We start from the raw sequence: 72,089 nt of genomic DNA on the forward strand, positions 1-72,089 counted from the left end.
TTTTTCCTTTCTTCTTTTTCCATCTTTCTCTGCCCACCACCATTTATTAAATGACCACCACAATAATTTAGAAAAATCTTGTAAAAACATAGCAATGCTCTGATTTTGAATAAAATAAAAGAAATCACTGCACTGATTTTAAAATTTCTTACAAGAATGTAAAAGAATAAAACACGAATAAACTTCACCGAAAAATTACTATCGATAAGTACTATTTCAAATCAAATCTACAACACGGCGAAAAAAGATGGAGATCCACCATTGTTGTCACTCTCTTTATCTCTTCCTTCCTCTCTTCCATCAAAACACATTTTATCTAAAATTAAAATTATTAACTCTGAAAATAAATATAAAAAGTCATTGGAGAAAAATCAGATTTAATCTCATAATTTTATTCGGTGAAACTTCATTTTTTCTAGTAAGGAGGAGTTCTTGTTGATTGAGATGAATTCTCTAGAAAATGTTTTTTTTTTATTACTGAAATATTTTTTAAAAATAAGTTTAAATAGTTTTTCAATCTTCTTCTTATAATTTTTTTTTTGTGAACCAAACTGACATGTCCTCCTTTTATTAGTCAGCATGTCATGTCACCTGCGAGTGGATCACACGTATTTTATAATTTTAGCTGATTTGCAAAAATGTGTCAAAATGACACAGTGGAACATGACATAAGGTGTCTAAAATGAACAAAACTTAATTGGGGTGTCTAAATGAAAGTTGATGCCAACTTTAGGGGCCCACAGATGGATTCACCATTTTCTAATTTTCTAGCGAATTGCCTTTCTCCTCGATTTTTTCCAGCTCTTATTCTTTTTCTTTTTCGGGTTTTCTTTGAAAGTTATGTTGATCGATCAAGGTTGATCGTGTTATCAATAATCAATTGCAATCAAAGTCAGATGAATAAGTTGGAAATCAGATTTGTATACTTATTTTCAAAAGTCGATGAGTATGGTATTGCTGTTGTTGTCCCGATTTTGTTATGGAATTCACTGATATTGTTGTAGTGAATCTAGGTGATTCAGTGTATCTTCTTCTTCTAAGTATGTATATAGGCACAAATACACTTGATACATTAGTGCATATTTAATGTTGGCTTATTTGATGAATGTATCAGGGCATATTTAATACTACTAGATTTGTGTATTTATGAAAGAATCCATTGGATACATCAATGCATATTTGATATTGGATATATGAAATTGTATATGATACATTATATATTTAATATTGGATATACTTGGTGGAATTGATATCAGATACACTAGATGAAAATTGATGCTATATATATGGATGAAATTGATATTGAATATATTAGATGAAATTGATACTGAACTTAGATATACTAAATACATCATTGCATTTTAATATCGAATAAACAGATATATAAAGTTCTGAAACACAAATATAGAGAAGGAGAAGAATGAGAAAGAGATAAAAGAGAGAGACAATTTTAAGAAAGAGATATTCATCGAATACAATATATTCGATAATAAATTAGAATAAGATTATAGATGCATTGAATACTTAACATCCATAATGGTGTACATTATGAAAATTTCTCTTTTAATAACAAGACTAATTAGCATTGCATGTGCAACAATTAGCATAACATAACCCATTATTCAACACTTTGGCACTTGATAACCAAATTCAATAATAATTGTCAATTCACTAACAAAAAATTACTTCAAATATTTATTCGATCCTTCATAGATATACTGAAGAAAGGACAAGAAGTACCATTAAAGACTAATAAAGAATAGTTCAAATTTTATTCAAATTATATATTCGTGATTTATAGATTAGGTGATATTGAGCTTCGTTCGGAACATCTTAAGAAACTTAAATATCAAATCGATTAATATATATCTAAAACTATATATATACATAAACTATATATATATATATATATATATATATATATATATATATATATATATATATATATATATATATATATATATATTATTAATATGTATTTTCAAACCTCACGTAGAGCTGAGATGTGACATTTATCCAATCATACATTTCTTTATTCATATTTTTATCATACTTTTACACATTCACCTTAAAAAATGAACAAGCATTTACAATGTTTATTACTATTCACAATATGTTCAAGGAATTGACTACAACCATTTATATGTGATCCATAAGTTTTCATTATAAAATCATGAATTAAAAAAAATAATATAAAATCATCGTCACGCTTTGGCATTTAACAAATTTATTTGACTCACCTCAACATCATTTTAAAAGGTCAAGTGCACTACCACTTTGTATTCCTTTATTTTGATGGAGGATTTACAAAACTTTTTAAATTGAATTGCACTAATAATAACATGCCCAATAACCTTTTATACCACTTTGATGACAAAAATTACCTTCACATTTTGAAGGATTATCTTAGGAACCCATAATGTTCCTCCTTTTAATTACCATAGTGATGACCATTAACATTTTATCACACCTACTTTCATACATTCGACCGCTTGTCATCTTTCAGACATATTATACAATGCTACCACATTCACATAAGAGAAAGGAGCAAATTAATTGGGCGGACTTCATGACTTTTAGTCAAAAGTATATTATTTTTGTGTTAGTTGTTATCATATCATTACTCTCGTGCATTAAGACTTAAACTCAATGTCTTACCCATATAAAGAAGGCGTTTTAAATCATTATTTTTTGGGACCCAACCTAATATTTTATTATCATGATGCATCAGCATGACTCTAACCCGATGTCTTACCCTCTTGGTATGATAGGACTTGAATCCATCATCTTACCCTCAATTAATGGCATAATAAGCCAAATGCAATAGGGCTCACCATTGAGCCTGAAAACAAATATTACCACTTTGTGATTAACATGCACAAATAAATATAGAACAAACCTCGAATGTATCAAATCAAATCAATACCACAATCATCTCAACAACTCAACGTCAAATCAATATGAAATGCAATATAAATAAAATGTAATATAATGCACTAGCCAAAAATCGATAGACACATACTTCCTCTGTCGAATAGGTAATGAAAATTATTATTAACGACTAAAAAAACATAGAAAGCAGCTTGACAACATATATATACACATAACATAGTATTGAATTAAAGTACAAGTAAAGGTTACAATCAATATCAACATTAATAATTTATTGATCGTGGTTTATGAAATATATAAAGCATTAAATGATACTAAATAGCTTGAAATAGAGAAAGATTAACAATAATGTGTAGATGTGTGACTGTTCAAATTTTATTAAAGAGTATACTAATGGCAAAAAGTGATTTCCCCCCCCCTATTCTATTGTAATGATGTTAGGAGTATGTGAGGGCATTTTTTTTTTATCTCTTGATAATTTTAATTAATTACATGCCTATTTGGATATTTCTAGAGGTGTTTAGGGTTTGTTTATTCTAATTGTTGCGAGTTTTTCTTTAGATATAGTGTCTATCGTCTTATCTTTACTTAATTAAATTATCTTAAATTTTTAAAAATTTTCAAAGTTACCATCTTGATTATATTTTCGAATTTGATAAATCTCATGCCATAGTCGTTTTGGACCATATCTGAAATTGATCTCGGTAATGAACAATGATAAGTTGATAAATCTCATGCCATAGTCGTTTTGGACCATATCTGAACTTGTTCTCGGTAATGAACAATGATAAGTTGATAAATCTCCAACTTAATTATTCACGTCCTTTCTTATATTTTATGCTTTCGAAATAATAATTGGAATTTGAAGGAACCTAAAAAATAAATAAATTGTTAAGTGTTCGTGGCCATAAACTTGAAGGAAGATCAAGTAAAAAAAATGTTTAAAGTTTATGGATATGAACTATATTGATAGTCACAAACTCGAACGAGATAGAGATATTTGAAAAAATGACACGTAAGCTTGGTCAATGATCAAAAGATTTTTTAAATAAAATGTTTTAATAATTTTAAGTGTTTACTTAGCAAAGTCATAGGTAGAAGAATCTAAATAACAATGCAAGTCAATTATAAGGTCTCTAATGTTATTTGTCTTATTTTTATTATATAACATACACTAATTATATTTATTAAGTCTATAATTTTATGAATAAACTAAACCTAAATTTAAGATTGCAAAACTAACCAATATTGTGTTGTGATGCAGTAATAAAGCTGTTTCATCCTTAATCAGAGATCTTGAATTTAAATCTTGTGTATAAAAAAAAATTTATTAAAAATACCACCTTCAAATAAATCTTATATTGCATGATCTGAATTTAATCAGAATTTTAAAAAGGTCTTGGAATATCAAATAAAAAAAAAAAGGAGATTGCAAAACTAAACCACACAAGGGGATCAAAAGAGAGAAACAAATAAAAAAAATCAAACTAAAAAGAGGATATTTAATCTAGTAAAATGACCAAACTAACCCTACACGCACGATCCACGTATCACATTCCAACTTTATCAATATCTCTTAAATTTCACAACAGCCCCTTTACTTCTCCCTCTTTACACAATAAGGCTAAAACGGTCTTTTCACCTCAAAGCCACTACCCAACGCTCCTCAAATTACATAAACAACCCTAACTCCCCAGATCTTATCACGTGTCCTCACTCCACAATCCAACGGTCAATATCCTTCCTCAAACAAACACAGCGAAAACACAAACCCAAAGAAAAGCTAACAGCCAATAGAATTGTAACATTTCATTCACGAGGATCGATGACGTGTCATTATATATTTATTTGAAATCCCGCCTAAACTAAATTCGGACTTCAAATTTTTATTTTTTGGTTTATATTCAATTTTTTTTAACACTTGGATGAAAAATTTCTTTTGAGTCCCTCACCAAAGCCCTTCTTATCCTCTCTTCACAACACACACACACAACGCAACACACAATTTTATCAAAGGACAGAAAATATCTCTCTTTGTTTTTCTCTCTCAACCCTAGAAGGTAACCCTACGGCGGCGACTCGACTGAGGCGTACTAGTTTTTTCCCGATTTTGAACGGATTCTGACCGGTTTTTGTTGTTTTGTTGCAGGTTTTTATCATGAAAGGAGGTAAATCGAAAGGGAAAGCTGATAACAAGTACGTATGTCTATTGCTTTTTTTGTTGTTTTGTTTTTGTTGTAAATCAATCTGCAAAGCTGATAACAAGTACCTACATCTCTGTTTTTTTTGTTTCATTTTTGTTGTAAATCAATCAGGAAATCTGATAAAAGTATGTATACCTCTTCTTTTTTATATCCTCTTTTCATGATGAAAAGAGGTAAATCTGAGGGTGAAGCTGATAGCACGTGCGTTTATTAGTTTTTTTTCTGAAGATTTTTTGGTGTTTTGAGCTCTAGATCTTTGATTGAGGTGTGTGAGCATGATTTGTTTGGTGCATGTTTTGAATCTATGATTTTTTTGAAGATTCTTCAAAATGATTTTGGCTATTTATACAGTCAAAATCTACGATTGAGGTGTGTGAGCATGCTGTGTGTAGAATCTATGAATTTTTTTAATTATTTTTGGCTATCTATGCAGATAAAAGTTTCGATTGAGGTGTGAGCACGATATGTTTTGAATCTATGACTTTTAATAATGATTTTGGCCATATATAGAGTCAAAATCTACGATTGAGGTGTGTGAGCATGCTATGCTTTGAATCTACGTTTTTTTTTAAAAAAATAATGATGTGATTTTTTGAGCGAACCGTCGCGGTCTATTGAATAAAAATGCAGTGTTATGTTTTTATTGAATCGATGTTTTTGATTTTCTATTCATTTTTGGCGAACTGTTATAATTTTAGTACAGTTGTGATTTTACTCGATTCATGAAACATAGGTTTGGGTATGATTTCTGTTGGATTTTTTTTATTTTGATGGTTTTTTCTCTGAGTACAAACAAATAGACCTAATTTCTAGGTTTTATGAGTATATGATGTGGTATTATTGAGATTTTTTAGTATAAAAAGTCTGTTGGCGTGTATGTTTAATATACTCAGGCGTTTTCAGCGTGTTTTTATGCTGGATTTGTTTTTGGATTTTGATGTGATTTTTACTGGATTATTACAGGCTCGGAGTGAAAAAGAACGCTGCCCAGACTAAGAAGGAGAAGAATGCTGCCAAGGATCCAAACAAGCCTAAGAGGCCAGCAAGTGCTTTCTTCGTTTTCATGTACACACCTGAACTTTGTCCATAATTTTTTGCTCAGGAATCCCCATTTTAATTGTATATTTTTGTGATTTGGTGTATAAAGGGAGGACTTCAGGAAGCAGTACAAGGAAAAACATCCAGGAAACAAATCCGTTGCTGCTGTGAGTGTTTTTTCCCTTGCAGATCCATAGTTGTGGTGCTTTTTGTGCTTGACACAGTATTTGACTGAGCTTTTTCTCTGATTAATCAATTTCTAGGTTGGCAAAGCTGGTGGAGACAAGTGGAAACACTTGACTGATGCTGTAAGTATCTATTTTTCAGCTAATAAGTAAATTCTGCTTGAAATTTTTGCTGTTGCAGAATGCATTTAGTCATTGAATTATTATCATTGTTTTTGAAATTTGCGCTGTTTGAAACCATGAATATAGGAGAAAGCACCTTACATTGCTAAGGCTGAGAAACGAAAGGCCGAGTATGAGAAGCTTATGGATGCTTACAACAGGAAACAGGTAAGAAATGAACTCAGCGGTTCAATTTTGCCCATCTTTTTTTTTTGATGGGTTATTTTTGCTAAATATTTTTTTTCTATATTCTGCTGTATAGGCCGGTGAGGCTGAGGAAGATGAGGAATCTGACAAGTCAAAGTCCGAGGTTGATGAGGAAGATGGAAGTGATGAGGTTTGTAATGATGAATGATCAATGCCATTTTTGATCTGAATAACTTTTAGCTTATGTATTGCTTATGAAATTTTGTTTTCTTGATTATTACAGGAAGAGGAGGATGATGACTGAAGTGCTAATGAAGAAGTAAATTGGTGGGGAAGCTGTGTAATACCTTAGATATTTCTCTATATGTTGACATCTTACTTTTCCCCGTTCAATACTTGCTCTTTTTTGAGTTTATTTTGGGGTTTCTTAGGTATGGGAAAAAAATGAATTAGAACAGAGCTATCTTTAAAGCTCAATGGCTTATGTACCTTTTATTTTGATGCTGGTGTTTCTTAATGATAATGCAGTTTTTTTTAGGCAATTTGTCTTTTCTTTTGATTAGTCTACTGCTGCTATAGTTGTGTAGCTTGATTGTATAAATACCTTTCGTGGGATAGCTCTCTATTTTTCTATGGGATGTGATGCTTGGATCAGCTATCATCATCATCATCCCCTTCTAGATTGTGAAAAATATCTGACCATCTATATTTTGTTGATTCAGTTGGATAAAAATGGTTTAGCATTCCAAGTCGTCTTTTGTTATTGAATGTTATAAATAATGTTCAGTGGCTGTTGTTGGACCTACATGTTCGGCTAGTGTGTAAAACGATGTGTATTTCTTTCGTCTGTGTGAAGTCGTCCATTTTTGTTGTCATGTTATGTGTTTGGACAATTGGAAATTTCAAAATTGTAGTCATCCATCTTAGATGAGGTTTATATCTTTATTGATTGATGTACTAATGATAGTAATATTTTGGTACTAATTAACGTGGGACCTATATAATAATGTTTTGATTATCAATTGCTAACAGATCCATTTTTTTAAAATCGTTTTGGTGGCGTTGAGAATTCCAGGTCCAGCTCATTTGGTCTGCCATTAAGTTCCTTTTTCTTATAGATTTTGAATTATTAAAAATTTGAGCTTTAAAAGTTGTTTGGAATATTTATTTCATTCGAAAAAAAATTGTGGGTTGTAATTCAAAAACCTAAAAGCTGGTTTGAGTTTGATTTGAGAATTTAATAATATTTGAAAATTAGAATTTAAAAATCTAATAAACTTCTTTGCCAATTTTTTAATAAAAATTTCATTCAAAATTTACTAAACACTATTTGTTCAACATACAAAAGCTGTTTTAGGTTTCATTTTCATGGTCTTTACACTGTTAATAATTAAGTGATCTGTACTTAAAATATAAGTGGTCAGCTTTGAAAAGAATCTACTGACCATGAAATTGAAGAGTTAATTATTATCTTTGAACTTTGCTATATGATATTGTTGTGATAAATGGTCGTCATTATAAAAATTATAACTATTGGGAGAGTTTTTTCACTGGGATAGTTGGTTCCTGTTATGTCCCATGATTATTGTTATTATTATTCTTAATTACTGCTATTTCTATGACTGAACTCATCGGTGATTTCTTAAAGTTGACGCCAACTTTCATTTAAACACCTCAACTAGACTTTGTTCATTTTAACCACCTCATTTCATGCTCTGTTGTGTTATTTTGATACTTTTTGTTGATGTGGCAAAGTGAGTCTGATGCACTCATTAATGGCGCGTGTGAAGCATATTTAACCTATTTTATTTTATTTTTTCTCTCTTCTTCCTCATTTTTCAGCCAGTACTCTTCTTATATTTTCTCCCTCGAGAATTTTTGGACTTCATTCCAATTTTCAGACTTTTTCTATTATTTGGATGGGAAAACATAATGTTAAAATTGTTGAGCACAATACATTATAAATATTTGACCTCACGTTGAGAAAGAAATTGTAAAAAGAAAGATAGAAATAATAATCTTAACTCCTTTTTTTTTAAGCAACGGAGAGTAAAATTAAGTATAAAAACAAAAGAAAAAAATAATCTGCATAATAACTTCTCAAATTTCATATTTACATGTCTAAATACCAAATTAAATGAAGAAATGAGAGAAAGATGCGGTGAAGAAGACGATGAAATCGAATGGGTTTTGCGGAAAAGACCATGAAAATAGAAGAATATGTCGGAGAAGATAACTATGTGAATGAAAATGGAGAAATTTGTAAAAGAAGATGATTGTGTTGTAGTGAGAAGTTTAATTTGATAGAGAAGATGACAGGGGAGGGGGATGAGGGGTTCGAGGGGAAATCTTTTTTTAATTGGTCAAAACCATTTAATTTGTATGAACGTTAATTTTCTCTTTAATAAAATGAAATGACATGACCTAATTGGACCTTTAATCCATGTGGACACGTTTGGTCAACAGAAAATTGTGAAAAAAGTGTCAAAATGACACATCGAGGCGTGACATGGAATATCTAAAATAAACAAAGCCTAGTTAAAATATCTAAGTAAAAATTGACGCTAACTTTAAAAAGCCACCGATGAATTATTTCTATTTCTATCATACCTGTTTGGTAGATGGGTTCATTTCCTGTTGGCCGTTAGTTCAACATCGCATCATTAGATAATGTCATAACATACCAAATATAATCTTAAAATATAATTTTATAATTTAATAAGTAGAGTTTCAAGTAATGAATTCCAAAGTAGAATCTAGAGCATCGAGAATAGTGTATTGTAGATTTTCTTCATGTGTTATCTTGTTAAATAACAACCTTTTTTTTTAATTACATTTCATGAGCTAAAGTTATTAAGAAGTTTTGACCTGTTTTGATCTGCTTGAATTTGACCTAACTCACCCATTTACTATCTCTATCTGAAAATTCACCTTTTATTAATAGATTGTATTCTGTTTTTTTTCCATGGCAATTGGATATAGCTCTGACTTAATTTAATTAATTTCTAAATTATTTGTTGGAGAAATCAGTCATTTTGATTAACACTAAAATTTATTAAGATGGAATAAAGGCAAGTGTTTTAAGATTAGTCAAATTCATTTCATTCAAGTTATTCATTTATTATTTCTCATATAATTTATACGACGTTTAGTAGGTAGTTTATCTATAAAATTTATATGAAATTTAATTGATAATTTAAAAAATCCGCATAATAAATATATGTATAAGTTATAAGTTATTTATGTAGTATTTTTTCATATAACTTATGCGACGTTTAGTAGGTGGTTTAAAAATAATTATTCATGTATAAAATTAATACGACATTTGATTGACAATTTAAAAAATCCACATAATAAATACATGTATAAATTATAAAGAAATTTATATATTATTTTATTCTGAATAATAACTAATTCCGAAAATACCAATCATTTATTTGGGGGGTCTGGCTCGGCTTTTCCCGGTTCGAAATGTGGAGACTTTGAACCGTCGTCTGTAAACTATTAAATTTCCGGTGAGAAAAAAGAACTCCGGCGAGAAAATGGCAGCTGCCGGAAAATGCTTCCTTGCCACTGGCCCTGCTGTATGCTCTCTTTCTTATCCTCTTTCGATCACCATTTTTTGCTCACTTCCAATGCACTAAACTCTCAGACCCATCTCTTCTTTGTGTAAAAAAAAAATCTGACATTGATTTGGTCTTTTTTTTTTCCAGGGTATTGGTAAGACAACTTTGATAGTCAGAGTACTTGAAGGTCTCAGAAATTCAAATCCCAATTTGAAAGTTCAAGGTTTCTACACTCGTATGTGTAAAATTTCTCTGTATCCCTTCTATTTTATTCCGGTATATTTGGGGCATGGACGGAACTAGGTAAGGTCGAGGATTTCATCTAACGGGAAATTACACTGTTTATACATCGTTAAAATTACTTTTTGTTGAATCCTTTTGGCCTTTCTGTGTTTTTACTTCATATTTTGAACCCCTTGTTGGAAATTCTGATTTCGCCATTGATTTGGGGTGGCGGAGGAGCTAGCCCTTTGATTAGACGTTCTGTAGTAGCTTTGATTTATTGAATATATGCAAATTATTAATTTTGAAAGAATCCCAGAACTCATAAACTTCAAATGCTGATTTGGCTTTGTGGGAAATTCTTATTTCTTTATCTGATTTTGGTGAAGGTGAGATTAGAGAAGGAACTGAGAGGATTGGATTTGAGGTTGTGACACTTGATGGACGTAAAGGGCTTCTTGCTTCTAACAAAATCTCGAGGTGAAGTTTTCTTCTTTTCCTCTATTTTTTTTGTAATTTAACTTTTGAATGGATTGGTAAACAACCATTTGAGCTCAATAGAGGATAGATTGTTTCTTGAGTTAAAACATTTGCAAGAGAAGTGTCTGACACAAGGTAGAGGTAAGAAATGCTTACTGTTGAACCAAGTCAGGAATTTATGTGAACTGTGAAGAGGGGTGGAGGGTTGGACCTTTTATCTTCAATTAACATAGCTGAAACAGGAATTCGTCGATTGAAAAAAAGAAAGAAAGATATAGAAGTGTTTGTGGAGACAATTGGAGAAGGTTGCTGTTGCTGTTCATGACTCGAGATGAACTGCTGTAATGAGAGGTAGATGATGAGAAAATTGGGTTATTAGCTAAATGAGGATTGGAATTTGTGGGTAACAAACAGGTTGTTGAACCTCCTCTAAAATCATGACTTCAATAAGACTTGGTCTAGAGAGTGGACATAAAAAGTATGATTAAACATATTCCGACATTCAAAGCAATATGGTTAAAATGGAAAGAGATTGGTGCTGTTTTCTGAGGTTGGAAGTATGAACGGCCAAGAACACCATCACTTGAAGGTGAACTGTTCTTGCATAACAAACCGATGTCAAAAAAGGGTATAAGAAGGATTAGGAGAATATTGTCAATGATTCCTGCCATTATAACCCTTGTTATTCTTTCTTTGACCCTTCCACCATTTGAACCTTGTATAATGGATTGTTAGAAGAAAAGTTGTGAGAGACTATAGAAAGTCCATTTTGTGTAAGAGTATATGCTAATAAGCAGTTTGAGGAGATAAGTAATCCAAGGTAGTTGCACTGATATGTGCTTAGTCAGTTAGCAGTAGAGGCTTCCAGATTACGAATGATGGCCATTAAGCCCAGAAACAGAAGTGTTATGAGAGGGGTGATCCTTTTATGGTTTGGAGTCACAACATTTTTTGTGACTGGTTTTTCAATCCTTTGAAGGTTTCACAGAGAAGTCAAGAACAAGGGTCGAGAGACTAGTATTAATCCAGTCAAGGGTGATAATGCTATTCTGGGTCCAGAAATACTCATCATGAGTGGGCGATGGGCAGGAATGGAACCATCCATCAAGAAGATGAGGTATTGACTTTTTATAGTGAACAAAATTCTGTGAGGTTGTTTGGGTCTAAGTTGTGCGGACTCTTCAATTTTGATGCCACACCCGTGTCAGATTCTCCAAAAATCCACTACTTTTGGAGAATCCGACACGCACCCGTTGATACTTTTGAAGGGTCCGAGCAACATAGGTTTGGGTAGGTAAATTCAATTGGTTCAAGCCTTTAATGTTGGAAAGATATGCAGAATACAAGGGAAGATTGTGGGGAGTGAACTCAGTTGAGGAAGAAATAAAGAAACTTTGATTTTGATATCAAGTTGAGACTTTGAAATATAGTGTGTCTGTAGCATTTTCTTCTGACGAATTAATAATTTAGTGATGTGGGGAAAAACCATATAAAAAAACTAAAGAGTAGAAAAAGAAATGGAGAACCTAGACAAGAGTATGGTGTCTTAAGGACACCTACTAGCTTGAATCTCATTGGTTTCCAAAAGTTAATAAAAAATAAAAGGCATACTCTAATTTGTAACTAGTAGTCAATGAAGTGAGTGCAAAACTCACATATTCCATCTGCCTAAGCCTTGATGGATAAGTTATTCGGTATTTGTGCTAGTGGGAGGTAGTAGGTATTCGATGGAGTAGTCGAGGTCTTCGCAAATTGGTCCGAACAGCACCACTATAAGAAAAATAAATAAGCCCTCATGGCTGACCAACCTTAATACTTATGTGAGCAACAGGCAGAGATCATCAACCAGCTGTTTCTACACTTTAAAGTGGTTGGTCAGCCATGGAACCTGTTTACTAGCTTCAGGGGCATAAGGTGGACTATGCTTGAAAGAGTAGGTCAGGCTCTAGTAAGCTGAAATAATGAGGGTAGTGGCAGTACAGACAAAAACATATGGAGAATTGTCCCAGCAGTGATATGGTGGACCGTTTGGAAGGAGAGAAACTCAAGATGTTTTGAAAGTATCACTAGCCCTTTACATAGGATTAAAATGAACTGCATCTTCACTTTTTGCTATTGGGGTGTAGTTCTGAGTATATAGATGATCCTATAGCCATTATAGACATCTTAGGATCCTTGTAAGATGACATAGGACCTCTAGATAAATTTTCCTGTCTAGGGTTGCTGAGTCTACTCAGTTGTATGCAGCTCTGTGATGTAAATTTTTGGGATCCCTGCCTTAGTGCTGAAGATTTATATACAAACTTGGTACCTTTGTCAAAAAAGACTTCCTTAACCACTTTGGTCAAATACCTTTTCTTACCCCTCTCATCTCGTCTCATTCTTTTAATCACAATATTCTAGACTGTAGGGACCCTGTTTGATGCTCCTAGTGCTACCCGTAGATAAGTTGTTAGAAGTGCTCTTATCCTGTGGTTGAACACATGTGCTAACTGCTTAATGTTGTCCACTTCTCTCATTCATACAATCTCACACATCTTTAGGTTGATTTTTCAGCCTTGAAACTACTAGGAACCACATTAGGACCTGTCTCAGGTAGGATAAATAGAGTGCCTCAGCATTACAGTTACAAAATATCAGGGTATCATCTGCGAACAAGAGATGGACGCCAACTTATCATTACTCCTAACACTTGCCGTGTAGAACTTCAAAGAACCTTCTGCCACCACTCTGTCCATTATCTTGCTCAATGTCTCCATCACCAAAATGAATGACGAGAGTTACTGAGTCCCCGCCTCGACCTTTTGCAGCTGTCAAAAAACCACATGGGATGCTCAACAGGACTGAGAACCTTACCTTCAATATACAAAAATTTATCCACTATTCTCCAAAGCCGTCTTCAACATGACAAAGTCCCAGAAATTCTAGTTCATGTGATTGTTGACCTTGTGAAGATGTTATTTGCCTAGGAAATGCGGTTCCCCCTATTTTCTTTTGGTAGTTGTTCTAGAAGGTTTTTTTCCATCAAGTTATCTGGAAATGCATTTCTCTGGGAAAATGGTATTGGATCCTCATTAATTATGTCTCAACATATTTCTTATTGTTTCTGCTGGTGAAAGAGATCCAGCTTTTGATATTATTTTTTGAGAATACAGCTCTTTGATAAGAAATATGTCTATTGTTTCTGCTGGTGAAAGAGATCCAGCTTTTGATATTATTTTTTGAAATACAGCTCTTTGATATCGACAATTTGCATATAGTGCAAGAAGAAGAAATTCTTGCCTGTTATTGCATTATTCCACGAGAATTTTATGAATGGAGAGTACTAATGTGATGGGTGTTCAGCCTATTTTCTCTATTGTTGTATCTGTTGTTTTTAGTTGTGGGAGAAATGAGTAGACTGAATAATTCGTTGTTTATTTACCAGTTCAATTTCTCTCTGATGAATGATGTCAAATTTGATTCAAGTCGCTAGTTCCTGATAGCATCATCCTCAAGATCCTCTTTGAATCATAATATGCAGCACGGGTGATACAAAAATAGTTATTTACTATGAAGTGATACAAAAATGTCAAAAGTTATAGCCTTATATATTTAGGTTGGTTTTAGTTTAGTCAAGCTATATGTTTAAATTATCTGACTATGTTCCCATCAATAATTGCATGATTTTGGTGTTATGGTTTCATTTTTGCTGAAGCACTTTTAGCCATGCAGCCCGCAGTCTCTTAGATGGCCCACCGTGGGAAGATACAGGGTAGATGTTGCATCATTTGAGTCGTTGGCGTTGCCAGAGTTGCAGGTTGGTTTGTATTCTTTCAGAAGGATTTTAGTGCCTCTTATCCTGACATTGTTGTACTTCGCTTTGAGCGATAACTTTTGTTCATGTCTCTTCTTTAATAAACTAAATCGTGATTGCAAATTATACAACATTCAATTTGTCTCATCTTTACTTCATCACATAAATAAAGAATTTCTGATCTGTAGTACGTTGTATATTTCCATTTTGATGGTTCATAATTTTGTTAGGTAAGGGAAGATACTGATCTCTTCATCATCGATGAAATTGGGAAGATGGAGCTCTATAGTTCCTCATTCTTTCCAGCTGTACTAAAGGTCCTTCAATCTGATATCCCACTCTTGGCTACTATCCCCATTACAAAAGTAGGCCGAGATATACCTGGAGGTATTTTCCTATATATATGTATTTGTTGCAAATGATTACTTAGAGATGAGGTAAGCTTGCAAGTTGATCTATATTCTTTTGTTGAAAAAGGAAGATAATAGTGTGACATGTCTTCATCACTGTAGACAAAAGCCCCTCTATCTGTATGTTTTGCCTTTGTGCAAGTCTGGACCTTAATTTTGTTGTGATCACCCTGGTGATCGTACACGCCAAATCCAAATTAATCACATTGGTAGCCAATTATCTATGTACTAGGGATTTGTCGAAGAAATATCTTCTAATGTAGAATGGTATATGGGCCTCATAGATTTTATACAAGGGTTTAGAGTAATATTCCCTCGTTTCCAATTTATGTGGCACCGTTTGGCTTGGCACAATGCTTAAAAAAAAGGAAGACTTTTGAAATATGTGGTCTAAAACACTCCTTGATCATTCGTGTGGGTATAAATCATTTCATTAAGGGTAAAATGAAAGTTTTAAACTTAAATTGTTTATAATTATAGAAAGGTGACATTCTTTTTGGGACGGACTAAAAAGGAAAGTGTGCCACATAAATTGGGACAGAGGGAGTATTAAATTGCTCGGACTCGGAGCGGGTTTTCTATATGGGTACGGGTCCTTCATGATCTAAGTTTTAACATTCGGAGGTAGGGATCCAAGTATCAATTCCGGGTGTGGGAACTCACTATTTCTAAAAATAGAGCTATAAAAATATGCCTAAATTGTGAGACATTATGTGGAAAGAGTGCAGTAACTTTTATCTTCAAGTTGTAGGTAGCCATCAAGAAATCTACTGTAGCTTTTGTCTTGAAAAATTTAAATGCCAAATCATGACTCTAAATTTTCCGTAGTTTGTGCCTTTCTGGTCAAAGTACCTAATGTTGATTGACCAGATCTGGTACGTATCCCACACCCATACTAGTGTCGGTGTCGTGTCGATATGGGTGCGACACCACAAATGAAGAGTCTGCGCAGCTTAGTAGTAAGGTTTTGCAGGAAATGCTAATTGTTCTTTTACTATTTATCTTCGTTAAAGCCGGAAGCAAAGGATGAAAACTCCAAATCTATGTTTGCTATTTTATATACCAATATAAGCTATCCTGACCACTCTGCATAAGCTACGTATTACGCCTTTTTTCTTGGTCATTTTTCACAAATCTTCTATATTGTTTTTTTTCTTGTCATTTATTTGCTGCTTTTGACCTCCGAACTTTCTCTGTTTAGTTGAGTGTTGGACTTATAAGCCAACATTCTTGTACTTGTCGAAGGAAAAATAAGCCAACATGATTTTGGATTTTTGCAGTTGCGAGGATGAAAAATCATCCAGGAGCTAGAGTTTTTACACTCGATGCAAATAACAGGGATGCTATGAGAGAACAGATATGTTCCATCTTAGCAGATGTGCTGCAAAAGCCTTAGAATCTGATAGGTGAATCTTCCAGTAACTTACCTTCATTATTTTGTCCTTCGGAGATGCACTATTTAAGAAGACAAGCATGCCAGAAGTGGCATATTTCACCGATTCCCTTAAAATCTCCAACACTTTGAAGGCCACTTTGAACACTGTAGCGTAGAATGCTCAGAACAGCTGCTGAGAGAGGAATTTTGAAGACGAGAGAGAAAAAATGGGACGATCTTTTATATAACACGTTGCTGGCTAATTCTAACTAGTCACAATCTAACTATTTTGAAGCTTCCTTTAATTTCTTCTGTATTAGCATTGTACAGAAAGATGCTAACTTGATGGCTAATTTTTTGTGGATTGGGTGTTTTGTATCACACATAAGGTAGCGATCCAACTAAAGATTTTGATTCCAATGGGACGGCTATGATCATGGTAGTTGTGATGAAGTTGGGACTTGTATCGTCTAAGTCCACAGTAAACATATGATGAGCTCAAACAAGAAATTCAAGAACACCTATACTGATTATGTAATCCTGTGGTCGAAACACTTTTATCTTTTTAGGGACATTTTGTTTCTAAAGTCAAAACTTGAAGCCATTGGTCTAAGGTTTGAATGCAGTTCAAACTTAGATATCATGTCTAAATTTAGGTTTTTGGCTGAAAAAAGAAGAAACAAGAAAGTATAACAACATGAGCAGTTTGATATATGCCAAAATTGGTTAAATTTTAAATAACATTTTTTGATGTTTTAAATATGGATGCTCAAAGAGGGTACCTAGCTAATGTCATTTTGTGTGTTAAGCAGATCTCTTTAATGGGTTAATTTGGATAACAAATAGTAAATGCTCTTTGTAAATTGTAGTTATTAAATCTTAATTTTGCATGCCACTCTAGATTGAAAAGAAAGCTAATTATAGGAGTACAAAATAGCCATGGAATATAAATAGAAATAAGTTGCATGGTTAGGTTGATAGAAGTAGAACTTGGGAACCAAAATAAGTTGTGGTGGGATGGTTGAGATCGCGTCATTCTTAATTGGAGGTCTCGGGTTTGAGCCGTTGGAAATGAAAAAAATCCCGTCGAGAGTGTCACCCCTAAAAATGAGCCATGCAATATTACGCCAGTGAATTTAGTTGAGCCCCAATGTGTAGAGCTTGGTGCAATGATGTAACTGTGATTTTTATTAAGGCGATTTAATATTCAAAGAAGTACTAAACACACAGATGAGACAAAGAAATTCAACTTTTGATATAGAGGCCGTTTGAATTGACTTATAAGCTGTTTTCAGCTTTTTTTGAGTGTTTGACTGACCAAATTAAAGTCATTTTGTATTTAAAATAAGCCCCAATAAATAGTTGGGTTTATTTGGATGAATTTATTTTAAGCAGTTTATAAGTTGAAAATAGCTTATAAGTCAAAAAAAAAGGTGGTCTGCACCTATTTTTTTTTTAACTTATAAGCAGTTTTCAACTTATAAGCTACTTAAAAATAAGTCAATCCAAACAGGCTAATATACATGAAATAATTTTGACATGTAAATACAATATAGTTTTTAAGCGGAAAAATATTCAAATAAACCCCTTATGCCCCTAACTTCGCCCGGATATACGTGGATACAAAGGTGGTCCAAATTAATAGTCTAACCAAATCATGTACTACTAATATTTTTTTTTTTTAATTAGCCTTCATTATTAAGGTCACTAAAATTCTCATGTCTTTAGGATTTGCATGAACGTGATACAATCCTTCAACATCATTTCTAATAAAGGTTTAACTCACTTTGCTTAAGTTTCTAGTCAGAATAATTAAGCCCCACTGAAAAGCTAGGTGAAGTTAGGTAGGTTCGAGGGGTTCATCTGAATCCTCGTTAACGGAAAATTACTTTGTTTATATATGATTAAAATTATTTTTATGTATATATAATAGACGTTGAACCCCCTTTGAGTTCTTCGTATGTTTACTTTTTCATATTTTGAACCTCATCCCCTTAATAAAAATTCTGACTCTGCCACTGACTATATATCATGTGTATCTTCACGAGTTGTAATTGATAAAGTGAGTGACGAAATCAGAAATTTTATTAAGATCAATACTCAAAATTTAATATACATATAAAATAATTTGACTTATATACTTAGAGTTATTTTGTATATATATATATATAATATTTTTCAATAAAAAATGTTTAACTTACCACCCTTCAATTTGTGTCCTAATTCTTTAACTTCCCTATCATTTTTATACTTTCCCTCTAATAATGCTAACATGTGCTCTAGTTCTTGAACTCATTGGAACCTTATTTCTAGCTAGTGATTGTGTATTCCTTTTTTTTTTGCCACATAATTATTATAAGGTTGTACCTTGCTTTTTTAGTTGTAATTTCTTTTCATGAGAGGTGAATTCAAAATTTAAAGTTTATGTGTAAATAATAATAATAGAGTTTCAGTCAAATATGCATAGATATTTCAGTTTTTTTTTCTTTCCTATGTGTGTTTGTTTAGCTCTAAATATTTTATCAATAAGAGTTACAAATACATGGTTCAAATATTTGATCCTAAACTCATATTTCCATATGTGAATAGCCAGGGACGGTTTTAGGATTTGAATTTTATGAGTTCTTACGATAACCTCTAGTTAATATGTAATAATAAATGATTTCACATTAGAATATTTGTATATTTTAATACATACACAAGATTTGAACAAAAGCTATTGGGTTAGTAGCCTTATCTAGATCCGCCACTATGAATAGCATGACTTGCCAGCAGTACCGGCAGAGCCAGAATTTTCACTAAGAAAATTCTAACATATAGTATATATACCTAAAAGAAAACAAATTGACCTATCTACACAATGTAATTTTCCGATGACTTGTAATTATAATCAGTTTCTTCATATTGCTTCCTTTTTCTGTTTTTGTATGACTTATGTTAGAAATATGGAAAACTCTCAAGTATATAATTAGTTGGCATTGAATTGGATTTGTTTGCTTTTTCTTCACAAGTGTGAGACTATTTGCTGCCTTCTACTTTTGTGTATGGCCTTTTTTTCTCTATAAATGTAAAGAGAATTCTCAAGAATATGTGTGTGTGAGACTACATATTAATTTGCTATAAATAACAATAAGTTCTTCGTTTCGTGATCATGGTTGTATTTAGCCAGAGGCGGATCTAGGATTATTAGTTTATGGATTTAGGACCACAACTCTTCGTTCATTCTTATTTGATAACTTGTTGATGCAGAGTTGCCTCTCCAAAGTTGTTGCAATTTTCACATTATGGTAAGATTGTCGGATCTTATTGACCTTGATGCAGGAGAGACGATGAGGAAATCTCTTTTGCATAAGATACGCAGGGGTAAGTGCTTTCGTTTCTCTAGTTGCATCGATTATGGACAATGTTGTAGTTGTAAAGATTTCAAGGTGTCATTTTTCTACTAAGTGCTTTATGATTTGTCTATATACATTGCTCGAGCTCTTCAAATCGTTGTCATGAGGTGTGTATCAGATCCTCCAAAAGGCTACTTTTGGAGGATCTGACACAGTTGTGACAACATTTTAAGCAACATAGGTTATAAGAGTGTTGAGGATTCTTTACCAACACTTCTGAAGAATGATTGCACCATTAAAGGAAACTACGTCTTTCTTAACTCGATTGATTCAATCTTTAGGTTCCTAGCACTAAATTTACTCTATCTTTGAAATTATGGGTTCGGAGTTTAACATTTATTGATAGTAATTTTTCACTATATATATACGTGAATCGTGTACAAAAAACTGGATTCAGTTGAACTGATAGAAAAATAGGCTGCATCGGCCTCTGGTGGTTACAATTCTTTAAGTCACAATAAAAAGTCCACTTGGGGCTGCATCCCTTTTGATTGATTTCGAAAACAACATAGGTTTTCGAGACAAAGGGGCTATCAGAGGCGGAGCTAGGTAGGGCCAAGGGGTTTATTCAAACCCTCTTTGACAAAAAATTACACTGTTTATACATGGTTAAATCATTTTTATTATGTATATATAGTAGATGTTGAATCCTCTTGGCTTCTTCGTATTTTGAACCGCCTTAGTGAAAATCCTGGCTCCGCCTCTAGGGGCTATATTAGTACATTTCCTTCATTTTCATTTTCTTCTCTGCTTACTAATTAGAAGTATAATGATACATTCATCTATTATGCAGGCCTGGAGGCTCCTCGAAATAGACCGGAGCAGCCAACAGAGGCTTCATGTAGCTTCTGCGTTGGAGGGGACGATATCCTGGTAATAATTCATTATGTTATTCTGGATTATCGCGATTCTGGTTGTGTTGTCTTCTCTTAGTTGATGTGAGGTTAAATCTTACTATATGGAGCCTTGAAAGTGAAATGAGAAACTTAATATCTTCTATAAAATTTATGCATTTTGCAAGTACAGGATAAAAAAATTCCTCGATTTTGCTAACGTACTCGTGAGGTTAACATTTGGGACTTCTTGAGCATTTGATTCTTCTCTTCGATCATCATTTTGTCAACTTCACAAAAAGTTTCACTTTAGATGCATTAGGTGCTGTAGAGTTGCAATTTTCATGGTTATTTTGAACTTAAAATGATTCAAATTCGACATATCTGTCAAACTTTCATGTATCATTTGGTTTCCTTCCTTCTAGTGTTCTTGAGCATTTGATTCTTCTCTTCGATCATCGTTTTGTAAACTTTTCAAAAAGTTTTTACTTTAGATGCATTAGATTCTGTAGAGTTGCAATTTCCATTGTCATTTTGAACTTAAAATGATTCACATTTGACATGTCTGTCAACTTTTACGAATCATTTGTTTTCCTTCGTTGTGTTGTTACTTCTGTTCGTTTTCAACAGAGTCTGTTGTTTCTTTCACACGTCGTGAGAGTGAAATCTGTCTCTGAATGAAAATTTCATACATTTGATTCTCATTTTGGTTGCGTTTTCGCAATTTAACTCATGAATTGCTTAAATACAGTGCACTTATCACATGACAAATGACTGGCCAGTGAAGAACTGTTATGTGAATGAGGTTCCAATGAAGAAACTGATCAGTGAAGAATTAGCTAAAAGACCAAACACAGGACAGAATGCGCCTAGAGTTGTGGCACGTCTGATGGGCCTGGATACGTTATCCGTAGATGAGGAAAGATTGAGAAAGGTTTCCTTGAGACAAACAGTTTGCGATTCCTTTGAAAGACGGAGTAGTAATAACCTAAAGTTCAACGAGCCTAAACCTCGAGAACATCCACTGGAAGAGGAACTACAAAAGTTTAAGAAAGAGTTTGAAGCATACCAATCAGCAAGGTTCAAGGAATGCTCAGAGTTTGTTGAACTTAGCACCAACAAGGATGGATGGATGGCACAACGACACTTGAACAAAGAAAAATTGGTTCTTTATGCGAACTCAATTAGAAAGACGGTTACTGAGAGATCTGTAGAGCTTAAAGGACATGCTGTAACAGAAAATATACACGAAAATGGTATTTCAAAGGTTCAGAAAGATAAAAATGAACTTCTTGCAGCTGCACGAAATAAGACTAATCGTGCATTGAACTTTAAGTCGGGTTCTGCTCCTGCAAAGATTGTAATTTTGAGGCCTGTTTGTGACAGGACAGGGGAAAATGAAGAATCATGGGCTAATTCTCCTAGAATATCCGAAGACGGGGGTAGCATGGAAGAATTTCTTCAGGAGGTTAAGGTAAGACTAAAATTTGAATTGCAAGAGAAGAGTTTCCAAAAAACCATTGAGAAGCCATCAGATGCAAAGATAATGGCTCAATGTATTGCAAAACAGGCGCGAGAGAGTGTTACTAGGGACGTTGGAACGACTCTACACCGATCAGAATCAATGCAGTCTTATAGAAGTGAAATTCAATGTGACGAGGCTGGCTCTCCTGAGTTCATTCATAGAGATACAAGAAGAATTTTGACTGAAAGGTTGAGGAATGTCCCGAGGGATGAAACATCTCATGATATCGACAAACATGGCCGTGTAAACTCCACATCAGTAACACAGAATAGGGAAAAGAGCAGAGCTGAAGAAATCAGATATGCTTCAAATGAAGTGTGCCACGGGGAGGATTTGAAAGACGAATCAGACATGCAGAGCAGATATTCCAGGCAGGAGCTCGGTAATGATGTTATGCAAGACCAGAAACTATTTCATAAGAACCTGGTTAGATCTTTGTCAGCTCCTGTGTCAAGATCATCATTCGGAAAGCTTCTCCTAGAGGATCAACATACATTGACGGGGGCTCATATTAGGAGAAAACATGAAGCTATTGAGGAGGTCACAATGAACGTTAAGAAATGGCGAAAAGAGAAGTTCAACCTTAAGGAAAAAGTTTCCAGCTTTAAGTATAGTTTTATACTTAGAGGAAAGCTCTTTGGTAGAAAAATTCAATCTTTGGAGGAATCACAAGGAGACAAACAAATTCACATGAAAAATTTTCAAAGCACACAAACTGTTGCATCCAAATTTTATGTGAGACAAGTAAGAAACTTCAAGTGTCCTTCTCTTTTCGACTATTGAAAATATTGAGATAATGGTCAAAAACACACCTGAAGTATCAAGTTTTTACGAGTTTACTACTTGAACTATTAGGTGTTCACTTTTTCTACCTGAATTATCACCAACTATTTATCAAAACACACCTCAACTATCAGCTGTTACCTTTTTCTACCTGAACGATGGTGACATTTCAAGTAGGAAAAGTGACTAAAAACTTCTAGTATGTTTTTGATCATTAACTCGAAAATATTAGATCTTAAATATGCAGGTTAATTTCATCGATGGTCAATAAAAACTTACTCATTGTAACACTAAAGTCACAACTTTTTTTGTAACAGAACAAGTTTTGATGTTGATATGTTATTGATATATAACTTTAGTATCTTATTTGGTCCTAGGAGAATTCTACTGAAGTGCCACCAAGTCCTGCATCTGTGTGTAGCACAAGCAATGAAGAATTTTGGAGGCAAACAGATTATTTCAGTCCATCATCATCATCAATTTCAGATGTAAATCCACTCGATGATAGTGAGATACCTCATGTTTTCAAAGAGATCAGCTCTAATCTGAACGGTACGAGTAAAAACTTATGTTAAATTCATTACATTTGTAGTTTAGGCGTGGTTACAATGTGATGTGAGATGGACTTAACAGTTCGAATCTTGTCATAACGAGAAACTTCAACTACTCCCTTCATTTTGATTTGTTTGTCTGATTTTGACTTGACACAAAGTTTAAGAAAGTAAAGAAGGCTTTTGAATCTTGTGGTTTTAAACTAAAAATATGTAGAATGTAACAAAATGTCTTTTGATCTTGTGGTCTTGAACATACTATGTGGAAAGTTAGAATCAAAGAGTTGCCAAAAAAGAAAAGAGACAGTCTTTTTGAAACAGACTAAAAAGGAAAGTAAGACAAACAATTGAAATGGAGAGAGTATGATCTTGTAACATTCATCCAAATGGATTTTTTCCGTACGTTCAATTAGTGTGAAATAGGGAAATTAGAAGTAAGGAACAATAAGGAAACTCGACTTGAACAACACATTCTTTGCTGCTACTGATAAAAGTCATCGTTCTAGATGCAGATGCATATGTAGAAAGCCTATTTGGTTCTACTAGTTGTTTTTGATAGCTACCAATTCAAATACTATATCAGAATTTTAAAACTTTCCATGACACAGAAATAAGGAGGCAATTGAATCAGCTAGAAACTTATGACTCTGAGGAGACAATGATCGACGAGCAGCCTATTGAAGAGGAGATCGTAATGGATATTGACGATCCAGCTGAAGCATTCGTTAAAGATGTGCTTGTTGCTTCTGGTTTATACGATGGTTCATGCGATAAATATCTATTGAAATGGGATCCACTAGGAAAGCCCATCAGCAACCAAGTCTTTGAAGAAGTGGAAGAGTCTTACAAGAGGCAAAAGATAAACAACTATGAAGAAGGATCAAGCACTGATCATCATGAATTCAAGAAGTTACATCACAAGTTATTGTGTGATTTCTTGAATGAAGTGCTTCCAGGTGTACTCGGAAGCACTTTTATGGAAAGGACTATTAGTCCTACTCCACGAGCTTCGTGGGGAAAGAAGTTATTAGAATGTGTATGGGAAATTGCCCGAGTTTCCTCAGATATGTCATCTCAATCCCTCGAAACTATACTAGCCCGAGAATTGCTATGCACCCGTTGGGACGGATTAGTTGATGAAGATGTTAATGCTCTAGGAAAAGATGTTGAATATCAGATTGTTGGTGATCTTATTCATGAAATGATCAATGATATGCAACCATAAATATGTTCCATCTTCCTATTGTATATATGATCAATTATATGCAACCATAGCTTATAACTTATTTTCCGATTCACTTTTCACTCTTGAAGTTGTCTTTTAAGTATATTTAAGCATGAACATTATTTCAAATATGCAAAATATAAAACTTTGATAGGCCTGATTTAGAATAATACATAAACGTGTCCTTTAACTTGGTTCAAATGGTATCTATGCCCTCAAACTTTGGGTATACATAAGTTGAAACTTAAACTTATATAAAATTGAACAAGTAGATCGACACACATGTATTACATGGCATAATACAAGTGTGATTTAGAATAATACATAAACGCGTCCTTTAACTTGGTTCAACTGGTATCTATGCCCTCAAACTTTTGGTGTACATAAGTTGACACTTAAATTTATATAAAGTTGAATAAGTAGATCGACACACATATCTTACGTGGCATAATATAAGTCAGATCGAATGTATCTCATGCAAATCGTCTTAGTTTTGATGCAATATTATTTCCTTGTGCAAGCTTAATCAACAATGATTTAGTATAGTAATCCCCTAATAACATCAGCTGGACACACAATCAATTTATCACACAAATTTTACACTCCATTACTTATAGTTAAGAGATTATAAGAATTTGAAAATTTAAATAGCAAAATAAATTTAAACTGCCGTATTTTGAAAAAAGATTTTTTTACCCTTCCTCAAGAACTATCACCCTTTTCACTTTTTGGTGACTCAAACTACGAGCCCCTATATCAAATTTGGAAATTTCTTTCAAAATTGATTTAATCATAACTATGATTTTATTTCTTTTTACAAATAAGAGTGGGTGGTTTTGTTAATTCTATATAAAGTTTGGGATAATGTTTATCCAGTATAAGTATTAGCTAATATAAAAAAAGTACCTTTCTACTAGACGAAATATCTCAACATTATCTAAACTAAGTGGGGACCAATGACCTCTTGAACTTATTTTTTAAAAAATATATTATTTACCCCCTTCACTAATTAACTAGTAAAGAAAATGAATTAAAATACAACATATGCAAACATGCACATATTCAAAACTAAAAAAAAGGGTTTTATGTCTTCTTTCATTTGATTATTTCAAACTCAAACGACTGGATTATCATCCTCTGTCAAATAGGAAAAGACACCAAAGCCCTCTTCTTTTTTTTTTTTTTTAAGTTTTGAATAAGCACATGTTTACACTTGTATTTTCACTTAATTTCTTTATCATGTAATTAGTAAAAAAGAATACCAAAAATTGGACTCATACAATTTAAATACGCATAATACATAAATGTACTCTTTAACTTAATCTAATCTGACATTTATGTCTTTCAATTTTGAGAGTGTACAAGTATATACTTAAATTTGTATAACATTGAATAAGTAGATGCACATGTTCTACTTGATGTTCTATGTGACAATTCACGTCCTACACGACATCATATGTAACGACTTTATACAAGTTTAATTAGGGGTGGGCATGGTATGATATATACCAAATTACCATATCATATCAAAATTTTTGATACCGTGGTTTTGGTATTATGGTATTTGGTATGATATATGGTATACTTTTTAAAAAAAAATTGGTATTAGGTACGGTATTTGGTATTTAGAATTAATATATCGAAATATCGAAGTATATAATTATATAAATAATATTTATATATTATTAAAATACTAACAAATATGCAAGCTCATATTAGTATAAACTATATGTTTAAAAGTTGAAACTTTGACTACTCTATTTTGTTGAAATGTATATTAAATGTAATTGATTAAGAAAATGAGTTGTTTATACTTTCTTTTGAATATATATATTTCTACGTATGTAATATGTTAGTATGATACAATTGCGATCATTTTTTGAATTGTCGAAGTCTTAATACTTTATTATACGGATATATATTAGTCAAAGTTGAACAAACTATGATTACCGATTTATCATATCACAAAATATCAAAACCGAACTTCAAAATACTGAATCATACCGAATTAAAATGGTATGATGATTGTATAATAGTTTTAAAAATCGAATACAGAAATTACCATACCAAAATTTCAAATATCATATTATATCGTAACATGCCCAATCCTAAATCTAATTACTTATTTGTGCACGTTCAAAATTTGAAGATGTAGATTCAAATGATATATTTATGTCATTTAAATTAGTAGATGACAATTTTGCTATAGTTTAGGTGTGTTTTTAGAAAAGAAAAAAAGAAGTAAATTTGAAACTTTTTCAGCATATTATGATCTTCCTCATATGTACCTTCACCTCTTCTCTTGAAAACCCTAATTTCAACTTTTTTGTAAACTCTAAGATGACAAGATCAGGTATTTTTCTCCTTCTATGAATCTCACATTGCATTTAATTTTTTTGCTTACTTTTATATATACAAAAAAAAAAATATGCACACACATATTTAAGGAGCTATAAACATAAATTAGATTTTGCAGAATCCCTTTAAATCAAGATTCTAAATTATTGGTCAAATTTTCTGTTTTAAAATCTTGGAATGTTGAAAGTTGGTACACTGACCTGAGTTTGAATGATTCTTGTTCTTTATCTGTTCTGTTTTGTTTTATTCTTCTTCCTATTTATGGGGTTTTATTGAATTTGTTCTTGTGTTGTTTGATTTTGATTTAATTTGGTAAGTGGTTGTGTTTAAGGTGTTTCTAGGGCAAGATTCTTTAAAATCTGATGTGGGTTTTTGGAATAATAGCCAGAAATGTAAAATTGGTCGCCAATGAAGTGAGTTAAGAACCATAAGGTCTCAGCTTCAAACCCAATAGACACAAAAGAAAACGCTAGATGATTTCTTCTTTTTTGTCGTAGCTTTGGTGGACAGAGTTATCTGCTACCTATTGTTGGTGGGATGTAATAGGTATTCCGTGGAATTAGTCAAAATGCGTGCAAGATAGCCCGTACACTATGGTTATAAAATAAAAAATGTAAAATTGAGTTGTTCTATAGCCTGTTTGATCAATCTTCTGCGAAGCCAAAGGTGTTTATTTTACAAAGTTGAGGCATTTAGTCAAACTTTTAAGGGAAAAAATAAGTGTTTTTGATTAGTAGTAGATCTAAAAATTGTAACTTTTCCTAGAAGCACTTTTGGAACATTGACCAAGAACAAATTACTTCTTTGATATTGGCAAAAAGTGTTTTTCAAAATTGATTAGCCAAGCATGAATTGCTATTCTCCAAAAAGTACTTTTTCGAAAAGCACTTCTGACCAAAAATTAAAATAAAAATTGAAGTTTGGCTAAAGAGACTAATAGTCATATGCTTCATGCTAAAGGTGTGATCTTTACTGTTCTTTGTAGTTTAACAGATTGTTGAAGCAATCAGCTTATGTGTAGATGTAGAGAAAAAAGATGGAAGGGAATACATGTGACATCAATCACTTGGATTCAGACGTGCTTTTACCTCCTCGAAAACGGCTTCTGGCAGTATTGAAAAAGCAGACTTTTGATATTAATCCATGTACCCCATCCTCTCCTACTGATGATATTACAGGATTTGAGTTCGATATCCGTCTTAATGACTTGTTGAAGTTTCACTCGGTTGATTGTAATTGTTCCATCGAGGAGATTGTCGAGGCCTCGAGAGTGGCAGCTCTAAAAGCTGTTGAGCTTGCAAAAGCTGCAAGAGCAGTTGCTGAAGAGAAAGCTGCGAAAGCAGCAGAGGCCATGGCTGCTGCTAAGAGTGCAATGGAGTTGGTTGCTACTGTTTCTGGGGAGGTTATGGATAAAGACAAATACTCGAAGAAGAATAAGATGAAGAAGCACATTCCTGTTCAGATGCTGTATAATAATAAGTATAAAGTGACTAAGGATTGTAGAACGGATGAAGATTTAGCTCGGACGTTAAGTAGGACAATAAACAGCTCTCCAAGAATTTCGAAGAACGCAACCTCTGACTCCAAAAATTGCAAACACAAGAGGCTTAAAAGCTCTTTTCCTTCTGAAAATGCTAAGATTCAGAATGGAAGTGCATTATGGGAAGGAAACCGACCTTTTGCAAGCAATGGGATTGATAAGGCATTAAATGGTTCTAGCCAGGAGAAAGAACTAATTAGAGTAGACTTGAACATAGCGAAATTCAATAAGGCGGATCTTAGAAAGATGGAAAATGGCAAAGGAAAACCAATGAACTCAAAGGAAGAATTCGGGGAATCACCAGATGATATATGTAACGTTGATAAAAAGAAGGGGCGGATGAAGCAGAAAAAGTTACCCCTCAGTAATTGCAGTTTCAGGGATAAAGTGAACCCCAAAAAGGACATGAATTCCAAAAGTTCATCATCACCTGATGAGAAGATCAGCAAAGTTACTGGTATTAACGAGCCTGTGTTTCCAGTTGAGAGGTCATCTACATTGAAGTGCCAAACTTTTAAGGCATCCACTTGTGTTAAAAAATAAGTCGATGCAATCATAGTCTTCACATTTTAGTTTCAAGAGAGGCGGCTACCATGATGGTACTTAAAGTCTGAGGTAGTTTCTTTTTTGTTTTTCTTGCTTCCTTCTTTTTATACATATATGGCCTCTTCCATCCAAATTAACGTGTATATCTTGATATTTAACTGCTTGCATATTTGTTTTGCACATAAATATGTTACCTATATTGCTTCAGCAAGCAGCAACAAAATCAGAAGGCATAATACTTAAACAAACATTCAACCTTGGGCTTAGCTGACAAGTAAACACTCCAACTTTGAAAGTGCACATCTAGACACCTCAACTTAGTCTCATTTGACAACTAAACACTCCAACTTGTCCCGCTTTGTGTCTTGTGGACACCTGACGCTGACATGGCACATACATTTTGGAGGTGTCTAGATAATCATTTTGTAAGTTGGAGTGTTCAACTAACACAATGGGAGACGAGTTGAGGTGTCTAGATAGTGCATACTCAAAGTTGGAGAGTTTGTTTGTTTGTGAACTATGTCAAATCCAGAATGAGATGGTGAGAAAATATTGTATTTACAATAAAACGAGAACTCCTCAATTACAGATGTACAATATTTTACCGCGGATTTAGAAAGTTTTCATAGATTAACATTAATGCCTCGTGAGATTCTTAATGCTGTATCTATTCCTGGCAACTAAATGTGTCTTGCCATAAAAGATGGTTCATACACCATTGTGATTAAATAGTTCTTATTTCGTGTTCTAGGTTCTTAAGACTTTTCTTCTCCTTTACCAATGAGTTTTCGCTCTACGAATCAGATGAGACTGAGATTTTGATTTTGATTTTCTGTCTGTTGACATGATTTTGTTAGCTTATGGAGTTCCATTTCCAGGTACCAGGAGATGTCTGGAGTCATTGTCATTAACATTTGAAGTGTAAAATTTGTTGTCAAAGGAGACTAATTTATGTCTCTTCCTTACATTAATCTCAATGTAACATTATTTCTGATGTAGATATGTTAAAGCAGCAGCACTTTTTTTTCCCCCTTTCTGGTGTCTAAGAGGATTATAAACAAATACACCATCAATCCACTGTAAGCATGATGTTTTTTCTTGAATTAATAATTCAATCTCTTTAGAGTTTGTGTACTTGAAGTATGTCACTGAGCAACTTATAATGTAAGCATAATATTGCACGATTTGTCCTTCAAATGAGTTGGTTTTAAATTTTTGTCCTTTAACAATTGAACTTATGCTTATTGGGGCAAATGACCAACACGATTTGTTAGGATTTCACTACCTAATGTTGACAGCCAATCTATTTTTTACAAAACTTATTTAAACGGAATCAACAGTTAAACCATGGTACTGAAAGATCATATTTGTATAAATCAAGGCTACCAATAGTCACTTTTAGGGTGGTTATTTAATATATATCCAACATTTGCAATGCATTCATAATTTAGCCAAATAGGGATACATATTCTCAACGAGTCTCCTTTATACATTTTATTTTTATTCAGACCAAGGTTCTCTTAAAAAAAAGAAAAGGAAATTGAACCTCAAGTTTGCTTGGATCTTGGAGGTTGATGAGAAGCTTGATAGTGCAAGAGAAAACTGCTAAAAATACATCAAGACACACTCTAGGAACATCGACTTGCAGTAACAATATCGAATTTCACTTTTCTGAATTCTTGCTCACACGTGTAATTGAGAGAGTCATCATATCAATGCCTGTCAGGGGTCGGATACATCTACAACATACATCTACAACAACTACTACTACGCATCAATCTCAAGCAAGTCGGGATCGGATACGTGCGTCCTCAGTCCTCACTGTCCAAGAGGCACAACTTCATTAAAAATAAATAAACTGTTATAAAAATAAATTAACTTGGTAAATACAAAAGAAGAGAAAGTAAGAGGAGAAGAGGAAGCAATATCTATGTTCTTCTGTATTTTTGTGTTCACTTCTTAATGCCGAAGATGTCATTTTATAGAAGAGGAAAAGGTAAAGCATGAAACGAAAAGGAAGACCAAGTGGGCAACTTGCCCACTTTCAAGTGGGCCCCACTTGGAAAACAACATTCAATACATAACACTCCCCCTTGGATGTCTATGTATAATGGGTCTCCTTAAAAATTCTATAAGAAATAATATACATATTTATTCTGAACATCCATAGATATTGTGTGTCGTTAAAACCTTATTAGAAAAACCCAATGAAAAAAAGCCTAGTGAAGAAAAAAGAGTACACACATCTAGTAATACGTCTTGAATGTTGGTTCATTAAAAACCTTACCAAAAAAATCTAGTGGGATAAAACCATGGCTAAGGAAAAAAGAGTACAACGCGTATTTTGCTCTCCCTGATGAAAACATCACTTAATATCTCGAATACGGCGCATTCTAATTTTGTATCTAATTTTCTCAAAGGTTGAAGTTGGCAATGCTTTGGGGAACATACTGCCAAATTGTCATTTGAACGAACTTGTTGGACATCTATTTAACCTTTCTTTTGAAGATCATGAGTGAAAAATAATTTTGGTGAAATATGTTTTGTTCTGTCTCCTTTGATGTATCCTCCCTTCAGTTGAGCTATACATGCAACATTGTCTTCATACAATTTTGTTGGAACGTCTCTTTTCAAAGAAATACCAAATGTTTCTTGAATGTGTTGAGTTATAGATCTTAACCAAACGCATTCCCGACTTGCTTCATGAATGACTATTATCTCTGCATGATTTGAAGAAGTGGCAACCATAGTTTGCTTTGTTGAACGCCATGATATAGTTATACCACCACATGTAAATAAATAGTCTGCCTGCAACCGATTTTTATAGAGATCAGATAAATATCCAGCATCCGCATAACCAATCAATTATGACATGAATTCGTTTGAATAAAACAATCTCATATCAATGGTCCCTCGGAGGTATTTGAATATATGTTTAATTCCATTCTAGTGTCTTCGCATTGGGGAAGAACTAAATCTTGCTAACAAGTTTACTGAGAAAGCTATATCTGGTCTAGAATTGTTGGCAAGATACATTAATGCACCAATTGCACTAAGGTGTGGTATTTCAGCACCAACAAGCTCTTAATCATTTTCATAAGGTTGAAATGGATCTTTATTAATATCAAGAGATCTCACAATCATTGGGGTACTCAATGGATGTGTTTTATTCATATAAAACCTCTTTAAAATATTTTCAGTATATATTGACTGATGTACAAATATCTCACTTGTAAAATGTTCAATTTGTAGACCAAAACAAAATTTTGTCTTTCCAAGGTCTTTCATTTCAAACTCTTTTTTCAGACATTTTATTGTCTTTGAAAGTTTATCTGGAGTTCCAATAATATTCAAATCATCAATATATACTGCTATTATGACAAATTCAGATCCAGACCTTTCATAAAGACACAAGGGCAAATTGGATCATTTTTATATTCTTCTTTTAGCAAATATTCGCTAAGACGATTGTACCACATTCGCCCTGATTGTTTCAACCCGTATAAGGATTTCTGAAACTTTATTGAACAAGTTTCTCGAGAATCCTTGTATGCTTCAGGCATTTTGAACCCTTCAGGAATTTTCATAAAAATATCGTGGTCCAATGAGCCATATAAATTGGCAGTGATCACGTCTATTAGGTGCATTTCAAGCTTTTCATGAACCGCCAAATTCATTAGATACCTGAAGGTAATTGCATCCACCACAGGGAAATATTTTTCCATATAGTCAATGCCAGGCTTCTGCAAAAAATCTTAGGTTACAAGTCGTGCTTTATATCTTACGACTTCACCTTTTTTATTTTGTTTACGCACAAAAACCCATTTGTACCCTACTGGCTTGACACCTTCAGGTGTTCAGATTATTGATCCAAAAACTTCACGTTTTTCAAGTGAAGTTAACTTTACTTGAATTGCATTTTTTCATTTTAGCCAATCATTTCTCCGTCTACATTCATCGAAAAAATTTAGTTCAAGATCCTTATCTTGTTGCATTATATCAAAGGCAACATTATAAGCAAAAATATTATTGACCACAATATCATTTCGGTTCCACCATTTTTCTGTCGAGACATAACTTATTGAGATTTCTTCATTCTCATTATTTTCAGGTACTTGGACCTCATCGGTGGTATGACCATTTGTTGTGTCTCTGGGCTCTTCTTGAGCACTTGCCTCCAAATTATAATCATCTTGATCATTTATTCCTTTCCTTTTTCGAGGATTTTTGTTTTTGAAACCAATTGATCTTCCACATTTTAAGCATGACCTAAACTCATTTGCCTGAACAAGTTGTCCTATCAGGACATCAACTCGAACTTGAGCATTAGCAGTTGGGATATGCGATTTAGTAACTCATGAAAGGTTAGTAAATGCATCCGGCAGTTGATTTGCAATATTCTGCAAATAAATCATCTTTTGAACTTCTTTTCACATTGATTTGTTTGAGGATCTATATGAGATAGTGATAATGAATTCCAATCTATCTCATTTTCCAATTGCTTATGTGCTCCCCCTAATGTTGGGTATACTGATTCATCAAAATGACAATCAATGAATTTTGCCGTAAATAAATCTCCAGTCATAGGTTCCAAATATTTTACAATAGAAGGAGATTCATACCCAACATATATTCCCAACCTTCTTTAGGGACCCATCTTTGTGTGGTGCGGTGGAGCAATTGGGACATATACCGCATACCCAAATATTCTAAGATGGGATATATTTGGCTCCCTTCCAAACGTCAACTGTAATGGGGAAAATTCATGAAAATTTATTGGCCTTATGCGCACAAATGCTGGTGCATGCAAAATAGCATGCCCCCATACCGAAAGAGGAAGTTTTGTTCTCATTAGTAATGGTCTAGCTATCAATTGGAGGCGTTTAATCAATGATTCTGCTAGACCATTTGAGTATGAACATGAGTGATCGGATGCTCAATTTTTATTCCAACCGACATATAATAATCATTAAAGGATTGAGATTTAAATTCACCAGTATTATCAAGACGAATTGTCTTTTATTGCATAATCTGGAAATTGTGCTCTTAACCTTATAATTTGAGCTAACAATCTCACAAAAGCCATGTTGCGAGTTGATAATAAGCACACATGTGACCATCTTGTAGATGCATCTATCAAGATCATATAATATTTAAATAGTCCACATGAAGGGTGAATTGGCCCACATATATCACCCTGTATACGTTCCGGAAACACAGGGCATTCAATCCCAACCTTAGTTGTTGATGGTTTAATAATCAGTTTTCTTTAGGAACAAGCAACACAAGAGAATTTCTTAGATTGAAGAATTTTTTGATTCTTCAAAGTGTGTCCATGTAAATTCTCAATAATTTTGCGCATCATATTATAACCGAAATGGCCCAACCGGTCATGCCAAATGATAAAATTATTAGAATTAGTAAACCTTTTGTTTACTATGGCATGTGATTCAACAGTACCAATATTTGTATGGTACAATCCAGAAGAAAGTGCAGGTAATTTTTCGTGCACAATTTTCTTCTCCATATTTATTATAATAATATAAAGGTATTCAACCTTTTCTTCATTCGCAGTCTCAATATGATAGTCATTTTAGCGAATAACCTTGAAACTTAACAAGTTTCTTTGAGACTTACTCCAATATAATGCATTATCAATTACCAATACTGTTCCTTCAGATAGTAATAAGACCGCTTTTTCAGAGCCTTCAATCAATTTTATACTATCAGATATTGTATTGACATAGACCTTTTTCATAATTAAATAAAAGAAATATTTCTTTTCTTTTAATATCGTATGAGTTGTGGCACTATCCAAAAGACACATATCTCCATTATTCATCTTGGATCCAATTGAAAACTAAGAAATTTATTTATCTTCATAAAATAAAAATATATTATAAGAGATAAAATAAGTAACAATATTGCTAGAAAAACATAAGTCCCTTTTTTTTCTTTTAAAAAGATAAACGTAAAAAAAATATGATAATCAAAAGTACATAAAAACAACAACATATTGTAAATCATATAATAAAATAAAACATCAATTATAATCCTTATAGAAGTCTTCAACCTCCAAATGAGTAATATCATTGAGGTCATTAAAATCATCATCCTTCAAAGCCAGATTTGCCTCAATATTATTAATATGCGAAGGTCCTGCCTCAACATTATTTTCAAACGCCAAGTGTGACACTATTCGAGCATTAGAAAAAGAGGCATCACCTCTATTTGCCTTTCTTTTGAAGGAATTTTGATAAAGCCTTATAAAATACTAAGGCGTACATTCATTTCTCTATGGCCTTTCATGCCACAACGATGACAGTTACTTGTTGAAGGCCCACTTTGAGAACTCATATTATTCTCCCTTTTATGTTGACCACCACCACGACGATTATTATATCGTCTTCTGTCATTGTCACGCCCACGCACATTATTGTGGCCTTGATTTTTATTGTCTTCTTTCAGACTGGCAATGTGCTTCATTTGCTTTCGGTAATGGAGCAGTTCCAGTGGGATGTGCTTCATGATTTTTCATTAAAAGGGCATTATGTTGCTCAGCCACCAGAAGACATGAGATCAATTCAGAGTATTTTTGAAAATTCTTTTCACGGTATTGCTGTTGTAATATCACATTAGATACATGAAAAGTAGTTAGTGTCTTTTCCAACATATCCTCATCATTTATAGTTTCCCCACATAATTTTAATTGAGAAGTTATTCTAAATACAACAGAATTATACTAAATTACAGTTTTAAAATCTTGAAATCGTAAGTGGATCCACTCATAACGAGCCCTTGGCAATATCGTTAAAGATGTCCTCCATTTTAAGTCTTTCTACAATTCAAGTGGATCTTTCACTGTCAAGTATGCAACTTTTAGGCTTTCATCTAGATGATGACGAAGGAAAATGATAGTCTTTGCTTTATTCTGATTTGATGCTTTATTTTCTTCGATTATAGCATTACCAAGATCCTTAGCGGTAAGGTGGATTTCAGCATCAAGTACCATGACAAATAATTTTTACCAGAAATATCAAGTGCCACAAATTTTAATTTTGACAAGTTTGAGATGATGAAAATTAATTTAAAAATAACAAAGACAACTAAAAATTAAATTTCTTCAGTAGATATATTTGATATAGAAGTTAATTTTCTGGAAAAAAAATAAAGCTTCATGCTGATAACGTGTTATAAAAATAAATTAACTTGGTAAATACAAAAGAATAGAAAGTAAGAGGAGAAGAGGAAGCAGTATCTATGTTTTAATGTATTTTTGTGTTTACTTCTTAATGACAAAGATGGCATTTTACCCGCGAAAAGAAAGACCAAGTGAACAACTTACCCACTTTCAAGAGGCCCACTTAGAAAACAACATCCAATACATAACATAAACACATTTATTATAACTCTCATATCATAATATATTACTATTGAAAATAGTACAATGAAGAGACCCAAATGGCCATTTTTGAGCAAACTACGATTATTTGCAATGAATACTAAATGGACATGATCATGTCCCTCACAGAACCATAATGCATAATAAACAGCAACAATAACATATCAAGTGTAATCCCACATCTGAAGTCTAGTGTATGTAAACCTCGTGGAGGTAGATAGGCTGTTTTCGAATGAGGAATGCAACACAAGGACTTCCGAGGGTCACCCATTCTAATATTACTCTGGCCTAAACACGCTTAACTTCGGAGTTCTAATGGATAATACATGATAAACTTCTCTTGAACTTGTACATTAAAAAGGGAAACAAACAATTTATTCCTTGGCTCCAAATACCTCCAGCATTAAAGAGTAGGTTCCATAGACTGAAAAAACAGCAGCCAATACAATAATTGCACCATCACAAGCCAAACCATGCCATCTTAGCTCATCTTTGAACACGATCAGATGAAACAAAGCAGGCAACACAAAGCCAAGAATTATGCACACACTGCTCCCAACCAATGACAAGAAATCAGCAAAATTTGGAACCAACAATGCCACAAATGTCACTAACAAAACCATAATCCATCTTAGCCAAACACAGTACCTCCCTTCACAAAACCTCCTTTCCACTACTTCATACACTGGATTCATCATCAGAGGGAAAGTTAAGAACAAATTTATGCAAAGACCAATTTGAACAAGGCTGCTAAGCACTCCTTGTCCGAGATTCGTCGTAATTATATCCTTTGTATCTTCACCAAAAGCAAAATATCCCAACACTCCAAAAGAACCATACATTAGAGATATCAAAGCCATTGAAAAACCCAAGATTTTCCCAAATTTTCCCTTGTCTTTTGTCTCAGCTTCCAAAGGCAACACCATTCCAACACCTTCAAAAGCATAAACAGCTACACCAAGACCATAGAAAAACACACTAAATCCACCAAAAGCTTCAAGAACATGACTACTCTTTAAATAAATCATCACATCTTCAACCATCACAACCCCCATAGCTCCTAATTCAACAACATCAGCAAAAATACTCAAAGGGGCTAAAAGGGTAAGAGTAGGAATTGAATTCAATCCCAACTGAAAGGGAAAAGAGCTCCAAATATACACAACTTTAGGTGGAAACCCCAAGATTTTGGGATTTGGATTAGTTTTGGAGTAATTAAAACAATATGCTAAAGTATTTGCTATGAAAATTATGTAACTGATACAAAAACCAGCTTGTGACAGAACAATCATAGCATCAACAGCAAATCTACCAATAGGTCCACAAACAGCAAACCCCAAATCACCAAAAGATGAAATTTGGGAAATCTTGAGATGGGATTCAATCTTTCTTCTTGAATACACAAGAAGCATCATACAATGGTAAGTTAAAAATGCAACTGAAAATAGCATAAGAGAACCCATTGCCCATCCTGTTCTCTTGAAGGTATATGGAAGACCAAGAACACCTGCTCCAACTATAGCAATGAAAACATTAGCAAAAGTCTTTGAAGGTGAAGAAAGATGTTGATTCTTGGATAATAATGGTGTGTCTTCTCTTGGGATTTGCAAGACATGAGAGGATGAACTTGCTTTATCTTTATCAAACCCCATATGGGAACTATGATCAAAAATCAAGAATCAAGAATCTCAATTTCAAGGGCAAAAATCAGATAAAAATCAAATCTTTATTTCAAGATTACTTCAAATTTGAAATTGTGAGTACGGATTTGAAAAGGGGTTTTCGATTATTTATTTTTTTGGATTTCCTGATAAATTCAGGAGATTTGTAGGCCATCTTATCAATAGGAATAAAGTTGAAGGGACCTTTTGAAAAACGACAAAAATATGAAAGGGGCAATGAGGTATCACGTTTGATAGGTGAAATAAAAATAATAATTTCGTAATAACAGTAGAATTACTATTTTATATAGAAGATGGAGTAAAATTATTTGGGGATGATTACTATTCTATATAGAAAGTGATTGGGAAGCATTTAATCATGAAGTTGAATTTTGAAAAACACGCTTGACTATAAAGTTTAAGAAATTCAATTTGAAATTGGATTCTAGAATTTCCAAGAATATAAAAATTAACAGAAAGTGTTTTCACCTTATATTACTCATAAAAAGTCAGAAAAATAGATTCAATTTATATGTTAGAATATATAAAAATATATTCTGACAGATTATAACATATTGTATATATTTAGTTCATAATATAAAGATATTTAGTTTATTTAATTCCTAATATAGAGATATTTAGTTTCCTTAATTATAACTTAATTAAACTCTTGTATTTGTGTATATAAACTGTTGAGCTTAATGAAATAAATCAAGGGATTAATTTCTTTCAAGATATCAAATTTCTAGGGCACGATCCGACCTTCTTCTTCTTCTCGGATTTCTGCTACCGCCCCCCCCCCCTCCTCTCCCTCTTTCTCTCTTCTCAATCACCATGTCTAACTCCAAATCTTCCTTTCATCCTACTTTTGTTGTATCCAACATTAAGAACCATGTTCCCATCACTCTTGAAATGGAGAACGTATAATATTCCACATGGGCGAAACTCTTTAAGATTCATGCAAGATCCCATCGGGTGATTGATTATATTATTCCTCCAACAATGGGCACTAAGAAACGGCCTCAATAAGAGGAGGACAAAGAACTGTGGTCCACCCTGGACACCAACGTTCTCCAATTCATGGCTATGGTCACACAACTTTATCTTCCCCGTGTCCTCCCTTGCACTTAAACAATATCCTTCATGCCCCTCACCTAGTTAAAAATTTGGTATTCGTTCATAAATTTATCACTGATAACTCTATCTTTGTTAATTTTGATCCCTTTGGATTTTCTGTGAAGGATTTTCAGACGGGGAGGCTAGTAATAAGGTGTAACAGTCGGGGAGAGCTTTATCCGATCATCAATCCAGTCACTTCACCATCTACTTTTGTTGCTTTGGCACCATCTCTTTGGCATGTTCATTTGGGTCATCCGGGAGCACCTATGTTGAATTTCCTTAGGAAGAATAAATTGATTGATTGTAATCCAAGTAGAGATGTTCGTATTTGTCATTCTCGTCCTCTTGAAAAACATGTTAAGTTGCCATTTTATGCTTCGAATTCTAGCACTCTTATGTCATTTGATATTATACATAGTGATCTTTGGACATAACCCATTTTGAGTTCCTCAGGTCATCGATATTATATCTTGTTTATGGATAATTATTCTAAATTCTTGTGGACGTTTCCTTTATCTCATAAATCATAAACTTTTTCCACATTTTTTACTTTTAAGACATTTATTCGAATTCACTTTGAGCGAGACATCAAAAATATTCAATGTGATAATGACAAAGAATTTGATAATTGCCCCTTTGGGGACTTCTGTAGAGCCAATGGTCTGTCGTTTCGATTGTCATGTCCTCACACATCTTCTCAAAACAGGAAAGCCGAAAGACAAATTCGTACGATTAATAACATTGTTCGTACCTTATTGGCTCATGCTTCCGTTCCTCCTTACTTTTGGCATCATGCTTTGCAAATGACAACTTATCTTCTCAACATCCTTCCTCATAAGCTGGTAAACTATCAATCCCCTGTTCGCATTCTTTATCGGAAGGATCCCTCTTATGTCCATCTTCGTATATTTGGGTGTTTATGTTATCCTCTAATTTCCTCCACACTTATAAACAAACTTCAACCCCAGTCAACCCCATGTATTTTTTTGGGATATCTATCCCATCATCGTGGGTATAAATGTTTTGATTTATCATCTCGAAAAATCATCATTAGCCATCACGTAATATTTGATGAGGCGCAATTTCCTTTTGCCAAGTTACATACTCCTCAAAATCACACATACCAATTTTTAGATGATGGACCATCTCCCTATGTGGTTCTTCATCTCACTATCTCCACAAACCCGCCGAATCACCACCTTTCTCCCGCACCGCTGCCTATCCCGTCATGCCCAGCCAGCGGCTCTGCCCCCTTACCTGGGCAGATCGCTCCTTCACTGCCTGCTGAGTCGGTCCCAACGTCTTCTTCCACTCTCCCACCTAGATTTCCTTCTCCACCCACTCCCATTTCTCCCTCTAGTCTACCCACCGGTCCTGTTACTAGGAGTCAACATGGGATCTATAATCCTAAGAGGTCCTTCAACCTTCTTACATCCATCTCGAAGTCTCCTCTATTTCATAACCCTGTGTCTGCTCTTCGTGACCCGAATTAGAAATTGGCTATGGATGATGAATATAATTCTCTTATTCAAAATAAGACGTGGGAATTGGTGCCCCATCCTCCAAATGTTAATGTTATTTGGTGTATGTAGATTTTTGCTCATAAAGAAAAATCAGATGGTTCGTTTAAGCGACATAAAGCTCGTCTTGTAGGTGATGGTAAAACCCAATAGGTTGGCATGGATTGTGGTGAGACATTTAGTCCAGTTATCAAACCGATGACTATTCGTGTGATTCTTAGTTTGGCTCTCTCCAAGGCATGACCGATTCATCAACTTGATGTCAAAAATGTTTTTTTACATCGCGAACTCAAGAAGATTGTTTACATGTATCAACCTTTGGCTATCGGGATTCTGATAGACCTAATCATGTATGTTTCCTGAAGAAATCACTTTATGGGCTGAAACAAGCTCCGCGGACTTGGTATAAGCGATTTGCTGATTATATCCGTACCTTTGGGTTTTCTCACAGTAAGACCGATCATTTCTTGTTTTTTATCGTCAAGGTACTTCTATGGCTTATCTTTTATTGTATGTCGATGATATTATTTTAACTGCTTCCTCTGATGTGCTCCGCTGGTCTATCATATTGCTTCTTAGCTCCGAATTTACTATGAAGGATTTGGGCCCATTGAGTTATTTCTTGGGCATTGTTGTCACTCGTCATACAGGTGATTTATTTTTATCTCAAAGAAAGTATGCGGCCGAGATCATTGACTGAGCTGGCATGTTATCGTATAAGCCATCTCCTACTCTGGTTTCTCCAAAACCGAACCTTGGAGCTACTACGAGCATACCGTTTGAGGACCCATCTCTTTATCGGAGTCTTGCAGGGGCACTGCAATACCTCACGTTCACGAGACCGGATATTACTTATGTTATGGAACAGGTATGCTTATTCATGCATGACCCACGGGATGAGCACATGAACGCTTTCAAACGCATCGTGCGCTACCTATAAGGTACTTTGGATTATGGTCTTCACCTTTATGCCTCTTCCACAACCACTTTTGTCTCGTATACTGATACTGATTAGTTTGGGTGCTCTAATACACGATGTTTGACTTTGGGTTATTGTGTCTTTATGGGTGATAACTTGATCTCATGGTCCGCCAAACGTCAAGCTATTTTGTCCCATTCGAGTGTAGAGGCAAAATATCGAGGGGTTGCCAATGTGGTTTCTGAATCGTGTTGGTTGCGAAACTTTCTTTTGGAACTTCATTGTCCTATTCCATGGGCTACTTTGGTTTACTGTGATAGTGTTAGTGCCATTTATCTGACTGGTAATCCTGTTCAGCATCAACGCACTAAGCATATTGAGATGGATATACATTTTGTTCGGAAAAAGATGGCTCATGGCCAGGTTCGAGTGTTACATGTCCCCTCTCATTATCAGATTGCAGATATCTTCACCAAAGGCCTTCCGTTGGTGTTACTTGAGAATTTTCAGGACAGTCTTAGCATTCGACGACCTCTCGCTTCGACTGCGGGGGTGTGTTAGAATATATGAAAATATATTCTGACAGATTGTAACAAATTGTATATATTTAGTTCCTAATATAGAGATATTTAGTTTATTTAGTTCCTAATATAGAGATATTTAGTTTCCTTAATTATAGCCTAATTATACTCTTGTATTTGTGTATATAAACTATTGAGGTTAATGAAATAAATCAAGAGATTAATCTCTTTCATTATATTTATGATCAAACACAATTCAATTTTCAAATATCATATATTAAATTAAAAAGAAAAGTTATTTAACCAAATTTTACAATAAAATATGACGTAACACCACCAAAATAAGTTTTAAGAGATATTCAATTCATAAAATACCTTTGTTTATGTTATGTCACGTTCCAAATGTCCCCTAAGGTATTGTATTGTATTTTGGATTTTGAGTAGAAATAAAAGTTCGAACACGTCTCTTTTTCTTTTTTAGATATTGTTTGCATAAAGAAATATTCAAGAAAATATCGACGGTACACGTATCTTTTTATAAATTAAAAAAAGTTATGTTTGCAAGAAGAAGTGTTATCTTTTTTGAATTGTTCTTTTTTTTTTGTCGTTGATAAGGAAGGAAGATAAAATAATGCCTTTGATAATTGAATTATCAATAAGTTATCCATTTGCTAATTTAAAATACATTAAACTTTTATTGATGGCCAAATGGAAGATTTGTCAAATCAAGATTCAAATTTAGGAATGCTAAAAAATCCTACTAGAAAGTGTCTCATCCTTTAATGACTTTATGGAAATTTATATATCGGATTAAATCATAATCAGAGGCAAGTTTTGATTTGATGTTTATGGGCTCAAAATTCTAGTCCATTTGAATTATTAAGTTCTAAATTAATAATTTATTTATATTTAACTGATTTCTTGAAACAAAAATAAAATTTTATTTATTGCTCTACACAAATTCATTGAAAAAATAATTGTTGGTAATTTATTTATTTATTTTAAAAAAAGCTCTTCACAATTTATGATGAACAACTTCCTTTTGAGATATTCATATTTTTGACAAGAAGGATTGCACATATGATTAACACTTCTTACCTTTTATTTTAAAGTTATGAATTCAATTTATCAAAAGAACAAAAAAGGCGAAAGTTTTTAAAAAAATATTATGATTTTTTTAAAAAAAAAAAGAAGAAAGAGATACCCATATTTTCAACCAAAAGTTTTCTTGGTCTTTATTATTTGTCAAAAAGCTAACACACGAAAAATTGAGAAAATCGTCTAATTTCTGTGTATTGACCCTTAAAGCTAAGAAAATGACGTGGATCATGCCAAGACTATACGTATTGTCCCCCCCAGGTCGTTCGGAGGATCCTATAAAGATTTTGCAAAAAAAAATTGATCAAAAGTCATATCACAAAAAAAATCATAAACTTACACACACGAAAAATTGAGAAAATTGTCTAAGTTTTGTTGAGTGACCCCTAAATGCTAAGAAAATGGTGTGGATCATGCCAAGGTTGCACGTGCTATTCTTCTAAGTCATTACGGAGGGTCCTGTAAAGATTTTGCAGTTTTTTTTTACTAAAAGTCATATCTCCAAAAAAGTTCATGGCCTAACACACACGAAAAACTAAAAATATCACATAATTCCTACTGAGTGACCCCTAAATGGTAAGGAAATTGTGTGATGATGCTGAGGCCACACATACTATTCCCTTAGGTCATTGTGGAGGGTTCACTAAAAGGTTTTGCAAATTTTTTTGACCAAAATTCATATCACCAAAAAACAAATCATGGGCAAACACACATGAAAAACTGAAAAATTGTCTAATTTCTATTGAGTGGCTAAATGCTAAGAAAATTACGAGGATAATGCCGAAGCTACACGTACTATTTTTTCAGGTCATTACGAAGGCACCTGTAAAGGTTTTGATAAAAAAAATTAACTGAAAGTCATATCACCAAAAGATTCATTGGCTAACTCACACGAAAAACTGAGAAAATCGTCTAATTCCTGTTGGGTGGCCTCTAAATGCTAAGAAAATTGAGTGGATCATGCCGAGCATACGCATATTGTTCTCTCTGGCCGTTACGAAGGGTTCTATAAAAGTTTTGCAAAAAAAATAATCAAAAATCAGATCACCAAGAAATTCATGGCTAACACACATAAAAACTGAGAAAATCGCCTAATTCATATTGAGTGGTCCCTAAATGCTGTAAAAATTAAGTAAATGATGTCGATGCTATACATACTATTCTCCTAGATTGTTACGGGGATCCTGTAAAGGTTTTGCAAAAAAATTGACCTAAAGTCATATTACCAAACAATTCATTGGCTCACACAAAAAAAACTAAAAAAATCACTTAATTTCTGTTGAGTGGACCCTAAATAAATGCTAAGAAAATTATGTAGATCATGCCGAGGCTACACGTATTGTACCCCCAGGTCATTTACAAAAGGTCCTATAAAGATTTTGAAAAAAAAAATTGACTGTAGTCATATCACCAAAAATATCCATGGGCTAACACACATGAAATTAAAATTTTTGCCTAAATCCTATTGATTGGCCCTAAATGCTAAGAAAATGGTGTGGATCATAATGAGGCTATATGTACTGTTCCGCAAGGTCGTTATGGAGGGTCTTGTAAATATTTTGTAAAAATGAAATGACTGAAAGTCATATCATCAAAAAAATTATTTCTAACACACACAAAGTATTGAGAAAATTGTCTAATTCCTGTTGAAAGGTCCTTAAATACTAAGAAAATTGCGTAAATCATGCCAAGGCTATACATATTGTTCCCCATGTCGTTACAAAGGGTCATCCAAAGGTTTTACAAAAAAATTGACCAAAAGTCATATACCAAAAAAATTCATGGGCTAACTCACATAAAAAAATTGAGAAAATCACTTAATTCTTATTGAGTGGCCGCTAAATGCTAAGAAAATGGTGTGGATCATGCCGAAACTACACGTACTATTCCCCAGGTCGTTATAGTTGGTCCTATAAAAGTTTTACAAAAAAATTTGACCGAAAGTCATTTCACCAAAAAATTAATGGGCTAACACCACAAAAAATTGAGAAAATCACCTAATTCATGTTGTGTGGCTCCTAAATGCTAAGAAAATGAAGTTTATCATGCCAAGGCTACACGTACTGTTCCTCTAGGTCGTTACGGGGGGTCCCGTAAAGGTTTACTAAAAAATTGACGAAAGTTATATCATTAAAATAATTCAAGCATTAACACACATGAAAAACTGAAAAAATCGTCTAAATCCTCTTGAGTGACTCCTAAATACTAAGAAAATAGAGTGGATAGTGTTAATGCTGCACATAATTTGCTGAGATCGTTATAGAGGCACTTGTAAAAAATTTACAAAAAATTAATCAAAAGTCATATAACAAAAAAATGCATGCGCTAACATACAAAAAAGCTAACATATGTTATTATACTATGACTAATTATCTTAATGTGTACAAAACAACTTTGTTCACTTTTTAATGGTCTTGACTACAACCCTTTTTCATACATACTAGAATTTTAAATTTACCATATTTGAATTTCAGAATAGAATAACAAATGCGTTTGGAATGTCTAGATGAATGTTTGAGCATATTATGAGAGCTAAGATTAAAAATGAAAATATACGATCTAAGATAGAAGTAACTGATCTCCTTGAAAGATAAGATGTGATAAGTGAGGGTAGGATGATTTGAGTATGTTAAAAAAAAGATGTGCAAATTATTTGGATTTATAAGGCAAAATCAACTCATTTTTCCTTATTTTGAAGCAACCATTTATAAGAAGAGTATTTTAAAACTATTTTGATAGTTGAAGGTTATTTTTGAGTCCGAAAGTGCAATAGTAAGGGTATTCTTTTTAATAAAAAATGTGACAAATAATAAAATTGACCCATTTTGAATCCCCCCCCCCCCCCGGGTCAAAAAAAATGTATTAAGTAAAAATTAATCCCTAATCCTTATATAAATAACTCAATATTCAATCAAATGTTATCATTTAATCTTTTTATAATATGGGTGTCAACAGATAATATTATATTAATTTTTAAAAATATGTACATAAAATATCTAATTTTAAGGAGAAATCACGAGCGCATATGCTCCATATAAAATTTGCCTATAAATTTGCCTCTGATTGAGGGTTTATAATAAGCAGTACTCTGTCTACCTTCTAAAAATACGAATAAGACAAGCATATATTTACCCCTTTAAAATTTTCCTTACGAAATTACAATAAATTTGTTGTTATTGTAAGTTAATTTCTTAGCATAAACATAAAGTTTGAACTTAGCATAAACATAAAGTTTGATCCAAAGTAACTTGTGGTGTAAGAGCGTATTTGGTTTGGTTTATAAGTTGTATTCAATTTTTTTGAGTGTTTGACTGACCAATTTAAAATTATTTTGTGCTTAAAATAAGCCTCAATACAAAATTGGGTTTGTTTGAATGGACTTATTTTAAGCAGTTTACTTACTTATTTTTTTTTAACTTATAAGTAGTTTTCAACTTATAAATTACTTAAAATAAGTCCATTCAAACAGGCTCTAAACCTGACATGCTTTTTCATGTCGGATTTCTTGACTAACTTTTTATGGTAGTAAAGTATCATCAAATGAGAGAATGAAACCTCTCAAACGTGATACCACTACAACTTCAACCAAATCTTTTATTAGTTCAACCAAATTATTAGCCATAGAAAATTTAGGATAACATCAATATATTCCGATATAATTTCACAAGTAAAATTTAAAAGGTAGAATGCATACATATTTTATTTTTATTTTTATCACTATAGCGATAAAATAATTGTTTTTAATAGATTTTTCGACTCAAAACTATATATATATAACATAAAATTGTAAGATCCGTTTAGTATAATGTATCAAATCATGATATTATTTAATTTGTTATTTGATATCATTTTTAGCCTATATATAATTTATATATGTACCCTATTCAGTATTATATGATGTATAACTAATACATAACAGATCATGATATTAGCAATACATGAACTATTAACAAATGGATAAGTGTGTGTAAAGATAAAATTGTCTTTAATATACCAAATCAAATAATGGGTATGAAATAGTCTGAATATAACTAATTTTATTATAATTAATTCCAATATTATTAATATATCTTATTTAAAATTATTCTTATACATTCTACCCGATAATCGATTAAAGAAAAATACAAAAAAACAAGTGCATATTGTAATGGAGTCTGCTACTTATTATTACACGGGAAATCTAGTTAGTTGAATTGACTATGAATCCATGATTTCTAACATGTGAAAATAGAACATGATAAATAATTTTGTATAACAGATTGACAAATCAAAAGAAGCAACGTGTACCTATGACCATAAAGCTATTTTATGGTTATAAAAACCACAAAAAGATTATTTATAATCAATTAAAAAAAAAAAAAGGCTACCAAACCATAATCTAAAAAATAAGGTAAAAAGATTCCTTTATTATGACGCGACTTGTACGTATCTCAATTATTTTATTAAATATTATATTTATTATGTCTTATTGATGAAATTAATAAATTTAAAATCTAAAATCCATCTCTAAATATAATGATCAATAGAATCGGAATCAAGATTTTTGACGAACCTTCTTTCGAAATCTTAGCTCTGCCCTATGATTATCAGTCAGCAAGGCAACATTAATAAAATGTTTTAACAAACAAAAGATTAGATTATGCCCATTTATAAAATTATCATATCTCCATATAATATATTAAACCAGCACTGTAACTAATTAACAACGTGACATTTTATAAAAAAGGAAAAAGAAATAAGAAGGCAACGAACCATGTACACTAAGCTCCCTTTATAGGTAAGAGGCAGATCGTCATACTCTAAGTTATTTTCACTCGAACCCAATTTTACCAGTTGAATGATTAAAACTTCCCTTCAGTAAAAAAAAATGACAACTAACAAACTGACATTATTAATCAAAAAATCAATCAAAGTTCCTTCTAAGCCTATTGTATTGTTAGTTTAAGTACGACGTTTGTTTTGATTGTTACTTAAATTTTATTGTTTCGTAACATTAAATCCATTGTTATGTAACAACGACATGTTTCATTTTGTGTAACGACTAATTTGCTCATTTTATCTTTGCTTATTCTTGAATAATTCTATTTTATTTTTTTACCTTATAGTCATTTTATAATAGTCTTATCCGTACCTTACTTTTCTTATAGGTTTGCCCTTCAAATTGTTATGTATGACATTATATAACAATGAAAACGATACAATCTATCAGACATTGTATTTATTATAACGATTACAATGCAATACAATACAATACGATACATCATGAAATAATATATAACAACCATCCAAACCAAGTGTCAGCAACTCAGCATCGTCTTTTGGCGTTTGCCGACGTGTGAGGTGATGAATGGGTTATGGAAATTGGGCTCATAAGAAGTGGGAGTAAGGTAGGTGTAGGTTGGGCTTTCTGTTGTGTTGTTTAAGATGAGGCCCGTTATGTTCATGGAGTGGGTTCTTACACTAATGGGACTTGCAGCTTTTGGACTACTTATTTAAAATCAATTAAAAAATAATTTTTTGATGATAAATTAATATTTTATGAAAATACTTTTTTAATTAAAACGCGTCTAGTTTTTTGTTTTGTAAAAAAAAAAATCAACATAATCATTTTTTTTATTTCCCATCCAATATTCAATACTCGTATTAGAATTCGACTAATTCAAAAACTCGTACCGAATAGAAGTCCATTCAAGAAAAAACGCTCTCTACCAAGAATTTTTTTCATATCCATAGCTCGAATATGAAACTTCTGATTAAGGAATAGCAGCTCCATCCTTTGGTGGTAAATGTTCAACATATTCATCCTCCTCTAACCACTAAGAAGCTAGCAAGAGCTAACGAAGGGCAAATTCTGTAGCTAACTAATAAAATTTATTGTTAATTTTATTTAGCGATAAATTAACAATTAAGTATTAAAAAATTGTGTAAGCTAGGAGGCATTTAGGTATAAATTTGCGATGAATTTCATAGCTAATTTTTTTTTTTTTTTTGTATACATGTGAATTATACTTTTTTTGGGCGGCGTTTGGTCATGCGATATGAAATCATGATATGAAATTATGAGATGAAGTTCAAGTTTTTTTTTACATGCGATTTGGACTTTTTTTATATCGTATATTTTCTTATAAATATAAAAAAATCATAAGTTGTAAAACTATCAAAATTGTCCCAACTGTTTATACAATCTTACCAAATAAGTAAAAGTTTATAAAATCGCATTATACATTATCACAAAGTTATTCTAAAAAAATAGAGCATTTGTTGATTAAACCTTAATCAAATTCAATAAAAAAATAAAATTGAACATAAGTTGTAGTGTTCAAGTTGTTAGTAGTAGTGTTTTAAAAAATATTTTTGGGGCGAGTCTCGGAGCGACCCCGGAGCGGGGCGTATCAAAAACGCTCTGAGGCGCAAATTAAAGGCGTAGATCCATAGAGTGTAAGTCCTATAATTTGGGGCGTCAACCTCGGGCATAAAAATGTAAGTCCTGGGCGTAAAAATGTACTCCCCGGATGTTAATTTTTTTTAATCCATTTTTATTTTAAATCATATTTTTTATTGACGTAATGATATTTATATTTTATGTTATTATATTTTTTTAGGTTGTTGTGATTTATTCTAAAATGTATATAAATAAACTCGTATAGAAAATGACATTGCTATAAATATTTTTTTAGATAATCGTGTGTGAAATTGATACAATAGATCTTTCATAGCACTATGTTCATGAGACAACTTTATTCATTTTTTTGTCATAAACAATAATCAGTGCAAACATTAACTGAGGGTGAGAAGAACTATTAAATGCGAAGATGAATGATAATTTTATCTTAAAGATTAGGGATAATACATAAGTACCTCCCTCAACTATAACCGAAATTGCTAGGACACATCTAGACTAAACTAAAGTCCTATTACCCCCCTAAATTATTTTAAAGTATAATAAACACATCATTCAATGCTGAGTTGACAAAGAGAGTGAACATGTGAGAGACGAAAAAAAAGTATAAAATTTGATTAATTTGGACACATGTCCATTTTCATTATTAATTAATACAAAGTAGTTAACGTTAAAACTTAAGTTGATATCTTTTTAATCAAAATTTCTTTTTTCTTTATGAAATAGAGCCCAATTTTATTATTTTTAGAAATATAAATATTTTTTTCACAACATACTTAAATTGTCAGTGATATTTTTTCAGATATTTCATCAATTTGTATAATATTGGAAGATTTTTTTTTCTTTTTTATTCAAACACTTAACATGAAATTCAATTTTTTTTTGCATATTAGAGATTTAGTTTAGGCAATCTATGGTGAGTACAATTTAAATTAAATTCTTTTTTTTAAAAAAAAAAAAAATTATTTTTTTTTAGATCAAGATTTTTTCATTTTTTTTGTATCGGACGATTTTTTTTTGAGATATGATGATTTAGTGACGTGGCACTGACGTGGAGGCTAATGTAAAACACCCCCCTTCATGTGAGTGATTATATAGGTTTTAGAGTGTGTTTATTACAGTTTAAAATAATTCAGGGGGGTATTACGATCTTAGTTTAGTTTAGGTGTGTTCTAATGATTTCGGTTATAATTGAGGGGGGTACTTGTGTATTATTCTAAAGATTATTTTGGCTATTATCATTTGTTTGTGTTGTTAGTTGTTACCTTTCTCAAATAGTAATTATAATACTTTTTTTCTATATTATTAATTATGAATACCTTTCTCAATAATAATTATGATGTTTTTTTCTATATAATTGGTTATTTATTAAAATTTATTTGTAAAATCATTAAAAGTGCTTATTTTTTAAGTAATAAAATTATAAAATTGAATATACATGAGATGGACACCCCGTAGATCCATGGGGCTTACGTCTCGCCCCATACTGCATAAATACCTCGCCTTACGCCACTGTCTTTTAAAACACTGGTTAGTAGCTAAGGAAATTATTTTTGCAATTAATGCCACAGATCCCATTGATTAGTCTTTTCCACTCAATATATAATGGACTTTTTTTATTATTAAACATTGATTTGAATGAAGTAGTAATAAATTTGATAAAAAAGAATGAATTTGGTGAATATAAATGGTAAACGAAGAATTGATTTGAAGTAAAAATAAATTTTATATTGGATAACATAATCGTTATATGAGATATAAAAGGTTTTAAAAGTAATTATATGAATTATAAATTTTATTTACATAGGAACAAAATGGCTAGTAGATATATATAAAATAAAGGGATAATGGTCCGAAAAATATCCGAACTTTGACCAAAATTGCTGTAACAATCCCAAATTTTGAACGGGCCCTACTACCTCATGCACTATTTAATAGTGCTTTTTAAAAGTATATTCGTGGTTGAGTTAAGTTGGAAAGTGTTGTTGTTTGGATCAAAATAGTTAGTTGAAACATTTTCTTGGGTTGATGTAAGTTTGAAAGTGTTTATGTTTGCTAGTTTGTATGGTTGAAGTCAATGAACTTGATTTTGTGCTAAATGTAATATCCTTGAAGTCAATGAAAAATCTAAAAAATTTAACTTCAAAATCAACAATAACGTCAATAGTTATCCAACTCACAAAAAATTATATCAACTCAACCACGAATATACTTTTAAATTGCAATATTAAATAGTGCATGGGGGGTAATAGGGCCCATCCAAAGTTTGGGATCGTTACAACAATTTTCTTCAAAGTTCGGATATTTTTTGGACCATTATCCCTAAAATAAATATAGGTTATTTTTACAAAATATAAACTTGTAGGTCAATTTTTATATTTGAAATTACCAAATCATGATTTTTGGTGAATTTGGGATTTCATCTCATGATATGAAATCATGAGATGAAATCAATGTAAAATTGTATGTCCAAAAGCTGATTTCATCTCATGATTTGAAATTTGAGATGAAATCGAATGGCAAACGCCTACCTGGATTAGTTTTCCCAGAGAAGTCAATATATGTAAAATTACTAAAATTACTTCAACGTACTTCATTTGTTTATTTTTGCTTGTCATATTTGATTCATGAGAGTAAGTTTGACTAATTTTTAAAGCAAATTGAATTAGATTAGTTCAATATTTTAAAATTAAATTTTAAATGTTCGAGAACCATACAAAAAATACTACTCCCTCTGTCCTAATTTGTAATAGTTATTTTATTTATGGTTCCAAAAGAAACACTTGATTTCATTCTTAGTAGATTGTCGTGGGTGTTGTTTTGTATTGTAAAGAAAAATAGTGGTTATTTGTGGCGGTGAAGACTGTGTTGATGACAATAGATATAATTATAATTGTAGAGGTGATATGTGTGGCAATGACTAACTCTAGTGGTTGATAGTAATGATAGAGGTGATATGTGCGACAATGACTGACTGTAGTGGTTGATAGTAATGATGCAGGTGGTTAGTGACAGTAATAATTGTGGTTAGGGGTGTTCATGATTTAGATAAAAATCGATTCTAATAAAAAAATCGAACCAAAAAGATTAATTAAATCAATTTTTATTTGGTTTTACAATTTTAAAATCTAATAATATTGATTTTTTTTTGTTTTGTTCAAAAAAATCGAAGAAATAATCAAATTGAAGTGATAAATTATATACATATTTTTTTATAATTATATATACTTAATAATGTTTTTTGAAAAAGAGCCAAAAATACCCCTGAACTATAAAAAATGTTTAAAAATATCCTTCATCCACCTTTTGATTTAAAAATACCTTTCTACTCATCTTTTTGGTCTAAAAATACCCCTCCATCTATCTTTTTGGCAAACTTCAACCCCTGAAACTAACAACCCTCTTATTATTTTTTATTTTTTACAAGTATTTTTCATATGTCATTTTCTTATAGGATGAAATAAAAATTCAACTCCACTAAACTTTTTTAATGATTTATCTAAGCCAAAAATAATATACCTCTTCAAGATCCCCCCCCTCCATTTTTTTTAAATCAACCGAAAAAGACTCAATTTTTTTGAGTTTTTGGCTTGGTTTTTCTTTACTGTTTAATAATACTGATTTTTTTACAATACGTAAAAATAAAATAACTAAAAATAATTTAGTTATATATATATATATAACTAATTTTTTTTAGCTATTACAAGATAGTAAAAAATATATTTTAAACTAAATTAGTTATTACAAGATAGTTAAAAATAAATAAATAATTTTTTTCTATTACAAGATAGTTTTTAGATAACTAGCTATAAACTATCTTGTAATAATATGCATAACTAAATGATTTTTTAAATAAGTTGTTCAATTTTTTTTTCATAATTTATCTAAACCAAAACAATATACAAGCTTGATGACCATAAAAAACTAATTTTGTTTTTTAAAAAATGCAAATAAAAAAAATATTTTTAAATATTTTCTCCATAATTTATCCAAATCAAAACAATATCCATCTTCATGATCCCAAAACAAACTTTCTAAAAAACAAATAAGAAGAAAAAGCTTATAGCAATAAAACACTATTAGATTTATTTTTTAAAAATTTGGGGTCTTGAGGAGATATATTGTTTTTGGCTTAAATAAATTATGAAAAAAAATTAGTGGAGGTGGAATTCTTATTTCATCCAATAAAAAAATGACACATGATAAATACTTTAAAAAAATAAAAAAAGATTGTTAGTTTCAAGGATTAAAGTTAGTCAAAAAGGTGTATGAAAGGGTATTTTAAACCAAAAAAGATGAGTATAAAGATAATTTTAGATCAAAAAGTGGATGAAAAGTATTTTTAAACCTTAACCTATAGTTCAGAGGTAATTTTGACCATTTTCATAGTTTTTTTTATGCGCAACAATGCATCACTATAATAAAAAAGAGTAAGGTACAATATGCCTTTTGTTTGTGTAGCAATATCAATAACTTATACATTATTCAATAAATTTATGTTGTTATTACATTGTAGCTAACAATATAAGTAGAAAGTTAAACACAATTATAATTTTAATATAAGAATTATAAGATCAAAAATAACATGAATTGTCGTCTTTTAAATGAACCGTTTCTTTTATTTTTGTGTATGGCTAAAATCAAAATCAAATCTGATAACAACCAAATCAGTAAATATATACTATATTTAATTTAATTTTAATAATTTAAAATCGATTACCCATCCAAACCCAAACACCCCCCAAATGATATGTTATTGTTATAGGTGAATTGATCCTCCCTAAACCCTAAACCCTAAAGTTTTCTCCCTCCCTCTCTCTCTCTCTCTCTCTTACCTCTGTACCTCTCTTGGTTCATCAATGGCAATGGGGGAAGTGAAAATCTCAGAGATGCGTGACCTAACCCGCATAGAACGCATAGGGGCACACTCCCATATCAGAGGTCTCGGCCTCGATTCTTCACTCGAACCTCGATTAAGCTCTGAAGGCATGGTAGGTCAAATTCCAGCTCGAAAAGCTGCCGGAATCATTGTTAAAATGGTTCAACAAGGTAAAATTGCGGGTCGGGCACTTCTACTTGCGGGTCAACCCGGAACAGGAAAAACAGCTATAGCTATGGGTATGGCTAAATCGTTAGGTCAAGAAACCCCTTTTGCTATGCTTGCTGGTAGCGAACTTTATTCACTTGATATGTCAAAAACTGAAGCGTTAATGCAGGCTTTTCGTAAAGCGATTGGTGTGAGAATTAAAGAAGAAGCTGAAGTTATTGAAGGTGAAGTTGTGGAAGTACAAATTGATAGGCCTGCTGTGGCAGGAGCTGCATCGAAAACAGGGAAATTGACGTTGAAGACTACTGATATGGAGACGGTTTATGATTTGGGTGCGAAGATGATTGAGGCTTTAGGGAAGGAGAAAGTTCAGAGTGGGGATGTTATTGCTATTGACAAGGCTTCTGGGAAGATTACGAAATTGGGGAGGTCGTTTTCGAGGTCGAGGGATTATGATGCTATGGGACCGCAGACTAAGTTTGTACAATGTCCTGAAGGGGAGCTGCAGAAGAGGAAGGAGATTGTACATTGTGTTACCCTTCATGAAATCGATGTGATAAATAGCAGGTACTAATTTGCTTCTAAGTTTATTTGTTTATGGAAAGAAATGTTTTTTTTGGTTTCCTTGTAGGTGGATTATCATATTGTTTTGTTGTAGCTTCTGTTCTTTCTTGTACTTTCGTTACTTGTTACTTCTTTTTCTGCACTGCTTTGGACTATTTTTCCTTGAGCCGATGGTCGTACACTCTACTCTCTCCAGACTCCACATTCGTGGGACTACACTAGGTATGTTGTTGTTGGAAAGGAATGAATTTGATTTATCTATGATTGCTTACTTAATTGTTCCTTTCTGTATTACCCTTCCATAGGAAATTGTTCTTTAAGGAGTTAGTTCTCTTTTCAACTCATCTATTAGGAACAGGAATAAGAGTAAATAAGTGTCAACTGCTACTGTGTGCTGTTTTGTTATTATTTGTTGATTCTTGTACTTCCGTTACTTCTTTATCTGAACTGTTTTGGATTATTTTTCCTTGAGCCAAGGGTCTAATCGGAAACATCCTTCCTACCTCTGAGGTAGGTGTAAGGTATGTGTTCTCTCTACCTGTCACGCCCCGAGAAGGTACCCCAAGCGTGACCGGCACTCGGAGACCATCGTCGGTCCAAGCGAACCACTTGGTCTGATCACTCATTCAATCACTCAGCGTAAGACTCAACCCAATAGATAATTAACTCAAGTGAGCATTTAGAATCATCATCATTAATAAATAAATAATAGATTAGCAATACTCAAAGTATAATGTAACTCAATGTCATAAACTCAATAATAAAATTAAGTTTTTTTTAAAAAAAGACCGAAAGAAATCCATCTAACTCAACTCTGACTCTGCCTGTGAAGCCACTAACCCAATACTAGAAAGGTGTCAAGACAAGTCCAAGGCTACCTCAACTGACTATCAAAAGAAGAAAGAATGAAAGAAATATAAATGAAGTCCTCCGGATGCAAGGAGGCCTTATCGAAAGTTTGACGAGGTTTAGTCTTCAATGATACGCCTGTTGAGGACCTCTATCACCTGTATCTGCATCATAAAACGATGCAGGCCAAATGGAGTCAGTACATGAAATGTACAAGTATGTAAAATAGCGGAAAGTGAACATAATCAACACTACTCGATCTCATGCAACTCAACTCAAGGGACTCATTTTGACATGACTCAAATCAATAAAGCATGAAGTAAAATAGTACAATACTTTAAATGATACGCAAAAAGAGATGCAACTCAACAAATAAAAATATAATATTTTACTCTTTAAAAATATAATATCTTACTCTTGGGGAGTTTATTTAACCAACAACCATCACTTATGAGCTAGTGATGATACAACGCTTAAGAACTGCTGTTGTCGCTGCCGTCCAATACCTTGCCAGGGTAAAGGACGCTCAACTCATTGGATCCAAAATTTCTCAAAGTTCATCATTTTGGGACTAGTTGGGAGTCGCCCGAATCAACGGTCACGATTCTATCCTACGTTGGCTACGTAGTTTATGGGCTCATCCCATATCGTGCTCAATACTACTCCCAAAATATTGTATTATGCTCATATACGTCAAGTAAGAAAATACTCAAAATACATCATTTAGTCTTTTTTGCACTTGGCTCAAAACTCAACTTAAAGAATGCATTTAAAATAAAAATATATTTTAACTTCTCAACTCAATCTCAAAATAGATGTTTTAGTGTAATAATGATTAACTCGTTTATACTTAAAATACTCATGCTCAAGATAATAATTAAGGGATTTCTCAAACTCATGCTCAAAATAATAATCAAGAGACTTCTCAAACTCAACTCATGCTCAAACTCTTTCTCAATCAAGATGAAAATAGCCATTCTTTAAACTCAAAATAGTGCATGAAAATAATTAATGAAAAAAGGTTCACAAATCATTCTTTAAAAACTCCATTAATGCATAAAATACAAATGAAATCTCACTTGAGGTTCATGTGAATACAAACACGAATCCATACTTTCAACAAGACTCAACTCAAGAAACTCATCAAGGAATATTATAATATATATATACAATAACATAGTGGAATTCATATACAAAATTCAATAGGAATTATAAATAATTCAAGAACTCAATTCATGGAATTTCGAAACTCAACTAGGGTTCATGTGAATGAAACCATGAACAGAAATCTCAAGAATTCAAGGTGTAGAATCATTAATAATCTCGATGCATAATTATATAGAGCTCAATGAACGAAAAAAATTACACATTTGGAACTCAAGAAACTAGGGCTAAAACTTAACTCAATTGTTTAACGATAGAATTTAGATGTAGGGCGCGTGGATGAACTCAATCCAACGTAATGAATAGCCTTACATACCTGGAAGATTTGATATTACAATCGAAACTCGTAAAACAATAGCTTTCTTGGAGGACACCTTTGATTTTGGAACCTTGATGCTTGATCTCGAGAAAAGAAATTCTTTTATGAAGACACCTTTGATTTTGGAACCTTGATGCTTGATCTCGAGAAAAGAAATTCTTTTATGAAGTTCGTAGAGTGGAAGAAGTTGGGAAAACTTTGTATAAAAAGTTTCTCTTCGTATCTTGAATTTTTTTGACTCGAAAGCTTTAGGGTTCTTGATGAAGAAGAGGAACCCTAGGTTAGTTTTGAGAGAGTTTCTTGAGACTAGATTGTTTGGATTGATGATTATGAGAGAAAGACGAGTTAGTTGGATGATATACTTGATTAAAACACTGGAAAACGACTTAGAATAGGGCTAAAAAGCTTGGGAAAGGACCAAAATAGCCCTAGAAGACGTGCATGATTTTTTTTTTGAGAATTTGACTCCTACGACTCATAGAAAACTCTACTGGACATTTTATGCTCTGATGGTCATAACACTTTACTCCGAACTCGGAATGAGGCAAAATTGGTGGTGTTGGAAAGAGGACTCAAAGATCTTTAATTTGATAGGGCCACCTAATTCTTTATATTCTAGGAAATATGATCATTTGAAGTTGACCCAATTAAAATCTTGTACCAAAACTCAATTGGTAAGGAAGCTTTCAACTCGATTTTGTGCTAGAGTATCCTTATGACATTAATTCATCTCCAAATCTATTTTCACACTAAAGAATTAACCTCTACACATGCACACAATTATGAACCATCCGGTACAACCCCATACACATATGAAGAATGGCTCGACCTTAGCTTAAAAAAATTTCAGGGTGTTAAACTATCCTCCCCAACCCCTACATCGTGGGACTACACTGGGTATGTTATTGTTGTTAGAAAGGAACAATTTTGTTTTGCCTATGGTTGCTTACTTAATTGTTCCTTTCTGCATTACCCTCTCATAGGAAATTGTTCTTTAAGGAGTTGATTCTCTTGTCTACTGCGGGTTACCTCTTCTTTGTGATTTGCGAGCTATTGCATAGAACGAGGGTTTACTCTGTGCGCACCCAAATAGTAGCGGCTTCGGGTTTTCCTTGTCAGAAAAAAAGGGAATAAGAATAAAGAGTAAATAAGTGTTCTGTCAAAAGGTTTTAGAAGTCAAACTCAGGGTTATAGCCCAAGTAGTATTATCCCATTCATCTCCTTTTCGTATAATATACCTTTGTTAAGTTAGCTCAGGGGCAGAGCTATACCTAACTAAGGGTGGTCAGATGAACAACCTTTGTCGGAATTTTTTTGCGAGTATATATGTTAAATATCGATATTGACGGATATATACTAATTGTTGAACACCCCTGACATACTAAAGAACGATTGCCCAGTGGTCAAGGGTGTGCAAATTCGCCTTGAAAACCCGGGTTCGAGTCTTGCCAAGGGCGTTTTATTTAATTTTTTAATTCCGTTTTGTCTGTAAAAAAGGAACGGAACTTTTGATTTGTTCAGTTCCATTTTTATTCTGATTTGTCTGTAAAAAAAAGAACAGAACTTCTGATTTGTTCAGTTCCATTTCTTCTTTAATTAAAAAAAAAGTTCTCTTTTGACTTTTTTAAATTAAAAAATAATAGACCCACCTAGTCATTAAACAAAACTTTTTACCCTTTAGTTTTTTCTCTTCTTCTTCTGATGACGACTTCTCCCGTACTTCTTCAAAAAGAGAAACAAAAACCCTCGTCTTTACCCTTCTCTTTTCTCAATTCTCATACCCCTTTTCAAGTTTTAAGAAGCCAGAAGCCATTAGGAACTATTATATTTTTTCCCTCAACAATAATTGTAGTGGTACCTTGAAGAAACCAACCCATATATGAGATGAAGTATGGCTATTTTGTAGCCAATCTTGGTAATCTAACTATTTGAGTGTTTTTTCTTTTTTTTTTCTTACTTGTCCTTAAGTTTGAACACTCTTGACGAAAATCTTGGCTCCGCCGCTGAGTTAGCTACTTATGTTATCATAAATACTCTGCTATTTATGCATGGGGCTACAATGAGTATTTATTTAGTAGCTTTTCTTGGTGATCATTTGACAGGATCGACTCTAAAACAACATTCACATTTGTAGTAAAATTTTGCCAAAAGACTGAATGAGGTGTGTTTTGACTAGTAACTGAGATGACTATTTCTTTCTTGCTAATCCTTTCACTCTTGGTTAACTGTGTTTTTACCTCTCTTTTCTGTATTATGTATGGTTGGATTTTGGCATTTTATGGTAGGTTTTTGGCCTCATAGTGAATGGATTATAACATTTAAATAGCAGACTGATCTTTATATGTGCTAAGATTGATAGACTACTTTCAACAAATATTTATGTTTGTCATTAAAAAGGGCAGCCCGGTGCACTAAAGCTCCCGCTATGCGCGGGGTCCGGGGAAGGGCCTGACCACAAGGGTCTATTGTACGCAGCCTTGCCTTGCATTTCTGCCAGAGGCTGTTTCCAAGGCTTGAACCCGTGACCTCCTGGTCACATGGCAACAACTTTACCAGTTACTCCAAGGCTCCCCTTCTATGTTTGTCATATTAGTCTTAGATTTTGTATATTCCCCTTTCCTTTGCCTTTCCTCTGCTTCAATTCAAATTAGTGATGCTACTTGCCATTCACAGTTGCATGTCTTTCCTATTTAGTGTATTTGCAAAACTTATCAGTTTCGTGCTCTGTGTTTTAGAGTTGTTTCTGAAAATATCTGACATCTTAAAAGAATTTTATTATTTCCTACTTCACTAGATTAAATATGTTAATCAGCTCATCTCAATTTCAGAACACAGGGATTTTTAGCACTGTTTACGGGTGATACTGGTGAGATTCGTGCTGAAGTGAGAGAACAAATAGATACCAAGGTTGCAGAGTGGAGGGAGGAAGGAAAGGCAGAGATTGTGCCTGGTGTCCTCTTCATTGATGAAGTACATATGCTTGACATTGAGTGTTTCTCTTTCCTTAACCGAGCTCTGGAGAATGACATGGCACCTATATTGGTTGTTGCTACAAATAGAGGCATTACTACAATCCGGGGAACAAACTACAGATCCCCACATGGGATTCCAATTGACTTTCTTGATCGCCTTCTCATCATCTCTACACAACCTTACAAAGAGGAAGAAATTCACAAAATCCTGGACATCAGATGCCAAGAGGAGGATGTAGAAATGTCTGACGATGCAAAAGTTTTATTGACCAAGATCGGGGTGAATACTTCTTTGAGATACTCCATCCACCTTATCACTTCTGCAGCATTGGCCTGCCAAAAGCGGAAAGGGAAGATTGTGGAAGTGGAAGATATTACTCGAGTCTATAATCTGTTTTATGATGTCAAGAGATCCACGCAGTACTTGATGGAGTATCAGAGCCAGTATATGTTTAACGAAGTTTCAGCAGGAGAGGCCGAAGAAGATGAAACTGCTGCAATGGTGTCCTAAAAGCTTCTCAACTTTGGATTTAGGAGATTGCAACTTAGCTTTGGTCAAGTATTTAGTTACCTGGTTCTTGTTTGATGATTTCTTCTCTTTCATTTATGTTTTCTCACCTTTCTGTTACTTGAATATAGTCGCCTCCACTCCCCCCCCAACCCCACCCCTGTTTACTTATCACTGAAAAAGAAAGTGTATCCACTTCTATTTTTTTGTTTATCTTGTCATGACCTGCCATTTGATCATTGGAAAGGGAAGTTTAAGGCTGTCATAGTATGCTGCTTAGTAAGTTTTTTATATGGGAAATATCGCGAGACAAAATACTGTGGTCAATGAAGTGGGTTGAGAACCACAATATTTTAGGTTAAAATTCCAGCAGAGACAATACTATGTGGTTGAGAACCACAATAGTAGAGACTTAAAGTTACCTAGTAGCTATGGTTTTGGAGGATCTGACACATACACCTTGGAGTATGGAAATATAGTCTTTAACGAATGTGACATCGTTTAAACTTACATAAGCTGAACTGGTCCATTTGGCAAGTGTTGTTTGAACTCATATCTCAAGACACAAGTTATACCTAGCACAAATTGTGTCCTATAAAATGTAAGTTCAGTGTATGAACTTTTAAAGGTATAATGTTCTAAAAGTTGAATTTATGCCTAGTGATTTAATTTTATTAAATATATTTTAGTGTATTATATTATATATTTATAATGCACTTATTATTATATACTGAATATACACATTAAAAATGACGACGCATAGGCGGCTAAGATCCCAACATATTGTCACATGTTGAAGGTATCAATTTAAAGCAATGAAAATAATTGGATATGTCAATTCAATTCCCATGCTTTAAAAAATAAAATCTAGGCCCAAAGATATTTATTTTTGCTCTATCATATGATATATCAACTTTTTTCCATTTACGCAAAGATAAGATATAATGATAAGAGGTAAAGATGAAATATAATGATTATATTCCCATATGACCTATTGAAGAGGTAAAGGGTAAGGATTATCCACTTATACACACACTAGGAGGTCTCCTCAGTCTCAAATTACTTATCACGTTTTACTTTTCGAAAATTGAATTATATGAATTTATTGGTCAAATATTTTAAGATGTATTTTTTTTATATATTAATATAAAAAAAATTGTGTCTTACTAGATATTAAATTAATTTGATTTAATTTAACTTTACTGATCAAATGATAGAATCTCTATATATATGTGTTGAAAAACTATATTTTTCGGATAAAAGACTTCTAAACCATGATTTTCCAAATGACAGTAATCTCACTTATTTCTATCTTACAAGTTTTTTGAAGTACCATTTTCTTTTTAAGTGAATTTCTATTTTATTACTATTCTAATCGTTAATTATGAAAGTATTTATTTTATATTTGCTTATTCACACTTGATGTAATATGTATTCTCATTTTAAATTTTGATCACTAAATTAATTTACACCATTTGATATGATATATCAACTTCTTTTTTCTTTTCTTTTTTTCCATTTTGGCAAAGATAAGAAGAGGTAAAGGGTAAAAATTATAGTCTCATATATGCTAGCGAATCCTTTTTTCCCTAGTTTAAATTCGGGTGTCGTTTGATCAACAAAAAAATTGAAATCTCTTTTTTTTAATGATATAACCCGTCGAATAATTCGTCAGCAGAAGCAGAGAAAGCAGACTGTTGATACTTATTTGATTCTAAACATTTGATTTGAGTGTTTTTCTCAAAAATTATAAATATCCTTGCATTGCATATTTAGGCTTAGCTTTCAAGTAAATATTCGAAGGCTAGAGGGGCTATCTTAAAATTCCACTTTATATACACATTATCACTACTTATATGTACATGCACATATAGTATCTTTTATCACTAAAATAATCCTCTTTTATAGTCTATTCTAACTGTTAAATTATGAGAATTTTTATTCATGTGTTCTCGACAAGGAAATTAGAATTTTATGAGTTTTAAATTTTAAAAACAAAAATTTCATGTGGTAATAATTTGATTCTACATAAAAAATAAATAATAGATTTTGGGTCTAATTCAGTTTCAAAAAGTTAGTTGAAAAGGTAAGAATTGTACAGATCATATTAAAAAGATCACTCTTTCCTTAAAGTGCCGATGTGGGACTCTTCCATCCCCCCCATCCCCCACCCCAACCACGCTTAGAGCTGAACATGTGGTGCATGAGCAATTTAATATGAGGTCTAACATCAAAAATGAGAATTGGAATAATTTGCTTTGATACCATGTAAAGAAATAAATTTTGAGCTTAACTCAATCCCAAAAATTAGCTTTTTGATCTTTACTCACGACTCTAATACCATATTAAGAATGAATCTTTGGTCTAATTCAACTCCAAACGCTAGATCTTGAGGGTGATTGTTAGGGCTGGGCATTCTGTATTTGGTTCGGTATTTACAAAGTTTGAGTTCGAAAATTCGGTAATCGGTAATTCAAAGTATATACCAAATATTGAACTTTCAAACTTCGATTCAGTAATTCGGTAATTGGTAAATCAAAATTCAGTTCGGTATGGTATTCGGTAATTCCATATTGAAGTCGAAGTCCACACGAAATATGTTAGTACATCATATTCACATTAGCAACAATAAATGATGTGAAGATTTCATTTAAAAACATGAGAAAAATGTAGGAAATATTCTAAAAAACTCAGACTAAGAATATTTCATTTACCTGTTTGACAATGAAGACTAAAACAAATACCATGAACCTTGATTAGAATTTACAATTTAGAATACAAAGTCCCTAAGTCCAATAACTATTCTCAAGCCTTGGATTGCAATGTACATTGCTTTAAGTGTACTGAGAAATGTGTTACAATGGAGGATATCTAACATCTCTGCTAATTCATTGACAAGCAAAGCACAGAAGTGAAAGATGAAATGCACTATTTCTTTGAATAGAATTGCCAAGCACCATGAGTAACAACAACAACCTGCACATGTGTAACAACCTCCATTTCTAAAATCTGCAGATGAGTAATAACCTGCAACAACAACAAGGACATACAACAACCACCAAAAGTCCAAAATAGGACAGCAACAGCCTGTAATAACAAGGACATATAACATGCAACACCCTGAATTGAAAGGCTCAAGTGCTCAACCAGTCAATCTTCAGCAGTTTATGGACCTGCAATAGGAACATAAGCTGTAAGAGGATAAAACTTTGGGTGTTGAATACTTGTATGAATTCATCAAAAGCAGGGGAACACTACATCCGAACAACAACACTCAACAAGAAAAGCTGCAGCAGCTACACTACAACAGCAACAATTGACTCCTGCAACACACAACAATAACAACAACAAACAACAGCAGTCAACAACACCACCTGCAGCAGCAACAATTGCCACCTGCAAAACACAACAACAGCAACAAAAAGCATAAGCTGCAGCAGCTACATTACACCTGCAACACATAACAACAACAACAAATAATAGCACTCAATAACACCCACCTGCAGTAGCAACAATTGACACCTGCAACACACAACAATAGCAACAGACAACATAAGCTGCAGCAGCTACACCACACCTGCAACACACAACAATAACAACAACAAACAACAACAGTCAACAACATACGAACAACCGCACAATCTGCAACACTTCTGCAAAGAGGGCCTAGTTTGTCCTAATGACCAGTCAGATTCATGTTCAGCACCTCTATAGTAGTAAAAGATAAAACACATACGAAAGGAATCAAATTTTGTGGAAGAGATACGATACCAAGCTTTCCGATATGCTCATAACTCCAGTACGACCAACAACTCCAAAAGTGGGCTACAATGCAGTAACACCACACCTAGTAGCTGGGTAGGTAATAGAACCAACAGTTTCTGAACCAATGGCAAATGGAACTATACCTGCAATGTGAAGAAGCCATTGTAGAACAATATACTCTGCCTACTAATCTTATTCGATACCGCCCATTCTATCTCTTTTGAGGGGATTCTATTATAAAAAAACACAACGTTATGGTTGACACATCTTTCGTATCACTATTTAGCTACTGCATTTATTTTTCTCGTTGTTGGTCATATGTATAGAACCAATTTAAGGACTGGGCACATTATAGAATATCTTTTAGATTCCATTCATTTGGATCAGTGAATGACTAAAAGTAGTAAATTCCATTCTTTCACCCTGTGCAGATAACGGAAAGATATAGGTACTAAGGCATTTAAATTGGGACAGAGGAAATTGGGACAAAGGGAGTATTAGAGAAAACTAACTCAATATACCTGCTGATGAGCTGGAAGCTGGCCCTGCTGATGAACCAGTAGAAAATTCTTTGATATTCCAGGGGTTTCTTGTTCTACCACCGAACCAAATATCATCATAAGCTAAAGAACCAGAGACTAATTTTGCAACAAGAACTGCACCAGCAGATTTCAGCCTGCATCAACCGTGTCTACAAATTATTATACAAACGCACGTACAAGTGTGAAGGAGTGAAGCATTGAAAGGCTGAAAGCTGTGAAGGAGACCAAGAAGTGAAGGCTTGAAGCACTGAAATCTGAAGACGCTACGTCGCTACCTCTGTGAAGGAGTGAACTGTGAAGCACTGAAAAGCTGAAAGTTGTGAAGCCATGAAGGAGACCAACGGGCAAGGACTGAAGCACTGAAGACTGAAGAGTGAAGATGCTAGCTGGGCGCTGGTAGCTGCTTTTGTAGTTGTGAATTGTGAATACTGAATACAACTATAAGAGGGAGTTAGGGTTACTTAGGGATTTCATTTGGGTTTGGACCTAAACATTTAAATTGGGTCTTTTCTACACTCCTTTAGCCCAATAAAATATAATGGGCTGCTAATTTACTCATTTAAATTCGGTATTCGGAATTTTCTGAATATCGAACGGTATAAACATAAATACCGAATATCAAACCCGAATACCAAAAATATAATTTTTGGTACCAAATATCGAACCGAATTACCGAATATCGAAATAGCCGGTTCGGTTCGATAATTCAATTTTCGATATTTATGCCCACCCCTAGTGATTGTCCAAGACTATATAAGGAGATTACTCATCCCATTAATCATTGATTTGGGACTTCTTCACGCCCCACCTTACACTGAACATCAGAAGTAAAGGCAATATAACATGGGGGGCCAACTCAACCCTTAGAAGCTAGTTGAAGTGGTGAATATTATTCCAACCATATTAAAAAGACCACCCATTTTTAAAAGAACTGACGTGAGACTCTTCACATTTTAAATTTGATATTTATACATATTTAATAATTTTCTTTTTAACATAAATGTATTATTTGATGAAGAAACTACTATGTAACTTATGTTAAATCTATCTTTGTTACTAGTTGATAGACAAGTGGATCCATTGGTCCTATTTGCTTGCTTTAATACAAAATTAAAGAAAGGCAATTCTGAAGTTCAATTCTTCTAAGTTAAGATATTTGATAAAAGATTTTCTTTATAATAATAATAATGATGATGAGCAAATTCTTACTTCTCTCTTAGTAGATATTTCACTCTGTTCATGTTTTCTTTGTTTTTTAATTATTCTAATTAGTAAATAAATAAACTTAAATTCTTATTTTTTTTCTTCCAATTTTATGTTTTGAAGCAAGCAAGCAGGACTGAGGACCCATAAATCCACTTGTCAAGTAACAAGTGAACCCCACATGAATTATGTTTGTTATCTGGTGGGGAGCCCACCGTTTCAATTATTTTCATCGAATTCATAGTTTTGATTCAAATTTTATATTAAAAAGTTTATTCAATTGAAATCAATCCATCTTTCTTCAAAATAATAAGAATAATTCATTAAGTTTTTTATTTAGTTAAGAAGTCGTGAAAAACATGAATTAAGATAGTTGGTTAGCAGTAATAGATCGTTGTCTTGCTATTTCGTATTTGTAGTTATAACATTTCTTTTGTAATTTTTGCCCATTCAATTTTGTTGCTATATGTTATTTTTTGTCCTTTTTACAGAGTGACTTATCTTACTTTTTATAGCATCTTGTCGTGATTTCTTTACTTTTATCATTTTTTTTACTTGTTTTAATATGTTTTTTCTTGAGTCGAAAATTTATTGGAAACAACTTTTCTACTTTCAAAGGAAAGGGTAAGGTCTGACTTTAATATCCTCTCCGGACCTCACTTATGAAATTACACTTGATTTGTTGTTATTGTTATTGTTACTTTGAGTTGGATCATACAGTTTAATTGTTGTTTAATTGAAGATCTCGAATTCAAATTTTGAATATGAAACCTTCTTTATTGAAAAGTGATCAACGCCTTATGAGTAACATTTCATTGCAAATTCGAATTTAATTGAATGCCATGAAGGATACCAAACACCAAATGCAAAGCAAAAAAATATACAGTTGAATTGATGCAAGATCATAAATACAACCTCCTATTTATTTTTTTCTCTTTTTCATCCGATACCAATATTAAAAGCTAACTAATTTAAATTTATATTGAAAAATATCACATTAAAAATAAAGTGTTTTCTAACATAAGCGATTCTTGTAAATTCTCTTTTCTCTTATCTCAACAGATACTGGGAGATAAAGAAATAATAATTTCAAGATAAAATATTTATTTTGTATTTCATTAGAGGTATTAACTAGTCTCAAAACTATTTATTTCATTCTTTATATTAAAATAATAAAACTAGTAATTCATATAAATGATGGAATCAAAACTATTTATTTCATTCTTTATATTAAAATAATAAAACTAGTAATTCATATAAATGATGCAATCAAAACTATTTATTTCATTCTTTATATTAAAATAATACAACTAGTAATTCATATAAATGATGGAATCTGCGGGATAACTAATCCAACGAAATATTTAGAATGGTTTTGTTGGTGACAACACCTGCCTCCATGTTGGACAATAGATGTGAGAATCAATTAATAGTCTTATTGCTCGTTTGGTACGAGAGATAAGAAATAAATTAATTTTAGATAAGAAATAATTAATTTTAAAATTAATTTATTTTATGTTAAATTGAAATAAAATTGCGAAATTATTTATGCCACGATTAGTTATTTTAAATTATAATATTATTTTTATCGCACATTAAAAATGAGATAATAATTTCGGAATAGCATTTTTACCCCGCACTAAACCAACCCTATAAAAATTATTTGACTCATCTTTTTCACTCTTCAAAAGATTTAACGTTTCTCACAATCATACTCCTATTATATATATCATACAACTCACAACATTTAAGAATTCAACTTTATACTACCAAAAGGTAATGTGAAATAGCGAAAACTCTTTTATTTTTAATCAATAATATCGAGTTTAAACCTTAAAAATAAAATTATTATTAGTAAAAAGCACAAACCTTTCTAATGAATTTTCTACGACATATGAATAAATTAACAGAAAGCATGGAAGAAAAGAATTAAAGAATTTATGTATTATTTAAAAATATTTTTTAATATATCGAAATATAAGGGAGGGAATACAACGCTATTGATGAGATTTGAACTCTCCTTCTTGAATATCTCATATTGATTCATGAAATAAATTTGTTGAACTTCTAACATTACATTACATAATACTTAGCTCATGAACTAATTTTGTAACCACCCATTAGGTCGTTTTGAGAACTAGAACTTTTTATTTTATAAAAGACTCATTCCGTAAATTTTTAATAGGTATTTGGACCATTCGATAACTATGATTATTTAGTTGAGAGTAAATTTAAATAACTAATTTAATTAGGGGGCTAAGTTGATAATTTATTTAACAATCTATACCAATTATTAAAGGAAAAAGATAGGGTTTATTACTTTTGATACATAATTATATTTCAATTAGAAAAGTAAAGAGAAGAGGAAGGTGCGGCGCAAACAAGAAAACAAACGCAGAAGCTAGGAAAAAAAATACGGAGGAAGAAAGAAAGGAAAGGAGAAAAGAAAAATAAAGGAGAAAAGAAAAATATGAATTTTCATTCCAAAGCATCAAGGTAATTATTCTCATCCTTTCCACTAAATTTTTATGCGATTATGAACATATTTTTAGGGTATATTGGTGGAGAAATAATGCTAAAATAAGGAAATATGACCCTAGGGTTCTTCACATAAAATCTTGATTTGGGGGTCAAATAACGATCCGTTTTAGCTGAAATTTGACATGTGAATTTATTTTATCATGAATGAACATAATCGGAAAGAAAATTTCAGATTTGACTTCAATGACTCGAAGCGACTTTTTGACCAAATTTTTAATCCGAAAATAAATATAGCTATATGGGTGTCATTGGATTCGTATTCTTATGAAGATTATGTATTTGAACATATTTTGATCATTCGGAAGCGTTGCGAGAGGCTCAAATTTAAAAGTGATTATTTAATTTAATTGAGGTTTAACCCTAGTTTTGAATTTCATAAAATATGGGAGTTGACATGTTAAGTGACATCAAGATTAGGAGCGTGTTTATAGAATTGGGTGAGTTATTGGGGCTAGGTTAAATATATATATAATATTGGCGTTTACAGATTAGTTTACTTATAAATATTATATATTTGATAGATTGAGATTGGTCCGAGGCATTGAAGAAGGGGAAAGACATTGGTGGATTAGCTTGTTTTACTTCAGTTCTTCGGCTGAGGTAGGTTATGATTTTTATTCTATATCATAGATAGACTCTTAATAGTGATTGATAGTCATTGAGTAATGCGTGAAGTTTATTATGCATTTAATTATTATGGTTTGGATGATTGATATGTTGTTGTGATTGGTCTGAAATCCCGAGGCCATGAAATCCATAATCTTGAACTTGTCCTATCAAAAATGGTGCCTTGAATAAAGAAGGCTTGATGAAATATTGTTAATGAAGTGGAATGTAATCATGAAGAATGATAAATTAATTATATTTGGATCGGGTGTCACGTTCCGACACGGTATATTTGGATCGGATGTCACGTTCCGACACGGTATATTTGAATCGGGTGTCACGTTCCGACACGATATTTTTGGATCGGGTGTCACGCTCCGACACGGTATATTTGAATCGGGTGTCACGTTTCGGCACGGTAATATTAAAGGAAAATAAATTAAAATGACTTAATGCTACCCAATCTCCAATAACTCATTTTCCAAAAGGGTGTGATATGAAGGTTTGAGTCCTCATGTGTGATCTTAATATTGTTGATTGGTTATGAAATTGTTTATTGTGTTGTCACTTGATCTTGATCTTGTTGGTTGCCACCTGATAAGTGTTACGGTTGATTTTCCGCTATTACTTATTGCATATTGATTCCTATTTTGAGTCGGCCGATGATACCTACTCAGTACATATTGTCCTGTACTGACCCCTCCTTGTATCTTTCTTTGTTTTATCTGTGGAGTGCAGCGAGTCTTCCATCGGCTTCGACTTGACTTCAGCTCTAGTCAGTCTCCAGTTCATAAAATTTCAGGGTGAGCTATCCTTCTAGCTGGCGATGGAATCTCTTGTCATGGCATGACGTCCTTAGTTTTTGGATACGTTATGTTAATTATTTAGTATTTGATAATTCGAGACTTAGTTTTAGAAATTAGATGTCCTTAATGTGATGACTTTCAGATTTTGGGGAAAACGTATTTATTTAAGCTTCCGCATTATGGTTATATTTATTAGTTGGGGTTTGTATCGTTGGTTCTTCCACTTAGGAGGTTAAGTGTGGGTGCCACTCACGGCCCATTTTGGATCGTGACAAATTTTTAGCATTGCATTTTGTACAATATTCACTTTCTTTACATGATATATTAAAATCAAACTCATCCATATTTTTTTTATCTACTCCATACTTAACTCCTATTTTACATTAATCATACTAATAACATACTTAGTTTAGTCTCACAAGTAAAAAATATTATTTTTGTAAAAATAAAAAAATCATTTTAAATAAATTTTCAACTCAAAAATATGCGATTCATAATACGTGCACATCCAACTATCATCGTCTTATATGATTTTAGACAATATTTAACTAGCTTTTAGTTTCAATAGTGCAACTACTCCATATATATATATAACGACATTTCAACCTCCTATTTGAAATTGAAAACCCTAACCCCTCAATTATTAAATCTGTAGCTAAATTATGACTCGACGGTTTAGATTTCTGCTAACCGGTAACTCCTCCTCCACTTCGCCGACGACGGAGGAGGCGGACCCACCGTCAGCCACGGCAGCGGAGTCCGACTTCATAGTTATACTTGCTGCTTTACTCTGTGCAGTAATCTGCGTCTCCGGACTCATCGTAGTAGCTCGTTGCACTTGGCTTCGGCGGGACACGCCGGAAAATCCACCGCCGGTGAAGAATAAAGGTTTGAAGAAGAAAGTTTTGAAGTATTTACCGAAATTCAAGTATGATCCGTCGAACGGTGATCTGCCGTTCGCGGCGGAGTGTGCGATTTGTCTGGTGGAGTACGTAAAGGGAGATGAAATCCGAGTGTTACCGAATTGTGGCCACCGGTTTCATCTCCAGTGTGTAGACACGTGGCTTTTGTCGAACTCGTCGTGTCCTTCCTGCCGTCGGATTCTCGTCGTTGCTCGTGCTCGGTGCCGGAAGTGCGGCGAGGTTCCTTCAATTTCCGGCGAATCCACCGACGGAGGTTCAATTCTAACACCGGTTTAGACTACAACTTCCGGTAGGTAAATGGAGTTAACATGAAAAAGTCGCCGGCCGGAGCACCGTCGTAACTGTAAATTGGTAACGGAGTTTTGTTCGGCGATTGAAACGGGGCCCGCATCGCATAAGGGTGAGGG

At 32.9% G+C, this 72,089-nt stretch overlaps 7 protein-coding genes across 8 annotated transcripts in view; 6 read left to right on the forward strand and 1 right to left on the reverse strand.

The window, feature by feature from the left end:
* The first annotated feature begins 4,793 nt into the window (after positions 1-4,793).
* On the forward strand, positions 4,794-7,170 carry LOC129896411 (HMG1/2-like protein). The gene is made up of 8 exons (XM_055972299.1): positions 4,794-4,952; positions 5,042-5,088; positions 6,060-6,161; positions 6,244-6,301; positions 6,398-6,442; positions 6,569-6,649; positions 6,744-6,818; positions 6,912-7,170. Exons 2-8 carry the CDS (start codon positions 5,051-5,053, stop codon positions 6,930-6,932), a joined length of 420 nt encoding a protein of 139 aa, XP_055828274.1. The 5' UTR covers positions 4,794-4,952; positions 5,042-5,050; the 3' UTR covers positions 6,933-7,170.
* Positions 7,171-10,073: 2,903 nt separating this feature from the next.
* Positions 10,074-17,163, forward strand: LOC129896446 (uncharacterized). Its single transcript, XM_055972348.1, has 6 exons — positions 10,074-10,212; positions 10,342-10,429; positions 10,806-10,896; positions 14,611-14,695; positions 14,923-15,079; positions 16,383-17,163. Exons 1-6 carry the CDS (start codon positions 10,171-10,173, stop codon positions 16,496-16,498), a joined length of 579 nt encoding a protein of 192 aa, XP_055828323.1. The 5' UTR covers positions 10,074-10,170; the 3' UTR covers positions 16,499-17,163.
* Positions 17,164-19,672: 2,509 nt separating this feature from the next.
* On the forward strand, positions 19,673-24,789 carry LOC129894888 (uncharacterized). Its single transcript, XM_055970494.1, has 5 exons — positions 19,673-19,840; positions 20,666-20,745; positions 21,457-22,974; positions 23,391-23,565; positions 24,173-24,789. The coding sequence occupies exons 1-5, from the start codon at positions 19,762-19,764 to the stop codon at positions 24,787-24,789; spliced, it is 2,469 nt and encodes an 822-aa protein (XP_055826469.1). The 5' UTR covers positions 19,673-19,761.
* A 2,248-nt stretch (positions 24,790-27,037) lies between these two features.
* LOC129896634 (uncharacterized) lies at positions 27,038-30,445 on the forward strand. Of its 2 annotated transcripts, none has more exons than XM_055972566.1 (3): positions 27,038-27,142; positions 28,133-29,302; positions 30,112-30,445. In XM_055972566.1, the coding sequence occupies exon 2, from the start codon at positions 28,184-28,186 to the stop codon at positions 29,228-29,230; it is 1,047 nt and encodes a 348-aa protein (XP_055828541.1). In that variant the 5' UTR covers positions 27,038-27,142; positions 28,133-28,183; the 3' UTR covers positions 29,231-29,302; positions 30,112-30,445. The 2 variants fall into 2 exon arrangements, with proteins under 2 accessions (XP_055828541.1, XP_055828542.1); XM_055972567.1 differs by having other exon boundaries at positions 27,057-27,142; positions 28,141-29,302.
* Positions 30,446-36,634: 6,189 nt separating this feature from the next.
* On the reverse strand, positions 36,635-38,549 carry LOC129896618 (amino acid transporter AVT3B). The gene has a single exon (XM_055972553.1). The coding sequence runs from the start codon at positions 38,285-38,287 to the stop codon at positions 37,010-37,012; it is 1,278 nt and encodes a 425-aa protein (XP_055828528.1). The 5' UTR covers positions 38,288-38,549; the 3' UTR covers positions 36,635-37,009.
* A 16,065-nt stretch (positions 38,550-54,614) lies between these two features.
* Positions 54,615-61,509, forward strand: LOC129895739 (uncharacterized). The gene is made up of 2 exons (XM_055971499.1): positions 54,615-55,487; positions 60,645-61,509. The coding sequence occupies exons 1-2, from the start codon at positions 54,733-54,735 to the stop codon at positions 61,297-61,299; spliced, it is 1,410 nt and encodes a 469-aa protein (XP_055827474.1). The 5' UTR covers positions 54,615-54,732; the 3' UTR covers positions 61,300-61,509.
* Positions 61,510-71,214: 9,705 nt separating this feature from the next.
* The window catches only part of LOC129895041 (RING-H2 finger protein ATL8-like), a 1,133-nt gene continuing 258 nt past the window's right edge, over positions 71,215-72,089 (forward strand). Inside the window, exon 1 of the mRNA XM_055970669.1 lies at positions 71,215-72,089. This exon is cut by the window's right edge and continues 258 nt beyond it. Coding sequence (XP_055826644.1) covers positions 71,422-71,958 — 537 coding nt within the window. The 5' untranslated portion in view covers positions 71,215-71,421 and the 3' untranslated portion in view covers positions 71,959-72,089.

This window comes from Solanum dulcamara, chromosome 7 (genome assembly GCF_947179165.1).
Source record: "Solanum dulcamara chromosome 7, daSolDulc1.2, whole genome shotgun sequence".
NCBI classification, from domain to species: domain Eukaryota; kingdom Viridiplantae; phylum Streptophyta; class Magnoliopsida; order Solanales; family Solanaceae; genus Solanum; species Solanum dulcamara.

What these genes read in the sequence shown, in the direction of transcription:
- LOC129894888 (XM_055970494.1), top strand. Translation starts at nt 19,762, where the DNA reads ATGGTAAGATTGTCGGATCTTATTGACCTTGATGCAGGAGAGACGATG. An exon ending in TTTGCATAAGATACGCAGGG is followed by an intron (nt 19,841 to 20,665) that starts GTAAGTGCTTTC and finishes TCTATTATGCAG; the next exon opens with GCCTGGAGGCTCCTCGAAAT. An exon ending in CCAAATTTTATGTGAGACAA is followed by an intron (nt 22,975 to 23,390) that starts GTAAGAAACTTC and finishes ATTTGGTCCTAG; the next exon opens with GAGAATTCTACTGAAGTGCC.
- LOC129896618 (XM_055972553.1), bottom strand. Translation starts at nt 38,287, where the DNA reads ATGGGGTTTGATAAAGATAAAGCAAGTTCATCCTCTCATGTCTTGCAA.
- LOC129896446 (XM_055972348.1), top strand. Translation starts at nt 10,171, where the DNA reads ATGGCAGCTGCCGGAAAATGCTTCCTTGCCACTGGCCCTGCT. An exon ending in GCTTCTAACAAAATCTCGAG is followed by an intron (nt 10,897 to 14,610) that starts GTGAAGTTTTCT and finishes TTAGCCATGCAG; the next exon opens with CCCGCAGTCTCTTAGATGGC. An exon ending in TGGCGTTGCCAGAGTTGCAG is followed by an intron (nt 14,696 to 14,922) that starts GTTGGTTTGTAT and finishes TAATTTTGTTAG; the next exon opens with GTAAGGGAAGATACTGATCT.
- LOC129896634 (XM_055972566.1), top strand. Translation starts at nt 28,184, where the DNA reads ATGGAAGGGAATACATGTGACATCAATCACTTGGATTCAGACGTGCTT.
- LOC129895739 (XM_055971499.1), top strand. Translation starts at nt 54,733, where the DNA reads ATGGCAATGGGGGAAGTGAAAATCTCAGAGATGCGTGACCTAACCCGC. An exon ending in ATCGATGTGATAAATAGCAG is followed by an intron (nt 55,488 to 60,644) that starts GTACTAATTTGC and finishes TCTCAATTTCAG; the next exon opens with AACACAGGGATTTTTAGCAC.
- LOC129896411 (XM_055972299.1), top strand. Translation starts at nt 5,051, where the DNA reads ATGAAAGGAGGTAAATCGAAAGGGAAAGCTGATAACAA. An exon ending in AAAGGGAAAGCTGATAACAA is followed by an intron (nt 5,089 to 6,059) that starts GTACGTATGTCT and finishes GGATTATTACAG; the next exon opens with GCTCGGAGTGAAAAAGAACG. An exon ending in GGAAACACTTGACTGATGCT is followed by an intron (nt 6,443 to 6,568) that starts GTAAGTATCTAT and finishes CCATGAATATAG; the next exon opens with GAGAAAGCACCTTACATTGC.